Here is a 72,089-nt window from a genome sequence, read left to right as displayed (position 1 = left end):
ATAAAATCTTTTTTAATTTTTTTATTTTTATTCATGAGCGAGAGAGAGAGAGACACAGAGACACAGGAAGAGGGAGAAGCAGGCTCCATGCAGGAAGCCCGATGTGGGACTCGATCCCGGGTCTCCAGGATCAGGCCCTGGGCTAAAGGTGACACTAAACCTCTGAGCCACCAGGGCTGCCCATAAAATCTTTTTTTTAATTTAAAAATCAAAAACTAGGGATCCCTGGGTGGCGCAGTGGTTTGGCGCTTGCCTTTGGCCCAGGGCGCGATCCTGGAGACCCAGGATCGAATCCCACATCAGGCTCCCGGTGCATGGAGCCTGCTTCTCCCTCTGCCTGTGTCTCTGCCTCTCTCTCTCTGTGACTATCATAAATAAATAAAAATTTTAAAAAAAAATCAAAAACTGACAAAAGATTAACAAGAAAAAAGATTTTTATTCATGTATATATGAGAGTTCCCTGAAAAATGAGACTTAAGGAGTCAGAATTTTGAGTTTATCAGCTTAATAGGAGAGGGGGAGGAGCAGAGCAGAGAACAAATGATGTCTTAGAAAGAGGGGGGAGAAAGGGGACTTATGCAAATGCCTTTTTGAAAAATAAATACGTCTTTAGAAAAATAGATGGAAGATATGACAGTTTGTGACAATGTCTATCTGAGTGTCATGCAACTTCTGACTTTTCATCTCCAAGAAGAAAAGATTAAAGTTGCTTCCTGGTATGGTATTTTTATAACTACTAAGCTCTTTTGTGAGGCTCGGTTTTTAGGCAGATAAGACTGCTTAGGAACTCAGATGCCATTGTTCAAAATAATTCTTATGCCAAAGTGGCATATTTTGGGGTTACATACCCTGATCCGTTCAGGTGTTTTATAGTGTACTTTAGTTGTGCTTTAGGAAATTGGCTGAAATTTTGGACTGATGTGTAATAGATTATCATTTCTTTTTCCTTTTAAAATAATGTGAAATAGAACTTAGCATCTTCACACAGGAAATTTAATTTTCAGATACAGATTATTGATGAGATGCCAGTATTGACTCATTTCAAGCAATGTCTATCTTATGTGGTAGGTATTTTTATTCACCTTCCCTCTTTCCATGAGGCTTGTAAATATTAAGTAACAAACCCAAGATTCTAATGCAAGTAAGTGGTAGAGCTGGACCTGAACCCAGATATCCTGAATCCAAAATCTGTCTTTTAAACTACTATCAGGGCTATAGGACCCTTCCCAAGGAAAGAGATCCACATCGATCTAGTGCTCTGTGGGTATCCCAATGTTTGACAGGGCTCATGCCATAATAATTGATCAGTTACTTACCCCAACTAAATTAATTAATGGGTTGAAGAAAACTAGAATGTGTTACTCTAAAATATGCCTTTTTGGAATAAAAATTATCTTAAACTGAAAGCAATTAAGAAGTAGCAAATGCAGGAAAAGTCTCTCTACCTTCTTTCTACCTGCCTAAAGGCAGGATATAAACTCTCCTTCTTTGGAGACAGACTTTTATCAGGTGACACTGAAGGAATCCATAAACAAACCTTATTCCATTAGTTTCCTGCCATATATTTATCTCCCCATAGTTTGCCACCCTTGGAAACCTAAAACTACTTCCTTTTGTCCTGTCATTTCTCAACAAATTTATTGTTCTTTGTTGAAGATGCTACACAAGCCAGAGTTCTAAGGCACCTTCTTGAGTTACTCTGAGTTTCTCCCTGGTATAAATGAGAGGTATGTGGTAATGAGCTTTTGTTTGTTTTTCTCCTGTTAATCTGCTTTTTGTTACAAGGGTCCCAACCAAGAACTTAGAAGGCTAGAGAGACAAGGATTTTTTTTCCTCCCTTACAGATGAATAAATGGTTAGATAAAAACGTCTTTATAACATTTTACCAATCATCTTTAAAGATGTCAAGATCCTGAAAGAGCTCCTGAGAAATTCTTCTAGACTGAAGAAAACCAAAGAAATATGACAACTAAATGCAAATGTGACCCCGGACTGGATCCTTTTGCTCTAAAGGCTGCTATAGAGCAATTGACAAAACATGAAGGGGGACTGTGGATTAGGTGACTAATGATGGGACTAACAGCACATGTGAATGACTTGCAGATTACCTCAAAGTGGAAACAGCTGAGCTGTAGCAAATGCCCAAGGAACTCCTATGCAAACTCCCCTTATCTGACTAAAGCAGAGCTTTGTGAGAACGAGCCATCACAGCCCCCTCCAGAGAGGTCTCTGATCAGGGAGGCCTGACCTTGAGCACTAGAACATTCCAAAAAACTTTGTAAACAAGCTTCATCCCAACCTTCCGTTCTTTGAAGCCCTAAACACAACTACTTGCCCCCTTATTAAGTTGACATATAAACCCCTGCCTTGAGCTGTCCAGGTTACCTCTTCATCTGAAAGCTTCCACATGCAAAAACAAACCTTTCTCCTATTGTCTATTAATTCACAGGCCTCCCCCTCCCCCACTTCAAATATAAAATGGTAGAAGAAAATCCCCCTCCCCCCAGCATAATGTATCACTGTGAATTTCCTGATTTTGATGGTTATATTATGGTTACATAGGAGTGTCCTTGTTTGTCAGGAGAAAAATTGGCTTTTGTGAACAGTTTGCCATGACATCTACAGGAGTCTTTTTTTTTTTTTTAAGTTGTGAGGTAAATAAAGTTTATACTCTCTTACAAGGGGGAATAGGCAAACTATATGTAATGGAAGGAAGATTGATCTTGGCCAAGGCTCTAGCCAACCCCATCAACAGAGGCCAAAGTTGGTGGAACCCAGGAGAACCTCCTCCAGGCTCAGACCCCTGAAGATCAGCTCCTTGTGATAAAATCAACCAGGAGAGGAGCCAAGGGGAGAAATTTTTATTTATTTACTTACTTAAATATTTATCTTTATATTAAGTATTTAATTTTAATTCCAGTATTGATAATCTAGTGTTGTATTAGCTTCAGATGTATAATATAATGATTCAGTCACTCTATACATTACTCAGTGCTCATGATGATAAGTGTACTCTTCACCCCCATCACCTATTTCATCCATCCCTCCACCCACCTCCCCTCTGCTAACCATCAGGGCAAAGGATAAAGGTTTGAGTGGGTTTTACTCTTCTCACATTTTGACTTCCTCATGCCCCACCACAGGCCATTATCACCTTGTGTACCCACTTTAGAGTTCCCCAGAGTGAGATTGAGGGCAACGTGGGGCTTAGTGAATATGCTCAGAACATGTCACCCCAAAATACACCAGTTTAACACATGCACTATTTTGAGCTAAAGGCACTCAAAAAACAACAGGTGTAAGAAAGACACTCTGACTTCCCCTTTTCCTCCTAAAAACAGGAGATAAAACTCCCGTATGTAACAAGCCCTCCCTGCACCTGGAGGAAAAGAACATTCTCATCACCAGAGAAAAGGAGTCAAGGCCAAGAAGAATTTGTACAAACAAACTTTGTCAAAGTTACCCTTATCTTCCTTTAGTCTCCTCATACATTTTAGCTACTTTTTGATAATTACTACTCTTTGTTCAATCTAGTATATAAACACTCAGGCCTTCCCGCTTTTGGGGTCTTCATTTTCCTATAAAGGCTCCCATGAACTTATAAAAAAAAATGTGTTGCTTTTCTTTTATTAATCTGTCTTATGTCAACTTAATTCTCAGGTCCAGCTGGAATTCCTAAGAGGGTAAAGGAAAACTTCTGCCTCCCGTGCAGCCCTAAAAATGTCCATTGGGGGAAGGGAGACAGGGTTCTGAAGATTACAGCCACCAAAACAGAATTGTCCCTCCTTTGTCAGCAGATTTGCTGTCATACACTTACTTGGGTTATTCTCAACATCGACTGACGACTGATGAAGGGAGGTGTAGAATTGACCATATTTATAACATAGTCTGTTTTCCATGACAAATGACTTAATTTGAGGAACAGTATAGATTCTTGGCTCCCCAATTCCCTGCTGACACAGAGATAAATGCTGCTAGTCCCAAGGATTTATTTTAATTCACTTTCATATATTAATTTGATGCAAAGACATCATTAACTCCTCCACCATACCTTTGTTCCCTTGATGCTTCCCTTTACTGCCTAGGAATCTTGCTGAATGTCACAGATTAGTGAAGGTGGCTCTTGGTTTTGATACACTTTAAAGGCCCAGTGGGACTTCTAGGTTCTTCTTCACCTCTCTGTATCAGCTATAACTGTCTGAGTTTATGTTCTATTTGTTGAGTATCACTTTAGGCTTTATTTTCACTGTGTGGAGGATTTTATCACCCTGCATCGACCCAGTTACTGTGCCCATTTAATTATATTGCCTAACTTTCTTATTTGGATAAATCTTTCAAAATCTTAAGAAGGCATTTTAGAGAGTAATCAGACTGGTTCCCAAGATTTTACTCTTCACACTTAAGAATTTTATTTAAAATGAGCATGGTTGTTAAAAAGAAAAAAACAAAACACCCAGACTGGAAAAAATTTGGAATAAAATGCATCAAAATATGATTTTCCTTTGTAATTGTCTATATGAATTTATATATTATTCATAGTGGGAAATGTAATTACTTTGTTTAATTAAATGAACACAGAACATTATCTTTCTTTTTAAAAAATATTTACTGATCTTTTTGGGGCACCCAGGTGGGCAGTGGTTAAGTGTCTGACTCTTGGTTTCAATTCAAGTTGTGATCTCAGGGCCAAGGAATTAAGCCCCACATTGGGCTCTATGTTCAATGGGAAGCCTGCTGCTTAACCCCTTGCTCTGCCCTCAACCCCTTGCTCTCTAAATAAATAAATAAATCTAAAAACAAAAACAAAAAAAAACCATACATATCTTTAGATCAAGATGAAAATAAGCAGCCCTGGTTTAACATAGCACTTTCCCCAAAAAAATAGCTATAAGAAATATTTCTCTTAAAAAAAAGAAAGAAATATTTCTCTGATGCAAATCTGATTTCTTCTCATCTCTCACTATAAGATTAATGATGTAGTCCCACTGGAAAAAAAAAATCATTCCTGGGGCACCTGGGTGGCTCGGTTGGTTAAGTGTCTGTCTTTGGCTCAGGTCATGATCCTGGGGTCCTGGGATTTAGCTCCGCATCTGGCTCCCTGCTCAGCAGGGACTCTGCTTCTCCCCCTCCCTCTCCCTCTGCCCCTCCCTGTTACTCATGCTCTCTCTCTCAAAATAAATAAAATTTTTTTAAAAAGAAAAACTCCATTCAGTAAACTGAATTTTTTTAAAGTTGAATAATAGAAAATATTTAAAATTTTAAAAATAATTACAAATACAAAAAAATTTTAAAGTTAAATAAGGGGGCTCCTGGCTGGCTCAGTCAGTAGAGCACGCAACTCTTCATCTTGGAGTCATGAGTTTGAGCCCCACATTGGATAGAGATTACTTTAAAAAAAAAAAGTTAAATAAGAAAGAAGACATTCAGTAGTGATTCTGTAGCAGTTTTAAAACTTGTAGATGGACTCAAAACAATAATGTAGTTTCTGTTAATAAAGGACTCATCTGTCTGTCCACTATTCACTCAGCAAGGCACCCAATTCCTGAGCCCCCAGGTCTGAGGCAAGCAATTGTGAGTAAGACAAACCCATCCTTGCTACTCTGGAGCTAGCAAGCTGCGGGGAATGGCAGCAATGAAACAGGCCATCAGGAGCAATTACCCTGGGGGAGTCATGGACCCTGAGATCAGAGATAGGGGCAGCTGGGAGTAGTGGATGACCTCTTTGGACAATGCCATGATGAGCTTACTTAGAATTTCCTAAACTTAAGTTGTTTATGTTTTTATTTAACATATATATATATATATATATTATATAGTTTTATTTAAATTTCAGTTAATTAGCATACAGTATAACATTAGCTTCAGGTGTACAACATACTGACTCAACACTTCCATATAACACCCAGTGCTCATCACAGCAAATGCACTCCTTTAAAAAAAAAAATTATTTATTCCTGAGAGACATAGAGGGAGAAGCAGGCTCCTCACAGGGAGCCTGACATGGGACTCAGTCCCTGGACAGGGATCATGCCCTGGGCCAAAGGCAGATAGATACTCAACCGCTAAGCCACCCAGGTGCCCTGTAAGTGCACTCCTTAATCCCCATCACCTATTTAACCCATCCGCCCACCTACCTCCCCTCTGGCAACCATCAGTTTGTTCTGTATAATTAAGAGACCGTTTCTTGGTTTCTCTCTCTCTCTCTCTCTCTCTCTCTTTCTTTCTTTCTTCTTGCTCATTTGTTTTGTTTCTTAAATTCCACGTATGGGTGAAATCATATGGTATTTGTCTTTCTCTGACTGACTTATTTTGCTTAGCATTATACTCTAGCTCCATCCATGTCATTGTAAATGGCAAGATTTCATTCTTTTTGTAGCTGAATAATATTCTATTCTTTATCCATTCATTGATCAATGGACACTTGGGCTGCTTCCATAATTTGGCTCTTGTAAATAATTCTGCTATAACCATTGAGGTGCATGTATCTTTTTGGATTAGTGTTTTTGTATTCTTTGGGTAAATCCCCAGTAATGTGATTGCTAGAGCATAAGGTAGCTCTATTTTTAACTTTTTGAGGACCTCCATACTGTTTTCCACAGGTTATATTTTTTTAGATGCAAATTCCTGAGTAAGTTTTACTGGCCCATCCTTTGGCTGGAAGAACACAGCTCCCAGATGTGGATGGAGCCCTTCCATTATAGCCCTCACTGTGGAATATTGATGTGATCTACTGCCCACCACCTTCACCCCAAGAACTGAGACAAGATGTTTATTTCACTTAGTTGTCCTGGTGTCTAGCTAGGGCTTGGGCCATTTAATATATTTAGTAAATGTTGAGTGAACTGCTTGCTGATGAGTAATGGGAGTGCATGTCCTTGCCTTGTAGGAGAGTCCATGGGACTCACTCTATGAATCTAAGGAATAATGAATTAATGAGAATTATTATTCATCACTGGTGAAGAATAGAAGTTAGAGAGCTTAAAGCTATTATTTGTTAAGTGCACGTGTGTAAAATAGGTCACGTTATGTAATGCCATGAGTGCTTCTCCCAATCTTATCCAGATGTGGCTATAAAAAATGGTGGCCTGAGATGGCCCAGACACAGAAACAGCCTCACCAGGCCAAGGGCTGCCACATATCCACACATGCACGTGTCTCTCTTAATCTAACAGTGACGATCCCAACATTTCTGATCAGTTTTCCTTCTCCTCAGCTCTACCCCAGCTTCTGAGGACAAGCCAGCCCTGCCACATTTCTTCCTGGACATGGTGTGGTAGGGGAGCCAAAGGAGGGAAAGGGTTTGTAGGGGAGGAAAAAACCTTCCCTCTACCCTCCTAGGTTCTCCAGCTGGAGCCTTGTAAATTAGACGGACAAAAGACAAGAGGATTGCAAGGGATTAAGAGGAAAATAAATTAACAAATCAGTTTATTAATGTGTTTCATGCATATGTGCTCATGGGAGCATTCAGCGATGAGTAACTCAAAGGGGTGGTAGAACATCCTGGGCTTATGTAGCATCTTAACAAAGAACAGTACATTTTTAGAGAAGTCACAAGACAAAGGAAAAGGACTTTGAGTTGCTAGGGGTGGCAAATTGTGGGAAGGCAAATATATGAGGAACTAATGATAGATGAGGGCTAATATTCACAAGGTTGTTACAATTGATTCCTTTGGTATCTGGGGTATCAGCCCCTTCCCTTCCCTTCCCTTCCCTGGGGAAGGATCTTTGGGCTGACACAAGTCTAGAGTTGTCTCTGGTGATTAACCTCTGTCCTTCCTGGTAGAGAGAGGAGGGGAACACCTTTATAAATTAATGATCTGTGCTGCAGAGACCTTTTGTTGTATTTGTTTCTTCTCAACTACCTTCAGCTCAAAATAATCCTTATGCTCAATCCCTATTTTGGGGTGGTATATTCTGCTACCCTTCAAGTTCCAAGAGATTTGGTCAATCTATATCCTGAAGAGATCTCAGAGCTGGGAGCCAACATACTGAGGCTGAAGAGAAAGAGTGTTTTGAGGAGATGTGATTGCTGAGAAGAGGCTTCTGAGAGCATGGATAAAAAGAGAATTTGTGGAGGAAAGAAAAAGGGGACATGAGAAAGCCAACTAAGGTTGGATCTTCTCTAAAAACCTTGAAGAGATCAGAATAAAGAAAATCATTTCTTGTTTATCTATCTGTCTGTCTTAGTTCAGGCTGCTATAACAAAAATACCACAGGCCAGGTGGCTTATAAACAGCAAGAATTTATTGCTCATGGTTCTGGAAGCTGGAAGTCCAGACCAGGGTGCCAGCATGGTTGGGCGAGGGCCCTCTTCTGGACTGCAAACTTCTTGTTGTGTCCTCATGTGGCAGAAGGGGCTAGGGAGCTGTGTGAGGTCTCCCTCATAAGAGCATTAATTCATTTATGAGGGTTTCACCTTCACAACCTAAGCTCTTCCCAAAGGCCCCACCTCTGGGGGTTAGGATTTCAACATATGAATTTGAGGGGGAGGGGAAGTGGCAGGGATACAAATGTTCAGGCCTTCAGGCTCTAGCACCATCTGTCTCTACTTTGCCTTTTGGAACAGAACTTAATTAAATAGGACACCATTTCAGGACTGAATAATGAGGCCACAGCATACCTAGACCCCTCTACTTGGTCCTGATGAGAAATGATGGGCATCTCACCATGTACTCCTTATCCTTTCCCCACAATCTGCTCCACCCATGATGCACTCCTTAGCTGACGGCAACTCATCCTTCCAGACACTCGGGCCAAATCCTTTGTGTCTTCCATGACTTCTTTCCTCTCATTCCAGCATCCAACCCATCAGGAACTCCTCTGGGCTTGGCTTTCTTTCTTTTCTTTCTTTCTAAGATTTTATTTATTTTTTAGAGAGAGAGTGAGCAAGAAAGAGAGAGAGAACATGAGCTGGGTGGGGGGAGAGGAAGAAGCAGATTCCCTACTGGGGAGGGAGGCCATTGCTGTAAGTTAAGATAATGGATGCTCAAACTGGGAGGAGCCATGGTGGTGGTACGTGGTCAAATTCTGGATATACTTGGAAAGTCAAGCCTAGGGGTACCTGGGTGGCTCAGTCAGCAAAATGTCCGCCTTCGGCTCAGGCCAGACATGTAGCAGGCCCAAGCTCCGGGCCAGATGAGGGCAGCTGGATGGTTTCAACTATAACCTTGAGTATATTCAGTATATCATATACAGATACGCTTTACAAATTGTGAGAGAAGATGGCCGCCTGCAAAACAAGGAGAGAGGCCTGAAATAGATTCTTCCCTGGTAGCATTCAGAGGGAACCAACCCAGCCAACACACTGATGTCAGACTTCCAGCCTCTGAGCTGTGAGACAGTACATTTCTCTTGCTGAAGCCATCTGGTAGTGGTTCCTTGTTACCGCAGTGCTAGCAAACTAATACCACAAGAAATGTATATTTTGGTGTGTAATGAAGATGCTAATCCTGCCTCTTCTGATTTCGCTGACCCTTTCAGAACTGGTTACAACTTGATTATTATGTCACGCTGGGCAATGGACAGTATGATATCACCAATATCTCCTTCAGTGTTTGTTACAAAAGAAAGTCACTTCAGAGAAGGATCCTTTGTGTTACCTTTGGCTGCCTTCCCTGGCCCTCCATCTCACTTCTATCCAAGGTCTTCCCTGGGAACTTGAAAAACTTACCTTTCTTTGCCCAGGGCCCAAGCTTCCAAACCTACCACCCATCCTCTCCAAGGCAAACATTCCGTCTCCTTTCAAGAATATGCTTGGCTAGTGATTCCTTTTGGCAAAACCAGACTACTCTTTTTCTCAATTTTCTCTGAACCATCAATTCATGCCTTTCGGGGTGGGCCTTCCACAGCCCATTCCACAGCAGATTTATTGCCCACTCCATCTTCCTTTTGCACGATTTAATCTGCTGTATTTTAATTGGGTAATAAAACTCTGTGTGCCACCCAGCAAAATTCCAGAGCAAGCAATCACCAGGGACATTCTCTCAGCAGCCAATTTCTAATTATTTATTCAGGCCCAAAGCCTAATTCCACCCCTGAGCACAGCGGTTCTGAGCTGCTGCACTCCCTGCTTAGAGAGGGGGAAGGGGGCTGGGTGGCAACTAGGGATTCCCTGTGAGCACATCCCTAAACAACAGACTGTCTCTGAGTCCCAGTGGCCTTCATACCTGGAAGAAGTCTATCCTCTGCTGTCACAACAAAGGAGAAGATTGCCCTGGGACCTGGCATTGTTACCCCACCCCCACACTGCTCAGGAATGAGATTGCCAACATGGATGAGGAAGTGTCTCTGACACTTAAGGTAAAACAGAGACTTAATCAATTCATGGTATCATGGTTCAGGACAACTGGATGGCCATCTGGAAACAAACGGACACAGAATAAATTCCCTGTAACTAAAAACATTGAAGGGCAGTAGAATATGCCACCCTAAACTGTAGGAGTTTAGGACATGCCACCCCAAATACACGGTTTTGTTAAAATATGATACTTTGTTATTTGATTATTTTGAGCTGTAGACACTTGAAAAACAGCAAATTCAGAGAGAGGCTTTCCCTGAACTCCCCTTTTCTGTCTAAAGACAGATCTTCCAAAAAGAACTCAACTGTCATATATCCACTCCCAGGACTTTCATCAACCTGGAAGATTGACTCTTATCGCAAGAAAAGGAGAACAGACATCGACATTGCACTCAGACAAACTTTGTCACAAACTGTCATACCTCCAATCTGTTTATCTAAAGACCCATTCATCTTTCCTAAGACTCATTTACTCTCCCCTGAGAGGCCCACAGTCCCATACCGTTTCCCTAGTAAGATGGTATTTAATTCTGAATTCTAAGCCACTTCAGAGGGTTGTTCACTTTTCTCTGGGTGCTTCCCATGTATACGTGGCATATACATGTTAACAAACTTCTGTTTTTCTTTTGTTAATCTCTTTTTTATTACAGGAGTCTCAGCCAAGAATTCAGAAGAGTAGAGGAAACATTGTTTCTCCATCTCTATAATAGCCCTATAAATATGAATTTATAAAAATGTTAGGATAGAATATGGAAGAATTATTATAACTTCAAATAGATTTGTTCTAACTATTGCACAAAATCCAAAACCCTGAAAAGACTGATATATTTGACAATATGAAAATTAAAATTTAGGAACTCCTGGGTGGCTCAGTGGTTGAGCATCTGCCTTTGACTCAGGTCATGATCCCAGGATCTGGGATCTAGTCCCGCATCAGGCTCCCTGCATGGAGCCTGCTTCTCCCTCTGCCTGTATCTCTGCCTCTCTCTCTCTGTCTCCCTGTGTCTTTAATGAATAAATAAATAAAATCTAAAAAAAATTATAATTTATTGGGCACCTGGGTGGCTCAGTTGGTTAAGCATCTGCCTTCTGTTCAGGTCATGATCCCAGAGTCCTGGGATGGAGCCCTGCATCCAGCTCCTTAGGGGGGAGCCTGCCTCTCCCTCTCCCTGCCATTCCTCCTGCTTGTGCTCTCTGTCAAATAAATAAGTAAAATCTTAAAAAAAAAGAAAAGAAAAGAAAAGAAAAAAAACTAAAATTTGTTTAAAACATGCATTACTCTCCAAAATAAATAAATAAAGTCAGAAGATAAATGACAAAGGGAAAGATTAGGAAAAATACTCAGTACTTATGTCACCCTAAAATCATATAGCAGATACCATGGACAAATCAGTAAGAAATACCCATAGCCCAACAGAAAAAGCTGCAAATGTCTAAACAGAGAGTTTGTTGAAGGAAAATAAAGAGTAGCTCTTAATTTTTTTTTAAATGCCCATTCTAAAGGAACTGAAAACTGAAATTACACTAATATACTATTTTTCACCTCTTAGACCAGCAAAAACTTAATCTCATTTATTGTTGGTGGGACTATAAAGTGGTTCGATTTCTATGATGATAAATTTATCAGTATCTATCCAAATTAAAAATATATATACACTTTGACCCTGGGAATTTATCTTTCAGATATGTCCACACATAGGAAATAACACAGCATACAAGAATTTTGTATGAGGCATTGTCTGTAATAGCCAAAGCTTGGAAGTCACCTAAATGTTTATCAAAAGGAAGCTGATTAATTAGCTACAGTAAATCCATACATTTAGCTGTAAAAAAGAATGAAGTTCTTAATGAATCAAGACGGAAAGATCATATAGAAAAATTCAAATGCATATAGCATACCTGTGTAAAGCAGGCTGTTATGTATGTAAAAAAAAAGTCACGGGAAATAAAACATGTTTATATGATTTACTTATGCATAGAAAATATCTGGAATGAAGGGGCACCTGGGTGGCTTAGTTAAGCACCTGACTCTTTTTTTTTTAATAATAAATTTATTTTTTATTGGTGTTCAATTTGCCAACATACAGAATAACACCCAGTGCTCATCCCATCAAGTGCCCCCCTCAGTACCCATCACCCATTCACCCCCACCCCCCACCCTCTTCCCCTTCCACCACCCCTAGTTCGTTTCCCAGAGTTAGGAGTCTTCATGTTGTGTCTCCCTTTCCGATATTTCCTACGCATTTCTTCTCCCTTCCCCTCTATTCCCTTTCACTATTATTTATATTCCCCAAATGAATGAGACCATATAATGTTTGTCCTTCTCTGATTGACTTATTTCACTCAGCGTAATACCCTCCAGGTCCATCCACGTCGAAGCAAATGGTGGGTATTTGTCGTTTCTAATGGCTGAGGAATATTCCATTGTACACATAGACCACAGCTTCTTTATCCATTCATCTTTCGATGGACACCAAGGCTCTTTCCACAGTTTGGCTATTGTGGACATTGCTGCTATAAACATCGGGGTGCACGTGTCCTGGTGTTTCATTGCATCTGTATCTTTGGGGTAAATCCCCAGCAGAAGCACCTGACTCTTGATTCAGCTCAGGTCATGATCTTAGGATTGTGAAATTGAGCCCTGAGTTGGGCTCGGCACTGGGCATAGAACCTGCTTAAGAGTCTCTCTCTCTCCCTCTGCCCCCCTCCCCTCCTCTCTCTCTCTAAAAATATGTATATAATATATGGAAAGTTAAACAAGAAAGAAATAATATTGGTTATTTATTGAGGAGGATGGGAACTGATTGAAGAGGGATAAGGTAGGAGAAAGTCTTTTGTTTTATAGCTTTTTGTAGTTTTTGGTGTTTGAAACCTGTGAATCTGTTACCAATTCAAAAAACTAAATTAAAAACAAAATCTGCTGGGTTGAGGTGGGAGAGAGAGAGGATCTGGATTATACACATAGTGTGGTTTCCTGGCAACCAAACTGCAAATCCTCCATCCCCTCCTTCTAGAGCCTTCTATGATGATGCCAGCACTAGGAGGTAGTTTCATTACTATGAAAAATGGGAGGCACCCACTGTACATCCCCGACTGTCCTTTTGGCGCTCTTGGGTAGAAGACAAACTTCCACAGGGGTTAATTTTCCCCTAATGGGAAAAAGAATTATAAGTGTCACATTAGGAGATGGAAACACTGAACAGAAATTCAAAAGAGACTTCCAAATGCCATGTTAAGAGGAGGTGGGGTTGCCTGACCTCACATCCATCCAATTCTGCTTCTGACATTGTTGTCAAATGAAACTATACATACACCACGGTGTTTGTATGTGTGAAAACGTTCCTCTGCTAAAAGTAAATATTTTACGAACCTGTTTCATCATTTCCTTATAAAGATACACCAATAGGCAAAAAAGAAAGGAAGTACCTGGCCTCTTCTCACCCCGGAAAAAGCCCGGCCATTGAGCTTTTGTCACATCTCGACTTCTTAATTCTTAAAACATTCCCCGAGTGTTCACTCTAACTAAATTTCATTTGAACACAAAATATGAGACCAGGGCACTCATGGACACCTTGCCCTGGACACTGCACCCTCCCCAGGAGGCTCCAGTCCTTCTAGCTACATCTTAGGGAAGTAAATAGAGACCAGATGCTGCTAGTTTGAGGTACACATGCTCCTTCTTAGTGATTCAGTACTCAACAAATATTTAATCAGGGACTGTAAGGAGGGTACCTTAATACAGTGAGAATCTTACCCACAGGATTTCTCTGAGGCAACCCCTCCATTTTGGTCTCAGTTTGGGTCATCATTGAAAAGCAAGGGATGGGAACTTGTTGGCAAGGAAAAGTAATTGGGTGTCTTTAAAAAAATAAAACATAGCATGAGGAAAGAAGAGCAAAGTCAGAATTCCTCTGGGGAATTCACTTGTACTAACAATATATTCTATTTATTTAAAGTGCCACGCAGTACAAAGATTATCTAAAAATTGACCAGATAAAGGTGCCTGAGTGGCTCAGTTGTTTGAGTGTCCAACTGTTGATTTTGGCTCAGGTCATAATCTCAGGCTCCTGAGATGGAGCCCTGGATCTGCTCCAAGCTCAGGGCAGAGTCTACTTGTCCTTCTCCCTCCTCCTCTGATCCTCCCCCAACTCTCTCTCTCTCTTTCTCTCTATCTCTATCTCTCTCTCTCTTTCTCTCTTAAATAAATAAATCCTTTAAGAAAGGAAAGAAAAACTGACAGGAAAGATTTAATGTTCCAGAGATGGGGTACTCAAGGGCAAACATAAGATTCTATGAAGAAGAATTGTCAGAGAAAGACTATCTGCTTGCTTTGGGTGAAGTCACTGGTCATACATCCATGGAAACCTGGTATAAAACTTCTTTAAAGCTACTTTTGAAGCATGATTTGAGTAGAAGGAGTCATATCCAGATACAGATTGATTTGAGGAAGGGGAGCCAGGAAGAACAGTCTACCTCCTAGTCTCCTAGGAGAAGGGGGCCAGAAAGAGCCACTCCACCCACAGAACTGAATTCTTGGTAGAAGCTGTCCTTTATATAAATGTGCACCATGGCCCCCGGGCTTACCTGCCCTGGAAATGCAGGTATCATCTTCCCCACCTCATGTTCCAACCTAAACACACCTCTCCAGGATCTAGTTCTGCTACATCACTGATAGCAGAGATTCCAGAGGTCATCACAACAAAACTACAATCATTTGCACCTAAAATATAGGACCTTCACCCTGGAGAGGAAAAGAGGTGACAGGGAGAGGTATAGGATGCTAGAAGATGCCCCGTGGGGTTCATTCCTGTGTGGGCAGCCCAGGTCCTTATGCCTTGATCAAAGCGGATTACTATGAAAAATGGGAGGCACCCACTGTACATCCCCGACTGTCCTTTTGGGGCTCTAGGGTAGAAGACGAGCTTCCACCGGGGTTAATTTTCCCCTAATGGGAAAGAGAATTATAAGTGTCAATTAGGAGATGAAAACACTGAACAGAAATTCAAAAGAGACTTCCAAATACCATGTTTAAAAGAAGTCAAGAAAGGATAGTCAGGGCCAGGTACTAGTAAGACCTTGGAAACTTTCCAGAACCTTAATAGTTTCCTCACATTTGCTTCTTTTCTTATCTTTCTATTATCCTTCCCATTAGCACAAATTTTAAAACTTTTAAAGCAAAAACCGTCTGTGTGTTTGCTTTAAAAGCAACAGTTGGTCACAGGGTGAAGCAACCCAATGAAGGAAATTAAAGGAGCAGGATATATAGAGCAGTTTGGGAGAGGGCAGGAGGCTAGCTGAAAAGGACAGGGGAGCAGCAGCTTGGGCTGTTAGATGTCCCAGATCCCCTAATAATAAAAGACTGGTTTTTCAAAAGCTTTTATTTTTGTGTCATTGTGTATTTTTTGTTTCTAACCTACCTTGTTCCATAAAATATTTAAGTAACTAATAGGATATAAGAAACACGCAATAAAAGATAAAGGGAAGAGCAAGAAAATGTACATTTTTAAAAGAAGTCATGACTCTGAAAATCAGAACATATCCACATAAGGTCCTCCTCAGTTACTTAAGGGCAGGTTCAAATCCATCTCTGAGTTTCCAGGCTCCTGTAGAGGAAAGGAATACCAGATGAGCTACCTGATTCTCATTGTCCATGAGAAGAGAAACAAACAAGCAGTTGTTGAGGTCAAGTTCTTGTGGTTCTTATCCGTGAAAGATCTTTCTCCTACGGTGCTTCACAGAGTGGTGCAAGAGTGATATGGCAAGCATCACCTCTACATTATCATCTAGAGGAAAACTCACAGAATGTTCCTTACAGATGCTAAGAGAAATGACTCCAAAGCAAAGCCCACAGAGAACATGTCAGCAAGAACTCTCTCCTCCCCACCTAACCAGAAAGCGGCAGAACTAGATTTGGAACTTGGGTTATGGGAGGTCAACTCCTCTTTGCTTTTCACCCCCTTTCAAAAGCCTACCAATTTCCTACTCCTCCTTCAGTCTCAAACTTTACTTCTTGAAAAAGACTTTCTCTGACCCTGAGCTAGGCTAGGCTTCTGGATTTTCCTTGTCTTCCACACATCACATTAATCTTTGTTGTCACTTGTTTGATGTAGGTCTTTACTAACAGACTAAAAGCTCATGGGAGGAGAGACCATATGATCATCTCAATAGATGCTGAAAAACATTAGACAAAATTCAACAGCCATTTGTGATAAAATCTCTCAGCAAACTAGGACTAAAAGTAAACTTTCTCAACCTGACAAAAGGCATCTAAGAAAAACCTACAGCTAACATCATACTTAATGGTGAAAGACTAACTATGCTTTGCTACAAAGATCAGAAACAAAGTGAGAATGTCCATTCTCATCACTTATATTCAACATTGCATTGGAGGTCCTAGCCAGTGGAATAATGTAAGAAAAAAGAAATAAAAGGTAGCCAGATTGAAAAGGAAAAAATAACGCTGCCTTTATATGCAGATGACGTCATGATCTATGTAGAAAATCCTGAGATTGATTTTCCCATACCTATTAGTAAACATAGCAAAAATGGAAGACTCAAGATTAATATATAAAAACTAACTGTATTTCTATATAATAGTAATACACAACTGAAAATGAAATTAAAAAGCTATAAAGTAAAATAGCATCAAAAGTGTGAAATACTTATGGGTACACTTAACAAAAATACAGGAAACAGGTAAACGGAAACTTCAAAACATTTCTGTGAGAAATTAAGGATGACCCAAATAAATAGACATTCCATATCAGGGATTAGAAGAGTCACTATTGGTAAGATTTTAATTCTCCCCAAATCAATCTATAGAATTCAAAGCAATGCCAGGTAAAATTCCAGAAGACTTTTTTGTAGAAACTGTTAAACTAATTTGAAAACTCATATGGAAATGCAATAAAACAAGAATAACTAGTTTCAAAAATGAATAGAGTTGGAAAACATTCTCAGATTTCAAAACTTACTGGAAAGTTATAGTAATTAAGATAGTATGATATTACACAAGGATAAGCATAAGATCAGGAGTCAGCACATTTTTTTTCTGTAAAGGGCCAGATTGTAAATATTTTTGGCTTTGTAATCGGTTTGAACTCTGCTTTTATAGCATGAAAATAGTAATAGGCAATACTTCAAGGAGTGAAAGGGCTTGACTGAGTTCCAATAAAACTTTATTTAAAAAACAGATAGTGAACCAGATTTGGCCCTCAGGCCATAGTTTGTCAACCCCTGATATAAACCAATGGAACAGAAAAGAATACAGAAATAGACCAACAGATATAGAGCCTTTTGACTTTCACAAAGGTACCAATGTATTTAAATGAAGAAAAGATAATCTCAGTGAACAGTACTGGAACAATAGGACAGTCATATGAAGAAAAAAATGAACCTTCATAATCCATATAAAACAACAACAACAAAACAAAACAAAACCTCAAAATGAATCATAGACCAAAATATAAGATCTAAAATATAAGATCAGTTATAAAACATCTAGAAGAAATAGAGGAAAATAAAGGATAAAATCTTTGTATTTTGCATTAGGCAAAGATTTTTTTAGATATGACGCAAAAGCCTAGTCATAAAGAAAGAAAATGGATTTTATCAAAATTAATCTCTATGCCCAACTTGAAAAGAATACATTGCTGAATATGCAGTAAGTTGCAACTGAGATTCAAACTTGTTCCTGGTCATCATGGTGGCTTCCAGGGCCAAATGATTTTTCTGTATTTCAGTTTCTGAATTTGCAAAAGGAAAGTTGAGTGAACATATGAGTGAAATCTTTATATAAACCATCATACAAACAACGTAAAATAGAAGAGAACTCATCTGTGCAAAGTATTAAGAGAGCTACCTGACTTGCCTCAAGAGAAATGGGTTAAGGACCCACATGGTTGAGAACTGGAATTGGAAATCCCAGAAGGCACAAAACTTCTGAGAACTGGACCCTCTCTATACCTCAGCTTCTGTCTGCAGTTAATCTGACCTCTTCCTTTTTATAGGCTGGCCCTTCACTGTGTTATCCTCCTTCTCATGCCTTTGTGTGCTTGAGTTGGGCCCTACCTTAGAGCATCATTTCCTCCTCTGCTGCTACCTTGACAAGTGTTTTCAGCATTTCTTGTTTCACGTGTTTTGGGGAGACATTCTGATTGGCTCAACTCATCTTGACATGCCAGGTCACACGCTGCTGGTTAACCTCCGGATTTGCTTGCTAATCTAGCCCAATCCACTGTAGCTATGGTACAGAAAAAAGGATCACAGGATACAAAGCAGTTTGCTATCTAGGCAGGATCTATCAAACATTTCAATTCCAGGAGTAACAGGTTAGTGAAAAAGTCTGATCTGTCCACAACTGCCATTATCTCTCTTTGTCAGATAATGATGCTAATGTCATAAAGGAGTATTTTAAGGGCAAATGGAAGGCCCCATGTCATCAACAAAGAATGTTCTGAGTTCTTAAAATTATATTACTTCAATTTTTGCAAAATATGACTGTAATGGTTAATTTTATGTCTCAGCTTGAGCTTGACTGGGCCATGGGGTGCCAAGATATTTGGTTAAACATTATCCTGGGTATGTCTGTGAAAGAACTTCCAGATATTAGCATTTGAATCCATGAACCGAGTAAAGCAGATGGCCCTCCCCTGGTGTGGGTGGGCCTCTTCCAATTCATTGAGGCTTGAATAGAACAAAGGAAGAGTAAGAAAGAATTCTCTTTTTCTGCCTGTCTTTTACACTGAGATGTTGGTCTCCTTCTGCCTTCAGACTCAGACTCAGACTGGAACTAAACCATTGACTATCTGGGTTTCTAGCTTGTAGACCTTGATACTTCTTGGCCCCATAATTGTGTGAACTAATTACTTATAATAAATATATACTGTTAAAGGACAAAAATTCAACTGAGTAAATTTGAAAATCTAATTCTATAATTCTATTTATTAAGTGATTCGCGAATTGGGTACCATTCCATCTAGCGAGTAAAGGGGAGTGCCAAGGAAGTGTACAAAAATGGAGGGTTTTCATAAGAAGGAGAGTGGGACAGAAAGTTACTAGCAAAAGAAAAGAAAAGAATCATTCCAGGTAAGGTCACCTTCCCTTAGGTGGAAGGGCAGGGGACTTATTAGGTGTATTGCCTCATCTTCCTTTGGGAGAGGTTGAAACCCCATGTGACAGATTATCTCTGGTACTTATCAGAAAATTCTTGACTGACCAGTTAAGACTTACATTTCTAGGGAAGGTTGAAATGCTAATTAGGTTAGGCATTAAGCCCTGGTTTGGCAACTTGGCCTAAGTGACGCCATTTTGGGCCTGTGGTTTTTAACAATACACACACATACTCATGCGTGCGCACACACACTCTACTGGTTTGGTTCTGTTTCTCTGGAGAACCCTGACTAAAACAATGACTCAAATGTACAGAAATCGAATCAACACAAAAAGACCAAATGAAAGTATATTTCAGGGGACACCTGGGGTGGCTCACTTGATTAAGTGGCAGGCTCTTGATATTGGCTCTGGTCAAGCTCAGGGTCCCAGGATCAGGCCCTGCGTTGGGCTCCGGGCTCAGCAGGGAGTCTGCTTAAGGAATCTTTCTCTCTCTCTCCCCTTCCCTTTGCCCTCCTGCTTCCCACCCCCAATCGCATACACGCTCTCTCCTTCTCTCTAAAATATATGTCTTTACAAAAGAAGAAGAAGCAGAAGAAGGAGAAGAAGAAGAAGAAGAAGAAGAAGAAGAAGAAGAAGAAGAAGAAGAAGAAGAAAGTATATTTCATTCCAGATTGCGATTCTCTCTAAAGAGCTATGGGACTGAGTTCTGCTATGACAGAAATTATGCCCTCATCTTCGGCAAGATGGTGAACGAGTTGCTAGAAACACCTGAATGAGCTACATATTCACCCCCATTTCTCTCATCTGTCACAAACCCATCCCCTCAGCTCTCCACAGCATCACATCTTCCTAACAGCTACTCCTCTTCACCCTAAAGAGAACCTCATAAGCCGTAAGTAAAATACAGTCTCAATCTCTTTTTTCCTTTAATTACTCACTTCATTTAGTTTTATTTTTCTCTTTCTCGTTGGGCAAAGACAACGCTGTATTTGGGTAAATTAGTCTAAGGTCTAATAATAAAGGAAGAATGTTTCTCTTTGACACTTATTAGCATGATGAAAATTCCCAAGTGGGCTCTGAACCACTAATATTTACTTCTTGTTGCAAACAGACTCAGATCTTTTCTCTCATTAAACACCTAAGACGATCCTTCTTTCCTGCCAAAAGGATTCCTGTTGGTTTTCTGTTAAGCCATTGCTTGCAGATGCAGCTGCCAGGGCCAAAGACAAACAGGCCCTGGGAACTTGCTTGGTTAAGTCAGTTGGATGGTGTATGTGATTCCAAAGAAATGCCTTTACATTCCACTCAGCTGCTACAAGTCATACATTTTCACATATTTTTCCAGGATGTCCTTTCTCATCATTCTAGACTCAGCTGGATTTCAGTGCAGAGCACTGTTCAAATCTGAAAGTGCCTCTTGGGGTTTTTCCCTAATGGATTGCTTTACCTAATGGGAACTTAAAAAAAAAAAAGAATCTAATGTTTTTTCCTTCCAGTGAAGTCTTGATAACTGAATGAAAGCAGTGTCAATATAATTGTGAAAATATTTCTTTTCAAAGGCCTCATAAACCACTACAACTGGCACATCAGACCTAGCTCTGCCCATATGAAGGGCAGAAAATGCCCGTATGAAGGGCAGAAAATGGGAAAGATCCCATTTTCTCATCCCCAAAGAATTATATAAAAGCTCTGAGCCATGTGTAACCATCACTTAAAGCCATTGATGATTTTCTTTCGGTGCTTCTTCTTCTTTTTAACGTCTGCTCATATCTGTTTCAAATGTGGACTTGTTCTATTATGAAGAATTTTTTTTAATGTGTGTAGATATTGATTTATTTAACTTTGGAAATGGGAGCATTTTTGTTTAAAGTGAGAATCACTAAGAGTAATACTTGGCTCTTAACTGACAAATGTGGTCTCGTGGACTTTGCGCCCTCATGGGAGTATGAAACCATAAATCCTGTCACTCCGAATGGGTTTTCTGGCAGAGTCTAGACAACTCACGACATTTAACATATTGTAGCTCACTTAGGCACTTCAGGAATCACCACCAGCTTGCAAAATGGTTATAAAATTAAGGTTTATCTAATGTGTCAGATGCTTTCAATAGCCACTCATTTCCCACTGTTTGTATTAGCTGGTAGTTCCCAAATATGATCCAGACGTGGTTGGTGGTAATTAACAAAATCTGTTAGCCATTTTGTATTTCTCATGCCTTATCCCAAGGCAGTCTCTTCCCAGTGAGGGAAATTGCAGGGCAGCTCCTAGATACATTTGAGTCCACTGTACCCCTTTTACAGAGATTCTACGAAGGTCTAGAGGAAGCTTAATGTTGAATAATCAGGTAAAGATAGGGTGATAGCTGTTTGTGCAGAGTCTTACCATTTTCTTTCATGTGATACTCACAAAAATCCCATGAAGCAGGTAAGACAGTTGCTATGAAGGTTGTGTGTTGGCTAGGCCAAAGGCCACGCTACTATAACAGAGACTATAACAATACAGTGTCTTAATGTGTATAGAAATGTATTTCTCATTCACATAACAGCGTTGAGGTGAATGGGACAGGTTGGTGATATAATTCTGCTCCACAAAGTCATTCAGAGATTCTGGTTCTTTCGTTTGTATAGCCCCTCCACTCCCCCTCAGGCATTTTTATGGTCATAGTGAGTGGCCAAAGATCCATCCTGGCAGAAAGGGGAAGTTGGCACAAATGAAGCACACTCACCATTTTGAGAACTGAGCCCAACGTGGCACACGTCCCTTTTACTCACATTCCCTTGGAAAGAACACAGACATGTGGCCACCCTGACTGTGAGGAAGCTGGGAAATGTCAGATAATGGACCCACAAAGGAGATAATGGATTTCGGTGGGTGACTAACAGTTTCCATCAAACCATTCTCATTTGACAGATGAGGAAATTGAAAGACGCTAACACAGACTAAACTTCTCAATGCAGAATTAAATCTTTACGTGTTTCACTTGCAAGATATTATATAACTTCAAATGATACTTATACCCACCCAAAAATGAGCATGATTAATGTGTTAAGGTTTTCCAGAAAAACAGAACCAGTAGGAAGTGTATATATAGAGAGAGATCTATTTTAAGGAATTGGCTCACATGATTATGGAGGCTGGCATGTCCAAAATCTGCAGATTAGCCCGGGAGGCTGGAGACTCAGGGAAGAGCCGATGTTGCAAGTCCACTCCAAAGGCTTCAGCTGAGAGAACTCTTTGCTCAGGAGCGGTCAGTCTTTAGTCTCTCAAAGGCCCTCAACTGATTGGATCAGGCCCATCCACATTATGGAGGGCAATCTACTCAAAGTCTACTGATTTAAATATTAATCTTTTCCAAAAATCACCCTCCCAGAATCATCCAGAATGAAGTCCAATCAAATATCTGGGCACCATGGCCCAGCCAAGTTGACATATAAAATTAATTGTAACATTAACCCCTCAAAATCTTTTGGCCCCCTGACTACATGCAATGCACCTGGTACCCAATTGCAACTGCAAGGAATTTTAACATCTCTGTCAGCTTGCCCCTCAGCATCAAGAGAGGAAAGGATATCATGATTCCTCTCACAGTGAGAGCATCACAGGAAACGACAACACGTGTGACAGTGTGAAGCTTTCAAGAATTGTAAATACTACCTTTGCACTATTTCCCCACAGACTGGTCAGTCTATTCTTCAGGAAGCCCACAGATACAACTCCTTAAAAAGGAGAAAGGAAGGAGACGGGAGTAGGAAAGGGAAAGAAGGTGGGGGAGGAGGTACAAAGCACTCATCGGCCATACCTCCATCATCTTTCCAAACGCTCCCCGTAAGAGCATCGCATTTCATCCAGTATCATTCTCATCAACAATTTACTGTCTCGTACTGTATTAGATGCTACATCCAGCGAGGGCATGAACATCAGCTAAAGCACACTTATAATTAGAGTGCTTGAAAGCATTAGCTACCAGGTGTTTCACCAGCTGAACAAACAGGGATGATTTAAAAAATCAATGTCAATAATTTCTAGCCATTTCCTAAAAAAAAATTACTTCCCATCTGCACATTGCATAGTGTCCTGGAAAGTGGTGCATTGTGGTGTGCTCTGCTCTGCCAGTGAAATGCTGAAAACTGCATCCCCCTCACAGGCTCGGCTCTTTAGCTGTGAATATCTGCATGTCCCTGGAGCTAAGCCGGCCTCCTAACCTGGCTGCTGCTCCATCCCCAACTCTCCTTGGCTCTCCTTCCATCATTGTTTATACTTTTGTAATCCTCAAACTAGTTTGTAAAGTGCATAAATCTCTAAGTTTGTTTTTTTTTCCTCCAAGGAATCTCTGTGTTGGCGGTACAGTGACAAGTGTAGCCGCCTTCCCAAGAAGCCTACCACTTTTGAAAAAATGTATGGTGTTCATATCACTCTTCTTCTTATAATTATAGAATAGCAGGATTGAAATAGAGAGAGTGACTTAGAGGGTTTTTTCCCTTCCTATGGTAACCCCCCCGAGTTGTTGTGCCACATGTGTTTGAACAAGCCCAGAGGTGGGGCGCTCACTGCTTCCCCAGTTAGCCCCAGTCCCTCTTTTATTTTTTTAACTATTTATTTATTTATTTATTTATTTATTTATTTATTTATTTATGAGAGACACAGAGAGAGAAAGAGGCAGAGACACAGGCAGAGGGAGAAGCAGGCTCCATGCAGGGAGCCCGATGTGGGACTCTATCCCAGGTCTCCAGGATCACGCCTTGGGCTGAAGGCGGTGCTAAACCACTGAGCCACCCGGGCTGCCCCCCCAGTCCCTTTTTATACCAGGCTGACCAATAAAAGTACCTTCTTCGTGTCTACTCTAATTGATTATCTAGGGACCATATCATAAAACAGTTTCTCCTGCTAGTTGATCAGTAGCAAAATTTTTCAAGACTTACTAGATACTTATAGATTTTATTATTAGCATACCCCAAATACCATAATATCTATGAATCTAAGACTGATAACAGAGAAGTTGTGTGTGTGTGTGTGTGTGCATGTGTGTGTGTGCAGCCAAGTTATTTGAGTGATTCTTACTGAACTTTATTTTTTTTAATATTAACAATGATGCCATTTGGTTTAAAAATCAAAAAGAATAAAAGGACATACAGTGAAAAGTCTCCTTTTTTATCTCTCTCATCCATCGGATTATCCCCACCTCCCTTTCAAACAGAGCCACCATTACTAGTTTCTTATGTAGTCTTCCAGAGACGTTTTTTGCAAACAGATACAAACATGTATGCTGTCCTCATTTTATACAATTGGAAGCACGTCGTGCGCACTGTTCTGCAGCTTTCTTTTTTCTAATAATATATGTGAAAGATCTGTCTATATCAGAGCATAAAGAGTTCCTTTTCTTTTCTTCCTTTTTTTTTTTTTAAGTAAACTCTACACCCAACATGGGGCTTGAACTCGTGACCTTGAGATCAAGAGTCACATGCTCTATCAACCGAGCTGGCCAGGCACCCCAAGAGTTTCTTATCTTTATAGCTCCACAGTAGCTATAAGGCTACCACTCTCTGGATATGCCATAACAAATTTAGGAAGTCCCCCATGGGTGAACATATAGGTCATTTCCCTTTCTTGCTGTTACAAGAAGTACAACAATAACTAACATTGTATAGACATAATTTTGTATATGCCCAGGTATATCTATTGGTAAACTCTTTTTAAATGAACTGTCATGTTAAAAAAATCTTCATTTCAAATTTTGACAAATATTGCCAAATTGCCCTCCATCAAAGTGGTAGTAATGTATCACCAACTATATAAAGATGCCTTATCAGGACATTTGCCTATGTGATATGTGAGAACCGGTATGTGAATATAATTTGAATTTCTGTGTCTTCTATTATGAATAATGTAGAACATTCCTTTAAAAATATTTAGAGATGCCTGGGTGGCTCAGTCGGTTAAGTGTCTGCCTTCGGCTCAGGTCATGGTTGTGGGGGTCTTAGAATCAAGCCCTACCTCAGGCTCCCTGCTCAGCAGAGAACCTGCTTCTCGCTTTCCTTCTGTCACTCTCCCTGCCTGTGCTTTCTCTCTCTCTCTCTCTCTCTCTCCTGTCAAATAAATAAATAAAATCCCTTTAAAAAAATTTAACAACTCTTTGTGTTACCTTCTCTGTGGATTCTAGTTATAGCATTTCCCCATCTTTCAAGTGGATGGTTGTTTATTTTTCTTATTGATTTGTACAAATCAATATGTTAAGGACATTATCCCATTGCCTATGACATGAGTTGCAAATATTTTTTCCAGCTTGTTATTTTTCTTATGACTTTGCTTATAACAGCTTTATGCAAAAATTTTAATGTAGTTTAATCTATCATTTTAAAATAATTTAAATAGTTAGAAAGGCTTCACCCTTCGTATTTTAAGGTGTCAAAATAATTTTTCCATGTCCTTTTCTAATTTTCTAATATTTTCCATGTCCTTTTCTAAATAATATGTTATTTATTATTTTAGTATTTAAATATTTAATCTTTTTCTTTTTTTTTCTTTAATCTTTTTCAAGAAGTGTGAGCCATGAATACATCTTACAGATGGCTACCTACTGTCCCAAACAGTTATTGATGACTGTCTATCTTCTGTGAACTTTATTACAACATACAACAGTTGCAGAGAAAGTGTAGTTTTTGTAAAGAAAGGGTGTGGGAACACAGCTAAACCCATTCATTTCTAAATCATCTGTGGCCACTGTCGCACTACAAGGGCAGTTGAGTAGTTGCCATACAGCCTGTATGGTCCACAAAGCCTAAAATATTTAACTTTCTGGCCCTTTACAGAAAAAGTATACCAACTCCTGATAATAGAAGAAGGACAAAGAGAAGATAACAAGGAAGAAGAGAAAAAGGGGTAGAGGAAGAGAGTGAAGAAGAGAAGAATGAAAAAAGGAGAAGATATTCTGAAAATAAATGAAATTTTCTTGTCATAAACTGTGCAGGAAAAAAAATATTCCTTAGGAGAGAAAAAGATTGAACTGAGAGTATGGGTTTTTTTTTTTCTTTTTTATGGTATTTCTCCCTCAATAGCACTCAAGGAGCTTTGTTTTGATTTTATGCTATACTGTGGTCCACTTAGGAGGACCTACAAATCTCTCATCATATTTTTTTCTACTGGTTGAGGCCAGGAGTCCCTACAGAGGTTCTGAGTCTCGTGCTTGTTCACATATTTAATGAGGTGTAGAAGGTCTCTGGGGAACGCCTTGGAATGTGGAAAGCTGGGGTTCTTTTTTAACACATCTCTTTGGGATATTATGTGCTACCCCCTTTCAAATCTCCTTTCTTATAGGACAGACAAGAAACCCCCCTAAACTGGCTTTTATTATTATTTTTTTAAATGTGTTGTACAGGACCCAAAGGATTTTTTTTCCCCAGAAAGCAAAGTATAGTGTTTCTTCCTTCTAAATATTAAACAACGGAATTTCTAGTCCAGTGTCTCAGTGGATTACATGAGCTTTTTAATGCTCCAGCTGTTTCCCTTCTTTTCTCCGACAAGGCAATTTTCTACAAGTTACTCACCGATCTCATTAGGGCCTTACCAGCCACTCTGAACATGTTCCACCCTCTTCTGAAGCAGCTAAGAAGGGCCAATTATTATAGGCAAAAATTATGCTGACCCACATGAGGAGAAAAAGTGTGGTAGGAAGTGTAGGATAAAGTTCCTTTTATATAGTAGCTGTACTACACTAATAAGCTCTAAAATGCTTCACAAATATTTAATTTTTTATATTATCTTTATTTCAGTAGTATGTCCACTTCTACACTCCAAAATTTAAGAGGCACATGGAAAATTTAAAGAGTGTCCATACATTATTAAAATACTAAAAATAAAGATTATATGTGAAGAACATTTGTATTTTTCAAAGCACCTTTACATACATCCTTCTATTTGAGTCTCGACATATTCAAACAGGTATGGCTATGGCCATTTCATAGATGAGGAAACAGAGTCATGGATAATTGATTTCATGTTTTGAAATGTATTCTTTTCTACGTAGTTAAAATAGTCACATTAGTCACGATTAAAAAGTCACATAAAGCAAGGCACCTGGCTGGTTCCATCGGTATGGTATGCAATTCTTGACCTTGAGGCTGTGAGTTCAAACCCTACATTGAGCATATAGAGTTTAGTTTTAAAAAAAAAAATTTTAAGGCACATAGAGGTACACAGGGAACAACCCCCCTCCACATCTCACCCCCTGCTACCCAATTTCCTTTCCTGGAGGCAATAGCCCTATTTCCTATATATTCCCCTGGAGATATTGTATGCTTATACAAGCATACCTAGCTACACACAGTTTTCTGCCTTTTTACATAAATAATACATACATTGTTCCAAACCTAGCTCTTTTTTTTTTCCTTTAATGATACATTCTGGAGATCTTTCATATCAGTATGTAGTGAACTTCTTTGTTACATTTTCATAGTATCTGATTGTATAAGTTTATAATGTATTTGAAGTCTTATAGTGATGGATTTTTATGTTGCTTCCAATCTGTTTTTAATGAGTAACCTTATGTATATGTTATTCACACATGTGCAAATGTATCTGTTGGATAATTTCCATGTTGGCATGTATTTAAAAATTTGAGAAGTATTGTGAAATCCGTAAGATTAGACAGAAATTTTAGGTGACTTAGCCAAGACTGCAGAGCTAATTTTTAATAGACTTAAAGCTAAAACAAATGTTTGTTAACCAGGAAACAGGAACTGTAAAGAATGGCATATTTTAGGGAACACTAACCCCCTACTAGAACATATAATTAATAGAAGCAACTGCAAGAGAAGAAATGGAAGAGTTACCTTCCTTGCCTACTCCATCCTTCTGCACTGCCTTTTTACTTGTTCCCTGAACCCAAGGTCCAAGTGATGAGCTGACCTGAGCAAGCCCAGGTGGATTTACCTCCTGTCAGGCTGGGCCTGAATGTCTCATAGACCATAGATGACTGAGTTGTGGGCTCCTCTGCCTCTACTGAAGTTCAAGAAATTATTTTTCCCCTAGGCAGAGAACTTTATTAACCTTGTTTCAAACTTTATTCCTAGGCTTCTTCAGCTTAATTATCTGTAAAAAATGAATTGTATATAAGCAAAAACTGAAAAGAGCTGCAGTGTCCAAGGGGCTTGGGCTTAAAAACATTAGAGATCTAGATTTTATCAGATCCATGAACAAAATTTTAAAAAGCAGTCATAATATAAAATAGCAGCTCCCAGTAACTTCTTCAAGTTTTATCTTCTTCAGAAATTGACTCAATTCAGTTTGCTTCATTCTTGGAAGCTTCATCAAAATTCTCCACAAGATCTGGAACGTCATCATCATCATCCTCTCCACTAGCAAGTGGTGCTTTTCCATCCACAGATTGTTTGGGCAGAGCTTCAGCAGTCTTCTTAAACTAGTCAGACTTCTGCACCAAGCTGGTTTAAGATACTGGGTAGCATTTCTGTCAGCTGCTTTGTCTCAGCATGGCCTGTATGGTGAAAGTGTTTGCTGCCAGCGATGCCTGAACTGTAGGGTGGTTGAAGTGGATCACTGTTCCTTGGTCTGTGAACATATTCACTTCTTCAATACCAGAGATATTGGTTTTCATGAGAGTTTCTTTCATTTTGTTGGAGCAGAAATGGGACCACAGGGGAATAAGGTTGGCACTCAGAGGATCTCGGGTGGACCAGCTGAGATTAGGTGCACACACACGGGGCCACAAGACGGCAGATAGAGGTGTGAAGTTCAAGAAATTAAAGTGATTTACCTTAAAAAGTAGAAGGCTAGGAAAAGAAGGGGAATATGTTGATAAAGGCCTTCAAATATATTGTTCACCTGGAAAGATAGAACCTTCCCAAAAGACTTGCTTCATGGGTTACTGTCCATGGTGCTGACAAATCCCTATGGGCTGAGGCAGGGCTTTTCCTATTCCCAGGGCATTAAAGAGTCTTATACAAACCCTCCTGGGGAACTCTGAACAGGAGACAAAGGAAGCAATTGAGGGAAATAAGGACAAGAGTTAACTTAGGTTGTGAGGTTGTGATGCAGAAGAACAAGGGATCGTTATATGATTTGTATTGTTTACAAATCATCACAGATAATAAAATTCTGCCCCCTTTGTGATGGTGATAGTGGGGGGACATATGTATATTGCATTATACATTCCATTATTATATGCACATATAGTATCCCTTTATAGGACTAGTGTCCCCCTGAGGACTAAAAGAAAAGTCAGTTGGAATAAAAAAAAATAAACAAGACCCATTTATATGCTGCCTACAAAAGATTCATTTTGGAAATAAAGACACACAGCCTAAAAGTGAAGGGATAGAAAAAGATATCTCATGCAAACGGAAAACAAAAGAAAGCTGGAGTAGCCACCCTCATATCAGACAATAGATTTCAATAAAAAAAAGACTGTAATAAAAGACAAAGATGAGCATCACATAATGACATGGGGTCAATACAGCAAAAAGATATAGCATTTATAAATATATATGCATCCAATGTAGGAGCACCAAAATATATAAAGTGAATATTAACAGATCTAAAGGGAGAAGTTGACAGCAATATAATACCCCACTTGCATCAATGAATAGATTATCCAGACGTAAAATCAATGAGAAACTATCAGCCTTAAAGAATACATTAGACCTGATGGACTTAATAGATATATACAGAACATTTCAAACAAAAGCAGCAAAATGCACATTCTTCTCAAGTACATATGGCACATTCTCCAGGATAGATCACATGTTAGGCCATAAATTAAGTCTCGATAAATTCAAGAAGACAGAAATCATACCAAGCATCTTTTCTTTTCTCTTTTTTCATACCAGACATCTCTTCTGACTACAATGGGATTAAACTAGAAATCAATCACAAGAGGAAAACTGGAAAAACTACAAATATGTGGAAATTGAACAGCATGTTATTGAACAACTCCTGAGTCATAGAAAAAAATTCTAAAGAAAAATTTAAAAATACCTCGAGACAATGAAAACACAAATTTGACAGACCAAAATCTACAGATGCAGCAAATGTGGTTGTGAAAGCGAAGTTCATAGCAATACAGGCCCACTCAAAGAAACAAGAGAAATCTCAAATAAATAATCTAACTTTACACAGAAACTAGAAAAAGAAGAACAAACAAAGCCTAATGTTAGTAGAAAGAAGAAAAAGGAAATAACAAAGACCAGAGCAAAAATAAATAAAATAGAAATTAAAAAGACAAGAGGAAAAAATCAATAATACTAAGAGCTGTTTCTTTGAAAAGATAAACAAATTAAAAAACTTTTAGCTAGGCGCACCAAAAAAAGATAGAGAGCTCAAAGAAATAAAATCAGAATGAAAGAGAAGTTATACAACTGATACATAGAAACACAAAGGATCATAAGAGACTATAAACAAGTACCTGCCAACAAGTTGAATAACCTAGAAGAAATTGACAAATTCCTAGAAACTTATCTTCCAAGACTGACTTATGATGAAATAGAAAATCTGAAGACACCAGTTACTAGTAAGTAACTCCCAACAAGCCAAAGTCCAGGAGCAGATGACTTTCCTGGTGAATTCTACCAGACATCGAAGATTTAATACCTATCCTCAAACTCTTCCAAAAAATTGAAGAAAAGGGAACACTTCCAAACACATTTTATGAGACCAGCATTACTCTGACACCAACAAGGACGCCACAAAAAAAAAAAATAGAAAACTATAGGCCAATATCCCAGATGCACATAGATGCAAAAATCCCAACCAAATATTAGCAAACTGAATTCAACATAACATTAAAATGATCATATGCAATGATTAAATGTGATTTACTCTAGAGATGCAAGGATGGCTCAACGTTTGCAAATCAATCAATATGATATGCCACCTTAACAAAATGAAGGATAAAAATCATAAGATCATCTCAATAGATGCAGAAAAGGATTTTTTTTTAATTTTTATTTATTTATTTATGATAGTCACACAGAGAGACAGAGAGAGAGAGAGGCAGGCTCCATGCACCGGGAGCCCGACGTGGGATTCAATCCCGGGTCTCCAGGATCGCGCCCTGGGCCAAAGGCAGGCGCTAAACCGCTGCGCCACCCAGGGATCCCAGAAAAGGATTTGAAAAGGATTTGACAAAACAAACAAAACCCAGATCCATACAAACAGAGAAAAGATTGGTTGCTGCCAGAGGAGGCAGGGGGCTAAGGGGTGGGCAACAGAGGTGAAAGAGGGATCAAAAAGTACAATCTCACAGTGATAAATATGTCAAGGGGATGTAATGTTGAGCATGGAGACTATAGTCAGTAATACCGCATTGGCTTTGTATGGTGACGGATGTTTAAAAAAAGAAAGGAAAAAAAAGAAAAGTAAGTTTATAGAAAGAACCATGGAAAGAATCATATGGAATTTCTTGAGTGGGCAATTTTAGAAATAAGATGGATTGCCATCTGCTTGAGCTGATTTAACTATAATCCTGTCAAAGACTGAGAATAGACTGGATAACCTCCCAAGAGCCTCTCAATATTTGAAGTTACGACTTCAATGAAAACATTCATCCTACCCTTGCTCTTTATCTCTATTTGAGCTTCAGGGCAGCCTGGATTTAAACTAAAGTAACATCACAGGCTATAATGATTATTTTTGTCTTATCTAAAGTCAGTTGCCTTCAAGTGTTGTTTTAATACACACAAGAAGTTAATAACTTTCTCAACCTGTCAGTTCTTTCCCTAGCAGCATAAAAGTATAATATAGAACATAAATTCAATAAATTCCATTCGTTCTTCAATGCTGCCCTGCAATTGAACAGTCTTCCATTCATATTAAGCCTAAAAAATATTTATGCCTTGGTGCAAAAAGAGAAAAAAAATTTCTTGGATTTATATAAAGTTTAAGTACAAAAATATAAAGTTTTTTTTTTTTACACTTCTGTACTTGGTTTTGTTTTCATTTTTTAAATGCTGGATATTCAAATTGGAGGGAATACATAATGTTGGGGATTAGGCTAGCAAATCCATAAGTGCTAGCATTTATTTTCCAATATTTTAATGGCCTCGCTGGCAATGCAGTTGGCTTTGTGTGTTTGGCTGTGACTACAATTGTTGCAGTTACAGGGACACAAGGGTTTTGAACTGTCTGTGTTTGGGGAGCTCTTGCTTATGAGCAGTCAAAGCAACACCCAGATGTCAGGTCACTAGACAAAGTCTCTGGGGGCTCCTACTAGTGCACCTGTCGCCACACAGTGTGAGATTTCTCCACAGGCCACTGGGAAAGTAACCTATTCTCCCCACGGGTTATCTGATTCTGCCTGTGGGCATTGACTCAACCCTTCTCATATTCCAGGCTTAGAGACTGCCCTCAAGTTCTACATCAAATTTCTCTACTGCCGGATTGTGACTCAGCTCCAATCTGAAATCCATTAGAGAAAAGAAAACCTTTAAGGGAAAAGAATATCATCCTTTCCTTTAGATCACTGGTTCTCAACACTTTCTTTTTTTCACGGAGAGCTAATACAATGATCATCTCTCAACACACTGCAGTGATTCTCTGCCAAGGTGGATGAGAAAGGCAGGAGGGCATGTCCTTTTCTATTCCACCCAGAGAAGCTTATCAAATGAAAGGTAGGGTGGGTGATGAATTTTCTAAAACCTCCCAAGTTTCTGATATGTCTTCCTGGCTGGATAGCTTTTTTTTTTTTTTTTTTCTGGAGGCTCCCCACCCAGCATGGAGCCCAACTCAGGGCCTCAACTCACAACCATGAGATGGAGACCTGAGCTGAGACCAAGAATTAGCCACTTATCGGACTGAGCCACCCAGGCACCCCATGATTGGATAGCTTCTATGTGCAATGCAGTCAGTCCAGTGAAACAACTAAAGGAATATGGACACATGACCTTAGTGGGGGAGGGGAATTCAATGACCATGCTGCAGCGAGAAATGTGGAAGGTTATATTTTGGTAGTTAGAAAACTGTAACTACTCAGAGAAACAATGAAATAAGCGCACTCCATGAAAAACTTACTGTAATGAAAGCATAAATTAAGTACCATTCAGTGTTTATTTCCCTTCCTAAAAGTTTTCTTTAATATAAAGTTTAAAGATTTAACTTAAATAAAATGAGTTTCAAGTAATAATAAAATGGATGTTCTTGTACCCCAAGACCAGAATAAAAAATGGAACATATCTAACACCTTGGAAGACTCCTCTGTGACTCTCTTCGGTAGCATGCCCTGCCCTCCTATGGTTACCAAGATATGCATTTTGTAATAATAATTCTCTCACGGTTCTTAATAGTTTAACCTTATCTTGTTTAGTTTTGCCTGTTTAAAAGTTTGCCTAGAGATTTTTCCAGCTTGACTTCAGGAGTATGGGCTCCATCGCTATCATCATATTTGTTTCCATTGCCATGTAGTATTTCAGTGTATGAATGAAATAGATATTTGGTTCCTTTTCCTTAGGTGGACAGTGGCTATTTGGGCATATTTTTTTAATAATAAATTTATTTTTTATTGGCGTTCAATTTGCCAACATACAGAATAACACCCAGTGCTCATCCCGTCAAGTGCCCCCCTCAGTGCCCGCCAACCAGTCACCCCTACCTCCCGCCCTCCTCCCCTTCCACCACCCCTAGTTCATTTCCCAGAGTTAGGAGTCTTCCATGTTCTGTCTCCCTTTCTGATATTTCCTACGCATTTCTTCTCCCTTCCCCTCTATTCCCTTTCACTATTATTTATATTCTATTTGGGCATATTTGCTTTCCCACATTAGATTTAGATCCAGTTGTCAAGTTTCTTTAAAAAAAAAAAAAAAAACAATTGAACACCAATAAAAAAAAAAAAAACCTAGTGGGATTTCTATTAGAATGACATAAAATATATACATTGACTTTGTATGAGTTGAAATCTTTATTGTGCATCTTTATCAATGAATATAATACAGCCCTCCCTTTATTTGGATCTGCTTTTAACATCTTTCCAGGAAGTTTATGACCTGGCACATAAAGACCTTAGCGATTATATTTATTCTCTACTTTCTTATTTGTTACTGCTATACTAAATGTCTTTTCAAGCTGTATTTTCTTACGTTGCTGGCTTTGATAATAATTATATTAATAATGATGATTAGAACAATGACTAACATGTAGTGCATGTTCACCATATGCCAGACACAGGTCTATTTGCACTATACTTAAGCTATCTGCTCCATGATCCTGAGTCATTAAACACCATGCCCAAGTTACATAGCTAGTAACTGATGAAGTCAGGATTGAAGAAAGGAAGTCTGCCTCCAGAGCACACGCACTTAACCATAACACCCTGTTTTCTGTATTCTTGTATTGGTTTCCTGAGCCTGGTGTAACCAATCACCACAAACTTGGTGGCTTTAAAACAACATGAATTTATTCTCTCATACTTTTGGGGGCTAGCAATACAAAATGCTGTGGGGTAATGATCCCTCCCAGGGCTCTAAGGAAGAAATCTTACTACCGGCCTCTTCTTGCTTCTGGTGGCTGCCCAGCAGTTAGTACAGCACTCCAATCTCTGCCTCTCTCTTCACCCCACCTTCTCCTCTGTGTGTATAATGTCCCTCTTCCTTCCTCTTGTCATTGGATTTAGGGTTCACCTGGATAATCTAAGATAAGCTTCTCCTCTCAAAATATTTAATGTAATCACACCTCTTGCCATGTAAGGTAATTTTCATTCATTTTCTATATAATCTGCACAGGTTCTGGGGATTTGAGTATGGACATATCTTTTGGGAACCACCATTCAGGCCACCACAACCCCAGAGAAAATCAACTGACTCTTACACATACATCGAGCAACCTGGCTATAGTCTCTGATCAATTCCAGTAAATATCTGTCAACTCTTGAGTTTTCTTTGTACACAATGGCATCATCTGCTAATTATCCAAATCTGCTTTTTTTTTTTAGGTTCCATATTGTGTGCATAGTGTATGCTACCCTAGTATCATGATAATCAACACAAACTACCACAAATGTTTACTGAGTGTTTGCTAGGTAAAATACATGGTACTGCGTGATATGGAGACCCAAGGGATGAATAAGACATAGTCCTTGCCTTCTGAAAAACATAATAATTGGGACATGATTTGTCTACAAGAAAAACAAAATCATTAAACAAATGGAAACAAGGTCACAATTACCTCTGCAGATCCAAACTTCATTCAAAAGAATTGCTTCCCTTCTGCCCCAACTACGTAGGCATGCCACATCACCCAGATGTTTGGTCACCATCTCCCATTCTCCTTTGTTTTTCTCCTTGTTTTGGACAAATGTCCAGTGCCCAGCCTATGGTCTGAGTCATGAGCATAATGAGATTAGAAGTGAATGAAAAAGGAAAAGCCAAGCAAGAGAAGCTTGCAGCAGAGCAACTCTTGCTCACTCTGCATTTCTCTGCATCTGGCAGGGCTTCCTGGCTCCTTCATAAAGCAGAGATTACTGTGGTCACGAAAGACTCTGAAATCTTTCCCAGAAGCCAATTGCCAGACTGAGAATTCTGATGGAACATAAAACAAATGAATAACACATTATTTTCTTCTCCAAGAAAAGAGCAAAAGGTTATGAAAATTAATAAAAGAAAATATAAGCATGAAATTCGGATTAAGGACGACATTTTTAGCCTAACTTTCAACTGTTTACAGACAATTTTGAAGTAGCTTAAATTTAGCTAATCCATAGTACAGATTACTACCAAAAAATTTTCAGTGGTTCATAAGATGGCATGTATAATAAATCCATTTTTGTAAGAAAAAAAGAAAGGTATGCTTATGAATAGAAAAGACTGTCAACTGTGACTATCTCCAAGTACTGTGATTTTAGTTCATTTTTGTTTTCTTCCTTTTGAGTGACTGTACTTTCTATAGTGAAAATGCATTACTTTTTTTTTTTTAAGATTTTATTTATTCATGAGAGACACACACGCAGAGAGAGAGGCAGAGACATAGGCAGAAGGAGAAGCAGGCTCCATGCAGGGAGCCTGATGTGGGACTCAATCCCAAGACCCGGGGATCAAAACCCAAGCTGAAGGCAGATGCTCAACCACTGAGCCAGCCAGATGTTCCGAAAATGCATTACTTTTAATAATAATTTTTAAAATATGATGTTTCAAACTGTCTGACTCAGTTGATAGAGCATATGACTCCTGATTTCAGGGTCATGAATTCAAGCTCCATGTTGGGCGTGGAGCCTATTTTTTTTTTATTAAAAAATAAATAAAATACAGTGTTTTATCTAATTAAAAAAATTATTGAAATGGGACCATTCTGTGCATGACATGGCAACTCTACAAAAATCATATTATGAAATGATGCTAGTGAACAGGCAGGAGAGAGACCCAGAATTAGGGGGGATATCAGATACAATCAATCTCTGAAACTGAAAATGGTAAAACTCTGGGACACTTGGGTGGCTCAGTCGGTTAAGTGCTTGGCTCTTGGTTTCGGCTCAGGTCATGATCTCATGGGTTGTGAGATCAAGCTCTGAGTTGGGCTCCATGCTGAGTGGGGAGTCTGCTTGGGATTTTCTCCCTCTGCCCCTCCTCACTCATGTGGGTGTGCACACACACACACACACACACTCTCTCCTCTCAAATAAATAAATAAATCCTAAAAAAAATAAAATAGTAAAATTCTATAAAAATAATGTTATATACAGAAAGATCACTGGCCAAGATGGTGAGACTGGACTGTCTCTCAAGTTTTCTCTCAAATCATAGGAAGTTATGTCTCAAGAAGACATGACCTGAGAAAGACTTCAGATAAGGATCACAAAAGGGGTCCCTGTGACCACTCTCATGTTTTCCTGAGCTTGCATTATCAGCTTTATCATCACCCATAACTTCTTTTTTTTTTTTAACCATAACTTCTTTATAGGAATCTTCGTTAGCCACTTATGCATGGACCAGGTAGACATTTTAGTTAAGTTAGAAGGCGGAATGTATAAATCCATGAAACTGTACTCATGTAAACTGCAATAGGTCAAAATGCCCTGGAGGACAACAAGAGGCTGCCACTGCACACCCTCTGATTTGGGGCTCTCCTGACAGGGGAACACTTTCCTGAGGATGCTTCCTGACAAGGGCACCATTGCTCAAACTCCACACAAGTGAGAGTGCCAGGAATCAAATCTCATGTTGAATATCAGCAAAGCATAATACCTTTATATTTTCAGATAAAAATGTATATAAATTAATAATTTAATATTTTCTTCTTACCCTCCAAAGAATGGTCTGCTCCCCCCACCTTGCCACAGTCATCTGGTGAAATTAAAGCCAAAGATACAAAAGGAAATGGAAAATGCAGGGAAACATGAAGAGAGGAGGGGGAGAAAGGGGACCAAGACTTTCATATGTAATACAGAGAGACACTCACTGTTGCAGAAAATCCTTGGTCTAATCAAACCTAAAATAATAGGTCGCATACACACACACACTCACGAATAGGTCACACAGTGACACACATAACGTAACCCTAACCATATCAGCCACAAAAAATACATAAACCTATGAAATTATTCAGTTTCCTTACACAGAGTCACATCATCACTGTGAATTTTTGTTGCATGGCTGGAAAAGAAAATATTCAGTACTGAAAAATCCCCAGTTGCAGAACAATTACAGGTAAGAACAGCACTAAGTTAAATAAAATCCTACCAAACAATAACTGCATTTGAAACCTTGAACTAGGGACACCTGGGTGGCTCAGTGGTTGAGCATCTGCCTTCAGCTCAGGATGTGATCCTGGAGACCCGGGATCGAGTCCCACGTTGGGCTCCCTGCATGGAGCCTGCTTTTCCCTCTGCCTGTGTCTCTGCCTCTCTCTGTGTGTCTCTCATGAATAAATAAATAAAATCTTTTAAAAAATAAAAATTTAAAAAAAAACAGGAAAAAGTATTATTATAAAAAAAAAAGAAACCCTGAAATGTTCATCATTTTAGGAACACTTTTGCTGATTGACATACTCACAACAGGAGAGTCTTCTTTTTCTTTTTCTTTTCTTTCTTTCTTTCTTTCTTTCTTTCTTTCTTTCTTTTCTTTCTTTTTTTAATAAAGCAACAAAACCCATGGGCTTTCTTTTTTTTTTTTTTTTTTTTAAATTTTTATTTATCCATGACAGCCACAGAGAGAAAGAGAGAGGCAGAGACACAGGCAGAGGGAGAAGCAGGCTCCATGCACCGGGAGCCCGACGTGGGATTCGATCCCGGGTCTCCAGGATCGCGCCCTGGGCCAAAGGCAGGCGCCAAACCGCTGCGCCACCCAGGGATCCCCCCATGGGCTTTCTGCTTCTCTGGTGAAAGGGATGGTGACTTGAAGGCCAATCCAATTAATCTGAGGGAACCATATATCCCACTATGGAAAGGTTTGTTCCCTTCCCCAGTCACATGACCAAATAAACCTAAACAAAACTGCTGGACAAACCAAGGGTTTTAGAAGAGTTGATGTGTTGACTGTGAATTTGGGAATTTGTCTCTTTAACACATGACCCAGAATACCCACCCTCCCCTCAGAGATCTTGAAGGCCCATCCTTGGAGCATCAGAGAATGTTTTGGATGTTGGAACTTAATTTATTTTTTTTAAGATTTTACTTATTTAGGGCAGCCTGGGTGGCTCAGCAGTTTAGCGCCGCCTTCAGCCCAGAGCATGATCCTGGTGTCCCAGGATCCCACATCAGGCTCCCTGCATGGAGCCGGCTTTTCCCTCTGCCTGTATCTCTGCCTTTCTGTTTGTGTGTGTGTGTGTGTGTGTGTGTGTGTGTGTGTGTGTGTGTATCTCATGAATAAATAAATTAAATATTTTAAAACAACAAAAAAAGGATTTTACTTATTTATTCAAGAGGGAGCATAAGTGGACAGGAGGGGCAGAGGAAGAGGGAAAAGCAGACTCTCCACTAAGTAGGAAGCCCTATGTGGGGCTCCATCCCAGCCTGGGATCATGGCCTGAGCCGAAGGCAGATGCTTTACAACCGAGCCACTCAGGCGCCCCAGAATTTACTTTTGTTTATTCTATGATTGTCAATTGGTTCCAGAGCAAATATGATTTGGAAATATCAACCTTTACCTGTCATGGTGCCTGAAATGCCACCATTTTTAAGGTCTCCTTTTAGCTCTGGAGCCTTGCTCGTTGTCTTGTCCTGTACTGCAACACTGCACCTTATTCACACATTCTTTTCATCAGAACTTGATGGGAACAAGTTCTGGTGGAAAGAATTTCTCTGGGACTTGAACCTCACATAGACACCCAGAAATGGTAAACAGCAGGTAAATAAAAAGACAAACCCTGAATGGGAAGTTGGGAGGGTCTCATAGTAAACTTTCCCGTGCACAGTTCTCCTTGGGACTAAATAGTGGCTCTTTGTGGCTGATTGACCTATGATTTACACCTACTTCAAACTACCACTTCTTGGTAGACTTCTTGGTAAAGACTCAGATTAGGGAGAGGTGCTGGAAGGGGTGGCAACGAGTAACGGTTCTTGCAGCAGAGCTAAACATAATGTAGTCTCACCAAGACGAGACCGTATAGGTAGCCACTAACATTTGTATTGTCCATGTTAGCTTCTGTGACCTCCTGGTTAACGTGATTGATGGGTCAGTCTCTGGGTTCCTTCTCCTTTCCCACTCCCTTCCCTTTGCTCCCTTCTCTTCTCCACCCTTAGGTGTAACCCCAGGACAAGTGCCCTCCTGCTACTGAGCATCTGAGAAAGAAATGAATATGATTGGGAATTGATTGGTTTTGTGTTAAGTCCTAAAGTCTCTCAGAGACAAAATCTTCCTCTTCCAGAGGAATCCAGAATCTTCCAGATGCAGAATCCACCTCTATCTATCAGGTGCAGCTTTTGAGTGGTTCAGTTCATCTTGCAGAGAATTGTAAGAGACTCAATAAAATCAGGAAGTCCACGTCATTTAATAGACTGCTTAAAATGCATCTGTAATTTGTTGGACTTTGTTGGAAATTGTGCCAGTACTACAAGTTAATTGCTGAATGTTTGGATAGTAAATACATATGCTGCTTAACAACACAAATACTCGGCTCCCTAAATATGTTTGATTAGTTGCAATACATGTACTGGCCATTAAAGATCCTAGACAACAAGATGACGTATGTTGTAAATTAAATTCAACACAAGAAGCAATAATAAATATTGTTAATGGAACTTAAAGTCAAATTTCTCTTGATGTCTAGTTAAGCAGGAAGCAGAGGTCCTAGTTTCTAGTTGTTCCTTTTAAAAGGCTTATTATGAATTCACAAGAGGCCACTTGCTACCATAGAAAGTGCATTGGCTTGGAGTTAGATCAAGTACCAAATCCCGCTCCGTGACACACTAGCTATGTAACTTTGGACAAATTACTTAACTTCTTTGGACCCATTTGTTCATCTGTAGAATGAGTTGGTTAGAGGATTAAACAGATAAGGTAATTGAGATGCCAAGTGACTACCCCTAATAGGTACTAACTATAGACTGAGTGTTTGTGGTCACCAGAACTCATATGTTGACTCCTTAATCCTTGATGGGACCTTGGGGAGGTAATTAGGTCCAAAGTGGAGCTCCCTGAATGGGATTAATGCCCTTGTAAGGAAAACATGAGGCAGATGTTCTCTTTCTGCACTATGTGAGGATACAGTAAGAAAACAGCTGTCTACAAACCAGGGAGAGGGATCAAATTACCCAATACCTTGATCTTGGACTTTCCAACCTCTACAACTATTAGAAATAAACTTCTGTTGTTCAAGCCACTCCATTTACGGTGTTTTGTTATAGAAGCTTAAACTGACTGAGATAGTACTACATTCTAATAGTGCAATAGAAAACTATTTTTTGAAATCTTAACTAATATTTTCCCCAAGTATTTCCTTTTACCTTTGGCCTTTGGTCCTATTCAGTCATATAGGTCATTACATAAAAGGTATAAGATCAGAAGGCAGAGAAAAGGGGTATATCTATATGGTTTTGAATTTCAGAGGCCAAGGCTCTGAAGGGAATGGATCGACAATAAATCTGGGTAATTATAGGATAAATAAGGATGCTTTCTTTTCACCCTAAACTGAAAGGATTCTCTGGGCTAGCAAAAGGGATGTTACTTTTGAAGGCAGGAGGATAGGCAGGGCTGAATAAAGAAAGGAGTGTTGAAGGTCTCTACAAAGAATCATTAGATCCCCTGGGTACCTCAACTCCCTCTCCCTGCCTAGCCAAGCAACTTTTACCCCCTAACTGTGGCAAAAAGTCAAAGGCTTAACCTCTGCAGGGTTGGGACATAAAAGTTCTCAGTTTGTGCATAGCAGGTGCAGGTGAAGGTATGGGTAAGGGACTATAAGGAAAATGAGGATTTAATGAAAACTAAAATTTAGAATGAGTCTTCCAGCCCTCTTGCCCTTGTTTTTTTTTTTTTTTTAAGATTTTTTTTATTTATTTATTTATTCATAAGAAACACAGAGAAAGAGAGGCAGAGGGAGAAGCAGGCTCCATGCAGGGAGCCCGATGCAGGACTCGATCCCAGGACCGTGGGATCATACCCTGAGCCAAAAGCAGATGCTCAATCGCTGAGCCACCCAGGCATCCCCCCTCTTTCCCTTTCGCATTCAAAACACTGACAGCCAGACATATATTCCCAGGGAGAAGATTGGAGGTATATTTCTGTGGAAACTAAACAGCTCAGGAAAATACATACAGACATTGACATTGCAATTTCTAAAAAAAAAGCTGTCTTATCTCTCTACATTGAAACCCACAAGTGAATGAATATTGACCCTTGCCACACACACACACCTAGACTTTCTATGAGCTCTTGAGTACTTGTTTCTTGGATATCCAGAGATTACCAGACATTTGTGGAGAATAATGGGAAGACAGAGAGCAAAGCAAACAAACAAGACACAGAATAAAAGAATCTTAATGTAGAGACCAGAAAAAAATTTTCAAAACATTAAAAGAAATATCCTTTGAAAAACAAGAGATATAATTCAACCATAAAACAAGAACAGAATGCTATAAAAATAAAATAATGACCAGAAAACAAGAAAGAGCTATTAGAAGTTTAAAATACAATAGCCAAATTGAAAAAAAAAAACAGAATTAACAAATCAGAAGATAAAGTTGAATGTACTTTCTATCAATAATGAGAAATATGAAAAAAAGAAAATCAGAAGAGAGGGGCCTGGGTGACTCAGTCAGTTAAGTGACAGACTCTTGGTTTTGGCTCAGGTCATACTCTCAGGGTTGTGGGATGAAGCCCTGCATGAGACCTGACGTTCAGCACAGAGTCTGCTTAAGACTCTCCCTCCCTCTCCTTCTGCCTCTCCCACCACCACCATGATCACCCCAGACACACACTTGCACACGCTTGCTCTCTCTGTCTCTCTCTGTCTCTCCCTCTCAAATAAATAAATAAATCTTAAAAAAAAAAAAAAGAAAGAAAAAGAAGGAAAATCCAAGAAGTCTACAATCCAACTAAGAGAAATTCCAGAAAAACAGTAGAGAAGGAACTAAAGGAAAAATTTTTAAAGGAATAACATAACTCTGGGAAACAAACAAGGGGTAGTAAAAGGGGAGGTGGGTGGGGGGATGGGGTGACTGAGTGATGGGCACTGAGCAGGGCACTTGACGGGATGAGCACTGGGTATTATATGTTGGCAAATTGAACTTCAATTTCAAAAAAATATTTAAAAAGGAATAACATATTTATCAGAACAAAAATGGTTCACAACTGATGAGCCCATGGCAACTTATCATGAAATTTCAATCACCAAGGAAAACCAGAAACAAATGCAAAAGTCAAACAATGTAGTGATAAATTAGTTGCAACTCACATTAAAATAAAGGGTTCTTTGTTCTAAAATAGAAAGAGCTCCTATAAAACAACAAAAGACTAGCAGCTTAATAGAAAAATTGGCAAGAATTCACACAAAGGGAACTTTAAATGGCCCTTAAAATATTAAAAAAAAAAATTGGTCAGCCCGGGTGGCTCAGCATTTTAGCACCCCCTTCAGCCCAGGGTGTGGTCCTGGAGACCCGGGATGGAGTCCCACATCAGGCTCCTTGCTTCTTGCTCTGCCTGTGTCTCTGCCTCTCTCACTCTCTGTGTCTCTCATAAATAAATAAATAAAATCTTTTAAAAAATAAAATAAGGTATCCCTGGGTGGCTCAGTGGTTTGGTGCCTGCCTTCAGCCCAGGGTGTGATCCTGGAGTCCCGGGATCGAGTCCCACATCAGGCTTCCTGCGTGGAGCCTGCTTCTCCTCTGCCTGTGTCTGCCTCTCTCTCTCTCTCTCTCTCTCTGTCTGTCTCTCATGAATAAATAAATAAAATCTTTAAAAAACAAAACAAAGCAACAACAAAAAAAAAACGGACCAGCTAAATTTGAATCAAAATGGTATCCCACCTTAGTATTAAAACTAGTCTCTTAATAAATTCACCATTTAAAAAAAAGTAAAAATAAAAAAATAAAATAAAATATTAAAAAATTACCAACGTAACAGATTAGAGAGATACTAATTGACTCTCCCTGAGACATCTTTTCACCTATGAGATTAACAATTTTTTTAAAAGATTTTATTTAGGGGCAGCTGGGTGGCTCAGTCAGTTAAGTATCTGCTTTTGGCTTGGGTTATGATCCCAGGGTTCTGGGATTGAGTTCTGCGTCAGGCTTCTTGCTCAATGGGGATCCTGCTTCTCCCTCTCACACTACCCCCGGCCCCCACTCATGCTATCTCTCTCTCTCAAACAAATAAATAAAATATTTTAAAAATAAAATAGTTAAAAAACATATTTATGTGTAAGAGAGAGAACACCTGAGAGAGCACAAGCAGGGGGAGGGGAAGAGGGAGAGGGAGAAGCACACTCCCCACTGAGCAGGGAGCCCAATGTGGGCCTAGATCCCAGGATCCTGAGATCATGACATGGGCCAAAGGCAGAGACTTAACTGACTGAGCCACCCAGGTGCCTCAAGAGATTAACAAATGTTTTAAACATTAAAATACTTCTGTTGGCAAGAGTATGGGGAAATAAACACTCTCATACACTGATGATAGGAGAATAAATTGATATAACCTCAAGGGAGGGTAATTTGGCCAAGTCTATCAAAAGTTAAAATAAAGAGGTGCTGGCTGGCTCAGTTGGTAGAACATGTAATTCTTGATCTCAGGGTCATGAACTTGAGCCCCACATTGGGTACAGAGATTACTGAAAATAAAAATACATATACTTTTTAGCCAGAAACTTTACTTACAATTTTTTTCCTAGACATAAACGCATATAACATTATGTGTATATAATATTATTCTCTTCAGCATTGTTTTAATGTATGAAATTTTTTAAACCTATATCAATAGAAGATAGGTTACATAATCTATAGTATGCCTACAAACCGGCACACTACTCAAGAAAAAGATTGAGGTTTGTGTAGCTTACAAACTGAAATATAAAGTATATTAGGTTTTTGTTCTAATTTTTTTAAAGACTGTTATGTTTAAGTAATCTCCACACACAATATGGGGTTTGAACTCACAACCCCAAGATCAAGAGTCGCATACTCTACTGACCGAGCCAGACAGGTGCCCTGGAAGGTATGTTCATTTAAAAAAAAAAAAAAAATTCTCCCTCTGCCTGTGTCTCTGCCTCTCTCTCTATCTCTCTGTGACTATCATAAATAAATAAAAATTAAAAAAAAATTTAAAAAAAAAAATAAAAAAAAAAAAGCAAGGCACAGAACAGGATATAGAATATGTGTATTAGGGCAGCCCCAGTGGTGCAGCGGTTTAGCACTGCTTACAGCCTGGGGTGTGATCCTGGAGTCCCGGGATCGAGTCCCGCATCAGGCTCCCTGCATGGAGCCTGCTTCTCCCTCTGCCTGTGTGTGTGTCTATGAATAAATTTTTTTAAAAAAAGATAATATGTGTATTAGTTGTATTTCTGTGTAACAAACCAGCCCCAAACACAATAAAGCATCTATTTTATTAGGCTCACAAGCCCTGTGAGTCAGGATTTCCAACAAAGCACAGGGGTAGGGGTGCGGTTTGTCTTTGCTCTGCTACCTCTGGGACCTGGGCAGAAAAGACTTGGAAGGACTTGATTCCTGGAGGCTGATATCATCCGGGGTCTTCAGTCACAGGTCTGGAGATTAACACTCACTGCTGGCTGGAACCCCTGCAGGAACCCTCAGTTAAATTGCCTACACGCAGCCTCTCCATGTGGCCTGGGCTTCCTCACAACATGGTGGCTAGATTTCAAGAGCAGATATCCTAAGAGGCAAGACTAGGAGGCTGCCAGTTTCTTAAGGCCTGTAGGGAGGCCAGTAACTGGCCTGGTCCCTACCACCAGATTCTATCAGCTGAGAGACTCACAAAGGTCCTCCGTCTAGGGGAGGGAACATAATAGACATTGTTCTCACTGGGAAGAGTACCCATGTCATACTGTAAAAAGAGCAAATGGGATAAAATAAATCAGAGAGTCATCTCTGGAAAATACAATCTGCTATAACGTGCTACCATTTGTGTAAATATATATATTACAGACTATCTCAGCAGGAATGCCTGAGAGATATCTAAGACTGCTTGCCCCCAGGAAGGAGACTAAATGGTCAGAGCGCAGGAGTGGGAGGAAGATTTTCACTTCACGCCTTTCTATAGCCTTTTGAATTTTGAACAATGTGCATTTGTTACTGATTCAAAATATACATTGTATATCCCGTATCCTGCCCAAGATAAAGAGAGGACCCTAAAAGCTTCTAAAGAAAAAGAAAAAAGCAAGTCACGTACAAAAACTCAGGACTGAGCGTGACAGCAGGCTTCTTTGGAACATAGAAGACAAGGGACAGTACCTTCCCAGCTTAAAGGGAAACAGTTCCCAAACTAGAACTGCACCCAGAATACCTGTCAATCAAGGGTGGGATAGAAAAATAGACATGTTCAGGTTTTAAAATGTTTCTGTCTTGTGTACCCTTTCATTAAAAGAAGAAAAAGAAAACCTACTACAGAGTATAAGCTACTAACATTCTATAGGGAAAAATGTACAGGAAAGAATTGCTAAATATACTTTTAAAAAGCACATGTTAATTCTCTGGGAGGTTGGGTGGAAGGGAACAATGGGGGAAAGACAAAAGCTACAAAGGAGCTAAGTCCTCATCCTTTGTAGAAAGAGCCAATATAGATCTGAAATTAAAAATATCAAGAAATAGCTGTATAACCATGTCATTTAGAAATCCAGGGGAAATGGCTAAAAAACAGCTAAAATGGTTGAAAGTGTTTGCCTCTTGATAGGAATTAGGGATGGGTCTGAAACTAATGATGTACTGTATGTTGGCTAATTGAATTAAAAAAAAAAAAAAGGAATGAGGGATAGGAAAAGAGAACACCAGACTATTTTCATAATACAGTCCGTAGAACTATTTAACTTTTAAAATATGTAAATTTGGAGCACCTGGGTGGCTCAGTGGTTGAGTGTCTGCCTTCAGCTCAGGGCGTGATCCCGGAGTCCTGGGATCAAGTTCCCCATCAGGCTCCCTGCTTCTCTCTCTGCCTGCATCTCTGCTTTTCTCTCTGTGTCTATCATGAATAAATAAATAAATAAATAAATAATCTTTTTTAAAAATGTAAATTTATTTCTTTGTCAAAAAAATGTTTAAAATGTTTTTATATTAAAAAATTAAAATAATAGTTAAATTTTTTAATTAAGAATTTTATTTTTTTTCAATTAAGAATTTTTAAAATTGTCCTAGAAACCAAAAATTGCTGCTATCAGGGGCACCTGGCTGGCTCACTCAGTGGAGTATGTGACTCCTGATTTCAGGGGTCTTGCGTTCGAGCCCCATGTTGGACATAGAGATTACTTTTTTTAAAAAAGTGCTGATGTCTAGTAAGCTTTCAGTAAGTGATTACTAACGTTACTATGCAGTAAGAATAGCCTTCAGAAAGGAAAAGATTATATTCCTTCTGAAGTTTTTGCAAAATCACGCCTTCGCCTAAGCAGGCGACGTCAACAACCATCCGTTGTTGACAAAAGGATGACACATAAATGGGATCTCTAGGAGCAGAGCCCACAGGGGTCAATTGAAAAACATACTGCACCAAGGTCAGAGATCCTGCACAAAGTGTAACTTGCTGGCAGTTTGTGCTCTTTGAGAAGCAAAGAAAGTTCATCAAGCATCAATGAGGCAGCTTCCTCACTCTATTTCCTTGGTCCTCTGCTCACCATAACTATATTCTGATGAACTATTCATCCTCTGGTTAGTGTGAGCATGAGTGCTATGATGACTGGAAATTTATTTCCTCTATTGAGAAGTTCACAGCAGCCTTGGGTGAGTGTGTTTGATTATATAGGAGTCCCCCTGAATTGAAATACAAATCCAAACCACAATGAGATACCACCTCATGCCAGTTAGAATGGCTAACATTAACACCTCAGGAAATGACAGATGTTGGCGAAGTTGCAGAGAAAGGGGAGTCCTCTTACACTGCTGGTGGGAATGCAAGCTGGTGCAGTCTCTCTGGAAAACGGTATGGAGGGTCCACAAAAAGTTAAAAATAGAACCACCCTATGACCCAGCAATTGTACTGCTGGGTATTTATCCAAAGGATACAAACATAGTGATCCAGAGGGGAACTTGCAACCCAATGTTTCTAGCAGCAATGTCTACAATAGGCAAACTATAGAAAGAGCCCAGATGTCCATCGACAGATGAATGGATAAAGATATGGTAAAAAAATATATATATACAATGGAATATTAGCCATCAAAAAGAATGAAATCTTGCCATTTGCAATGACATGAATGGAACTAGAGGCTATTATGCTAAGTGAAATAAGTCAGTCAGAAAAAGACAAATACCATATGATTTCACTCATATGTGGATCTTAAGAAATAAGACTGATGAACATAGGGGAAGAGAAGGAAAAATAAAACATGATAAAAAGTGAGAGGGAGATAAACCATAAGAGACTCTTAACCCTCAAACTGAGGGTTGCCAGAGGGAAGGGTGAGGGGACGGGGCAGGTAATTGGATGATGGGGGTTAAGGACAGCACTTGATGCGATGAGCACTGATGAATCACTCAATTCCACCCTCAAATTAATAATACACTATATGTTAATTAACTTGAATTTAAATAAAGCAAGACAAACAAAAAAGGAGTCTCCCTGAGTTGATGAGCGGTAGGTACTAAAAAAAATGAGTTTGGAGCCTAAGGACCCAAGAATGTGTCATCCCTCTATGAGGCTCCATCTGAGCGCCAAGCAGCCTGTCTACATCACAGCTTCCTTATCTGTAATGCCAACCACAGTATTCCTGGCTGAAAACCACATGTGCATATTGCCTAAAATATTTAGTCCAGGCCATAGCCCAACCTTTATGATTGATGCATACAACTGTTTGTGATCTTTGTTGGCCCTACCTGTCCACTCCCTTCTCTGAAAACTGTCTGTGCTGCCAAACCAGAGGGGGGCATATGAACTGGGCTGGGTAAAACCCAGAGCACTCCACTTCTCTATGGTCAGTGATCCTGCCAGGGATAAGAATGTGATCCTCTCAGGGATAGGATCCATCAGAGTCCTGACCCAAGAATTTATCCATCTGGACCCTATTTGCAAAACAGAAAAGTGAGTCATATATTCAAGTAGTCAGAACTGTTTATAGGTTTGGCTCAGGGGGAAAAAAAGAAAAAAAAGTTGACTGACCTTAGGCAAGTCACTTAAACTTTATTGGAAGAAAAGTTCCTTCTATGAAGAGCTTTGATCAAGACCATCTGGAAGGTTCTGACATTTAGAGATGAGAACTCTCCTTTTCCTGTTATCCAGGCATTGAACCAAGACAACCTGTCAAACTTCAGTCTTCTGCTGTAAATTTAGCCTGATGATTACTTCTCAGTCCAAGAACAGAGTTTTCCAGGAACCCAGATAATTGCAACTGGGTCCTAGCACAAAATAAACTATCATGCCTCCTGAGCACTTTCTTAGATTTTTGAGATTAGGTGAGATGGGTATATCATTGTGTTCTCAAAAACTTGGTTGCAGACCAAAATCATGAAACTGGCAAGCTCTTATCCTAAGACAATTGCCACTCAATGTTTGGTCTCCAGCCTCTGTTAGAGAGGTTTTGCCAAAAACTGGAATCACATCACGTCATTTGATACTATTCAGCAATAAAAAGGAACAAACTATTGGTACATGCAAGAAACTGGACCAATCTCCAGGGAATTATGCTCAGAAAAAGAAATTAATCCCAAAAGGTTACATACCGTATGATTCCATTTATGTAACATTTTAAAATGAAATTTTAGAAATGAAGGACAGATACATAAGCAGTTGCCAGGGGTTAGAGACAGCAAGAGGGGAAAGGGAGAGAGGTATGATTATGAAAAGCCATGTGAGGCACCCCTGTGGCATTGGAACTGATCAGGATCTTGACTGTGATGGCAGATATGCAAGTCTATGCATGTGATAAAATCACATAGAACTAAATACACACACACACACACACACACACACACACACACAGATAAGTGCTAGCAAAACTGGGGAAATATGATACAATTGGTGGCTTAATGTTAACATGCTGGTTGTGATACTATAGTTTTGCAAAAATATTAGCATTGTGGAAACTGGACAAAGTGTACACAGGATCACTCTACATTATTTATTACAACTGCATATGAATCTATAATCATCTCAAAAAATTTTAATTTAAAAAAAATAGGTTTGGGGCACCTGGCTGGCTCAGTCAGTAGAGCATGCGACTTTCAGTCTCAGACTTATGAGTTCAGGCCTCATGATGGGTGTAGAGATTACTTTACATCAAATCTTTTAAATAAAATGGGTTTAGGGATGCCTGGGTGGCTCAGCAGTTCAGTGTCTGCCTTTGGCTCAGGATCCAGGATCGAGTCCCATATCGGGCTCCCTGCGAGGTGCCTGCTTGCCTCTGCCTCTGTCTCTGCCTCTCTGTGTGTGTCTCTCATGAATACATAAATAAATCTTAAAAAATAAAAATAAAAAATAAAATAGGTTTGTTTTTATACCACTAAACCCAGGCAAGTGAAGCCTTTTCTTGGTGATAGGAAGAGAGCTTTTTTTTTTTAAGATTTTATTTATTTATTTATTTACTTATTTACTTACTTACTTATTTATTTGAGACCAAAAGCATCAGGAAGCAGGGCAGAGGAGGAGGGAGAGAATCTCAAGCAGGCTCTGCACTGAATGTGGAACCCAACTCAGGGCTCGATCCCACTACTCTGAGATCATGACCTGAACAGAAACCAAGAGTCAGATACCTAACTGACTGAGCCACCCGGACTCCCCTGAAGAGTGCATTCTTTTTTTTTTTTTTAAGAGTTTATTTATTTATTCATGAGAGACACCGAGAGAGAGAGGCAGAGACACAGAGGAAAAGCAGGCTCCATGAAGGGACTCAACCCCAGGACTCCAGGATCACACCTTGGGACGAAGGCAGGCGCCAAACCGCTGCGCCACCCAGGGATCCCCCTGAAGAGTGCATTCTTAACATGAGACCCCGCTTATCCAAACCATCTTGCTCTCCATTTGTGTTGACCTTGAAACCATGAGAGAGGCAAACAAACTAGATGTCACTCTTCCTGCCTTACATGGGTCAAATGCCGGTCAAGAATATTTAGACTTTATTTTCATAAATACTAAAAATTATTCACAAATTCAAGAAGAGCATTTTATGAGACGCTAAATGTTACTTTTCTAAATTGAGATGGAAATTGTGTTCAGTAAGATTTGGGGCATCTCTGCAAGAAACCTCACTCACAAAGAACCCACCAAAACAATCCTTCAGTAGTGACATACTGGGGAGACTTGAATTAGATTCATCCCAAATACACAAATTAGGAAGATGAAAAAGGAAAAGGCACAGAGGAAATTAAAAGTAATTGTAGGCAGATACTTTATTTAACATTATTAATATGTACAAAATCTGGGGACACCTGGGTGGCTCAGCAGTTGAGCATCTGCCTTTGGCTCAGGGTGGGATCCCAGGGTCCTGGGATCGAGTCCCACATCGGGCTCCCTGCATGGAGCCTGCTTCTCTCTCTGCCTATGTCTCTGCCTGTCTCTCTGTGTCTCTCATGAATAAATAAATAAAATATTAAATATATATGTATATACAAAATCTGAATGCAACTTAAAATTTTCTAAGAATACATGAATTAATAAATTTTACAACAAATGAGTAATGAGAATGGAGAATCTTGACAAAGCAGTTTAAAAAGCTCTAACTTGGGATCCCTGGGTGGCGCAGCAGTTTGGCGCCTGCCTTTGGCCAAGGGCGCAATCCTGGAGACCCGGGATCGAATCCCATATCGGGCTCCCAGTGCATGGAGCCTGCTTCTCCCTCTGCCTGTGTCTCTGCCTCTCTCTCTCTCTTTCTCTCTCTCTCTGCGACTATCATAAATAAATTAATTAAAAAAAAAAAAAAAAGCTCTAAGTCCAGGAGCACCTGGTTGGCTCAGTCAGTGGAGCCTGTGACTCTTGATTTCAGGGTTACGGGTTCAAGGCCCAAGTTGGGTGTAGGGATTACTTAAAAAAAATCTTAAAAGTCCTCATTTCAGCAGCACCTATACTAAAAAAACAAAAACAAAAACAAAACATCAGGTCTGATGATTTCACATATGCATTCCTTGAAATCATCCAGAAGATAATTCTTATGCTATTCAAGCCATTTCAGAACACAGTAAAAGAATGCAAGCTTTCCAAATATTTTTGACAGCCAGCATAGTAATGAAAACATAGTTAGGGAAAAAAAATTACAAGTCAACTCAAAAACATCTGAAGTATAAATATTGATGCAAACATTTTTTTGATGCAAACACTTTATGTCAAACATTACTAAGCAGAATCCAGAATTAGATTAAAAGACTAATATAACAGATCAAGTAAGAGTTCATTTTAAAAATATAAAGATGGTTCAACATATGAATTTTATTAACAAAATTCATCATAATTTTTTTCTTTTTTTTCATCATAATTTTTAAAGGTGAAAAATCACCTCTTCTCAAGAGATTCCAAAAGGCATTTTTAAAAATTTCACATTGGGGAACCTGGGTGGCCCAGTCAGTTAAGTGACTGACTCTTGATTTCATCTCAGGTCATGATCTCAGGGTCATGAGATCAAGCCCCAAGTCGGGCTCCACATTGAGTATGGAGCCTGCTTAGGATTCTCTCTCTCCCTCTGCCTTTGCCCTTCCTTCTCACCCCCTGCTCATACTCTCTCTAAAGAAATGAAAAATAGAAAATAAAATAAATAAAAATAAAAATTTCACAGCAATTGCCAATTTAAAACCAAAGTTTATAAAATACCAATACAGGAGCATGTGGGTGGCTCAGTGATTGAGTGCCTGCCTTTGGCTCAGCATGTGATTCCAGAGTCCTAGGATCAAATCCCACAGCAGGCTCCCCTGGTGTGATATGAAGCCTGCTTCTCCCTCTGCCTAGGTCTCTGCTTCCCTCTCTGTGTCTCTCATGAAAAAATCAATAGAATCTTTAAAATAAAATAAAATAGCCATAGAAAGGTGTTCTAAACATGACAAATTATGTATTTATTGTAGTGTGACATTTAATATTAATATATAAGAATCATTTCCATAAATATAATGAATAAGGCAAAATGCTCTATTATTTAATCTTGTAAAAGTTCTGGCTAAAATAATTAGAAAAGAGAAAAAAGAGGTATAAACTATTGGAAATAAAGAGACAAGGCTGTCATTTTCAGATAATGTCATTTTCAGAAAATATGACAGACTTGTTAGCATCATTAGGTGTTAGAATCATTAGAGAGTTGTATTAAGTGGTCAGGCTCACATAAAAACAAAGCTTTCTCAATTATACCTCAATAAAGCTGAATTTAAAGAAAAAAACACAAAACTTCTTATATGCCGACAACAACCAAGTAAAAAATAAAGGAAAAAAGATACATAAAACAGAAAGAAGCTAAATAACTAATCTGCAAATTAAATAAAAACTATAAAACACCGAGGAGCACAGAAGATATAAATAAATGAAGAGAAACACCTCGCTCACGCGTGTGTACTGCACATCCATTGTGTCCTCATAATTGTTACCAACTCCCCCATCCCAATCCATGCCCATGTTCTAGAACAGCTACTGAGTCCCTTTCTCTGGGTTTCCTGCTCATTGTGTGCATTTTTCTTGAGACTATCACCCAAAGTGTCCTGCCCATCTCTAGCCACAGGATAGCAAGCTAGCCAAGCAAGGATCATTACATTCTCTTTCAGAATCTAAAACTTGAGCAAAATGCCTCAAAGATAGCTGGTGGAGCTAAGGGCTGTGAATGAAGTTGCATCAGGCTGGCGTCAGGTACCTGTAGCTGCTTCTTTTCATCCCCAAATCTACTCCTTTGGCTTCCCTTCACATCTGTGAGCCACCTCAAATCCTTTCAGAAATTCCTTTATTTTATCTTTTTCTCTGAGGCAGCCAAAGTCTGTTTCTGATTTTTTCAACCAAAGCAACTGTAACTGAATCAAATAGAAAGACATAGTATCATAAAGATACCAACTACCTCCAAATTAATCTATAATGCAATACAATACAGATCAAAACAATAAGACAAATGGAACAAAATAATTTTCAAGTTCATTTCGTAACGTGGTACTCAACTTTGGCTACACATTAGAATCATTTAGGGAGGTTTACAGCTCTGTGTTCCAGACTGCACCCCAGAACAATTAAACCGGGACCCCTGGGAGTAGGATGGTGTTATCAATGTTTATGAAATTTCTCTTTAAAAAAATTATATTTATTTATTCATTAAAGACACAGAAAGAGAGGCAGAGACAGGCAGAGGGAGAAGTAGGCTCCTCATGGGGAGCCTGTGGGAAGCTTGATCCCAGGACCCCGGGATCACCACCTGAACCAAAGCCAGATGCTCAACCACTGAGCTAGCCAGGTGACTCTATGAAATCTCTTTCAGTGATTATGATGTGCTGTCAAGATTGAGAGCTACTTCTCTAGAAGAATAAACATGTAAGAATAGCAAGAAATTTCTGGGAAAAAGAAAAGAAAAACAAGATGGTTTGTCCTATCACAAACTGAAATACATTATCAAGCTATAGTAATTAAAACAGTATAGTACTAGCACAGAACTGAGAGACAGATCAACAGAACAAAACACATACTCCAAAAAAGAGTCAAGTATATACAATTTAAAAATATAATAAAGGTAGGGATGCCTGGGTGGCTCCGTGGTTGAGCATCTGCCTTTGGCGCAGGTCCTGATCCCAGGGTCCTAGGATCGAGTCCTGCATCCAGCTCCCTGTGAGGAGCCTGCTTCTCCCTCTGCCTGTGTCTCTGCCTCTCTTTCTGTGTCTCTCATGAATAAATAAATAAATTTTTTTTTTAATTTTTATTTTATTTGTTTATTTATTTATGATAGTCACAGAGAGAGAGAGAGAGGCAGAGACACAGGCAGAGGGAGAAGCGGGCTCCATGCACCGGGAGCCCGATGTGGGATTCGATCCCAGGTCTCCAGGATCGCGCCCTGGGCCAAAGGCAGGCGCCAAACCGCTGCGCCACCCAGGGATCCCTAAAATTTTAAAAAATAAAATAAAATTGGTGGAGAAAAGATGGACTACTCCATTAATAATGTGTGACAACTAGTTAACCATTTGAAAAAATTTTAACTATTAAAATAGATTCTAGATTAATCAAATATGAAAATGCAAAAAGTAAAACCATAAAAATATGTTTGGCTATATAGTATATACTTATCATTTTGGTAATGAGGCTGAAGATTTGGGGTGGGGGGAACCACTCATCTGCAATTTTCAATCCATTGGAATGGGGGTTAAAATAAAAAGATAGGGCAGCCCTGGTGGTGCAGCGGTTTAGTGCCATCTGCAGCCCAAGGTGTGATCCTGGAGACCAGAGATCAAGTCCCACATCGGGCTTCCTACATGGAGCCTGCTTCTCCCTCTGCCTGTGTCTCTGCCTCTCTCTCTCATTCTCTCTCTCTCTCTCTCTCTCTGTCTCTCATGAATAAATAAAAAAATAAAATCTTTTAAAAAATAATAAAATAAAATAAAAAGATAAAAATATATTAACTCTCCCTAGAAACTAAATAATATAATAAAAACAATGAGATATCACTTGTGGACCATCATATTGGCAAAGTAAAAATGTTTCTTGGTGATATCTGCTCTTAGCCTTAGTGTGTGGAGGTTAGACACTCTCAGAGTACGCATGGAAGGAAACATGGTAAACGTATAGACCCTTAATCCAGCAACTCAACTTTTGATAATATAATACAAGCTTATAATCAGCCACAACCACAAAGAGGTACACACAAAAATTTAATTGATGATAGTTTTGCTTCCATGGTGAAAAACTAAAAAGAAACTAAATGAGTGTCCTTTGAGAGGGTAAGATCTCTATACATGTGTTGACATTAGAGATTTCCATGACTCTTCGTCTTCAGTAGGATGGCCATTATTGAACACGCGCACACATACACACAGAGGTGTTGGCAAGGACGTGGAAAAACTGGAACCTTACTATGTACTGTCGACAGAAGTATAAAATGATGCAGCCACCTTGGAAAATGCTAAGGCATAGAACTATCACATGATCCAGTATTTCCACTTCCACTTTGAGTATATACCCATAATAACCAAAAGCAGTAACAGATCTTTGTATTGCCACATTCATAACAGCAGTATTTACAAGGGGCAGAAGATAGAAGCATCTCAATTGCCCATCAGTGGGTAAATAAATAAGCAAAATGTGGTGTATACGTACAATGGAGTATTTATTATTCAGACTTCGAAAGAGAGGATATTCTGACACATGTACCACATGGGTGTCCCTTGAAATAAGCCAATCACAAATGAACAGTTTTTGTATGATTCCATTTATATGAGGTGCTTAGAATAGTCAAATTCATAAATGCAGAAAATGGAATGGTGGTTTGCCCAGGGCTGGGGGAAGAGAGTCAGGAATAAGGAGTTATTGGTTTATGGGTAGTTTCAGTTTTGCTAGATGAAAGAGTTCTGGAGATGGATGGTGGTGATGGTTGCAGAACGATATTAATGTTCTTAATGCCATAGAACTGTACCGTTAAAAATGCCTAAGATGGCAAATTTTATGTTGTGCCTATTTCACTACAGTAAAAAAAAAAAAAAAAAAGATTTCCCAGGGAAAAAAAGAGAGAAGCTTTCCTTATTTATTTTGATTTCCTCAAAGTTTCTCTTTATCATTATTGGCTGGGAAATTTGCTCCTAGGTTGATTCACTCAAGAATGGCTCTGAAACACATCTCGCCAATATGCAGGAAAGTTTCCTAAATGTCATTCTTCATGGTTGCTTTTATAGTTTGTGATCATCAATCCTTTTTATGTGTAATCATTGTTTATAAAATAGGAAAAGCCCCCTCAAAAAAAGAGCAAAGCCTTTAAAAAACATCAAAGAAGATCCTGACACCAGGTCAATCACAAATGCAATTATGAAAAACCAGGTGGTGACATCATATCTTAGTTTACAAGTCACTTCTTTGTGGGGTAATTTTCCATACGGGAATTTTGTTTCACATTTTCTCAGCAGTTCCATTTCATTCCCAGAAGCTAGCTGCTCATAAAGAAACTAGTGGCCCAATCATGCATGCCAGGGACCCAAAATCTGAAAAGATTCACTTGGCTAGCCAAGAACACTTAACTAGAGGCGATCTGGTTTCTTTCTCAGGGCTGGAACCAAACAGCGAAAATATTTCCACTCAAAATAGAAAATGCAATCTAAAAGAAATCCTGTTCCTTCTCTTTTAAAACACGAACATAAGCGGAAACATGGAATGGAACTTTGGATTGCCTGACGTCGTGGTTTAAGACAGCAACTGCAGCATGTGTAAAACAAAATCTTAACCTGGCACTAGACCATATGACAAATACTTCATTTGAAATCTGTATCTACCAAAAAAAAAAAAAAAAAGAAAGAAAGAAAGAAAGAAAGAAAAGAAAAGAAAACTGTATCTAGTGCAGCTGCTTAGTATAGAAGGGAAATAATGCCAACTTCTTGTCAGAAAATCAAAACACTGAGCCATCTGAAAGCAGATCAAATACCTTCCCTTAATGTCCATTTAAATATGTACTGAGGTTTTTAGACACAAAAGGACCATTGTAAACACAGGATAGGGCCATATGTAATCTGATCCCAGGGACTAGCTGACTTTGATAAAGGTCCCTGCTTGCAGCCACACTCAGCAAAGTTGTTCAAAAGCAATACCAGAAAAACAAGAAAATTCCTGGTACTGAAACCAGTTATGACGGTCTCCTCTCTGACACGTTGTGTGTCATTCTAATACAAAGTCTGTCTTCCTGAGGACGTCACATCCTCTCTTGCTGAGGTTCATGTGGACTAGTTTTGGTGATTTCCTGCCAAAGCTGTTTAACTCTGTTTGCTTAACTCTGATATTTGGGGAGAGATTTCCCAAATAAAGGGACATGATACATTCATATTTCTGAAATTTTAAAGCTATTTTCAAATATGACACCGAAGTACTACATCACAAAAATACTAGCCGAGGTCTGCTCTACTCTCATTCTTGCAGATGATTATAAATTATTCATTCTAGTCATTCCGCTGTACATGAGCATGTATTTAGAACTGGAGTAGCACACTGACTCTAACAAATGCCAGTCCTTGCTAAGAAACCTTAAAAATCCATCCAACAGCAATCTGGAGCTCAGTGAAGGCAATGCCAATAAATCAGTTGACTAAAATAATCAATTCTTGCTAATCTAGTAGCTGAAAAGGAGTGTACCTTCACAACCCAGCACCTCTGTAACTAGGAATAAACTCTGAATAATAAATGCACAAGGAGACATGTACTAGAATGTTCACTGCAATAATGTTTGTAGTAGCATAACTGGGAAAACCCTAAAAGTCCACCAGCAAGAAACTGGATGTATAAATTATTATGTAATTATATAACAGAATACTCTTGAAGTTAATTACCATTTTTGCTAACTTAGACAGCTCTTAAACACATAATTTTAGTGGCTAAAAGCAAGTTGCAGAATATTTCAGTCAGTATCTTATCATATATATAAATTTTAAGGACATATAGGCAAAACAATCAAAATCTAGAAATAAACTTATTGTCCATAAAGAGAGGACTGGATAAATCAAAACAATATATTCATACAATGAACAGTATTGTTTAAATGATAGCATAAAGCTCTACTGTAAACAATGAAAAGGTCAACAATATTGATGTTATTTTCTTCATTTTGCTAAGGGAAAAAAGCAATATGTATATGATCAGCTGATTTTTGTTTTCAGAGAAATTGTGTGCATACACCTAAAAATTAACTCTGGCTATTTCTAGTTAGCAGGATAACTGATAGGCTTTATTTTCTTCCTTAAACTTTTCCACATTTTTCTGATTTTTTTTTTCAATTAGTATTACTTTTACATCAGGAAAAAAATTGCTACAAAAAAGGAAGAACAAGAGCACCATATGACAGATTTTATTTCCAAAGATGGCTGCACCAATGTACATTTTCCTCCCTTTGGACATTGACGCTGCTCCACAGAGACGCAGGAGCCCGGGTTCCTGCCCCCTGAATATGGGCCGGCCTTTGTGACTTGCTTCTAACGAATAGAAATGCAAAATGCCTACATTCTTTCCAAGGGTGGTGCTTAAAAGATGATACAGCTTCTGCCGGCTTGTTCTCTTTTCTCATTTTCTCTCTCATTCTCACTCTCCAACCCCCCCACCCCCTTGGAACCCAGCCACCATGCCATGAATTAGCCTAGGCCCCATGGAGGGGTTTCACAGAGATGGTTTGGCCAACAGCCCAGCAAAGAGCTCAGCCAAGAGCCAGTATCAACCAGCATCACCAGATATGGGGACTGAGTCCACCCCAGCTTTGAGTCTTCCAGCCATGGCCCCAGACACCTCCATGAGCATAATAAACAGTTGTTTTGTGCTACTGTATTTTGACATAATTTGCTACGCAGTCCTAGAAGCTGGAACACACACAACAAGCAATATTACACATTGCAAAAGGCTACCTATGTGGTAAGAGCAAATCAGCTGCCTACAATAACCAGTTCTTGCTATCTAGTATAGCTGAAGATGAGCATGTCCCTGAGACCCAGCAACTCCATGTCTACATATAAACCCTGAAAAAATAAATGTGCAATGAGATATGTATGAGGATGTTCATTGCAACATGATAGTAGGATCATTTGAAAAAAACTAAAAATCCATTGACAAGAAATTAGATACACAAACTACGATGTAATTGTATAATAGAATACTCATAGAAGGTAAAATAAGCAAATTATTCTATATTCGAATATAGTGTGGATTAGAATCACCAAATTCTTTATAATAATTGCTTCTGGGAACATGGGAGGAGAATGGGACCAGAGACAGAGGGCCCCATGGGATTTTAGTGATGTGTGGTATTTTAATAGTGAAAGGTAAAAAGAAAAATAAATTTTTTTAAAAATGGAAAAATAAATTTTTTAAAAAATATATTGTTTTGAGGCACATATGATAAAACAGTAACACTTATTTATTCTGATTATGAAAACTCAAGCGATCATAATTGCCCATGTATTTTCCTGTATTTACTTTCTCCCCACCACACCAAAAATAAATCTAGTATTTAAATTTTAGCGGGTTTTTGGGTTGGTCTTTCTTTCTTTCTTTTTTTTTTTTTTTTTTTTTTGTTGTTGTTGTTGTTGTTGCTGTTTCCCTTTCTGTTAGAAACAACAACATATGTCCTTATTAAAAATTCTTCTAGGAAAAAAAAAATTCTTCTAGGGAAACCTGTGTGGCTTAGTTGGTTAAGCATCTGCCTTCAGCTCAGGTTATGATCTCAGGGTCTTAGGATCGAGTTGCAAGTTGGGCTCCCTGCTCAGTGAGAAGTCTGCCCCTCCCACCGCTTGTGCTTGCCCTCTTACTCACTCACTCTCTCAAAAAACTAAATAAAATATTTTTTAAAATTTTAAAAAAATAGGGCAGCCCCGGTGGCTCAGCAGTTTAGCGCCGCCTTCAGCCCAGGGCCTGATCCTGGAGACCTGGGATCGAGTCCTACGTCGGGCTCCCTGCATGGAGCCTGCTTCTCCCTCAGCCTGTGTCTCTGCCTCTCTCTCTGTGTGTGTCTCTCATGAATAAATAAATAAAATCCTTTAAAAAAATTTTTTTAATAAAAAAGATTCTTCCACACAAAACTAATCATTTAAGAGTCCTGCTTAAAATCCTTGACAATTTTAAAATCTTGACAATCCTTGAAAGTTTTTTATTTGAAGAGGATTGGCTAGGAAAGTCACTTTAAGAACTCAAGGTATAGGGACATCTGGCTAGCTCAGTTGATGGAGCATGCAACTCTCAGTCTCCGAGTTGTGAGTTCAAGCTCCATATTGGGTGTAGAGATCACTTAAAAATAGAATCTTTAAAAAAAATTTTAAGTCCAGGTGTAAATTGATACTATAATTATTTGTAAAGATCTTTCTGGATAATAATAAATCAAATTCACTTAAAAGCAACCAAGTTTTTAAATTTCTTCTATGATAAATTGAAAGTCTACTTCTCCGGTCCGTATTCCATATGAGGAACCAGTGAGCTTTAGGACAGTTTATTTCACTGTAGACCATGGTTTTGTGTGTATCATCCTGGGGAGAAATCCACCAGGTGTTTCATGAGGTACTCAGTACAGCCTACTGAGGCTCCCTGGAAGCCTGTCCCCAAACGTGCCTCCATTCAGGATCACTGGAGTCCTTCCGCAAATCAAGAGAAGGACCAGATATTGTGAGAGGGTAAATTCGGGTGTCATGGAGGGTTCACTACCTTTATCTTTACCTTTAATCTTCCATATGAACCAAATGCACAATTCTCTGTAACAGGCAGGGCCCTAAACACGGATGGCACACAGAAAGGGTATAACTGAGCTGGACCTAATGAAGGAATTATTTGCAAAAACAATGGCAGGGTCAAGGGAACCAAAGAAGGAAGGTGATGCACACAGTCCAGCAACAAGAAGAAGCCCGGACTTCCACGAGGCTTCGGGTGTCACTTAAGCAGGCAAAGGCCACATGGAAGACAGGCACCTCACAGGGACTGTACACAGGGAGGCAGTCACTACAGTAGAAAAGCCTGAGCTCTGAGGAGGTAAACACCTCAACCCTCTCCTCCTACCTTCCATTCTCCTGCCAGTGCTTCCCAATAACTGACCCAACCAGCAGCCCGCAGCCAAGGGCATCAGGGGCTGCACCCCATACAGGGCAACACGCCGGACACAGAGTAGGGCAGAGAAAGGCAGAGAAGGAATCCGGGGGCCAGAAGATTAACCATCACGTTTTCCCCTCAGAGGAAACGGAAAGATGAGGTTATCCTAGATGCTAAGAGCATAGTTGGATTGCCAAAAAAAGTATAAGTGGCAGAGAATATGAGTGAAGATCAAATATCTTAAACCCCTAAACTTCATGTTTTGTAGATGCTAACAAATACAGACCAGTTCGTGTCTAGGAAAACCTGGTAACTTAGGAAAACATTTGAAATAATGTTTGAAGTAAACTGTAAGTTAAATCACTTAATGTTTGGGCATTCTTTGGATCATAGTTCTATTAATTATTCTGTGTGTTGATTGATGACAGATGCATAGATACACAGAGATAAGGACATTGGGACATATATATAGATACATAGAATGTATCCTACAAATAGAGAATATATAGGATTATATATTTTATATATGTATATATGGAGAAAACATCATATGTATGTGTGTGTATATATATGTATACATATTTCTATAGATCAAAATATTAATGGCTATAGATGAGTAATTGCTAACTTCTGTGTCACAAAATTTCCAAGCTAAAATTACTGCATGCTGGTGGGAAAATAAATTGATATGACCTTTCCAGCAGACATTGAGACAATATATCATCAAAAGCCTTAAAAATGTGCAGAGCAAAATTTTTAAAAATTGATAATGCCCAATGCAGTTACTCTTACAGGCTGTTAAAGGAAGTGTAAATTGGTACAACTTCCTTGGATGTCAATTTGGCAGTACCTGTTAAAATTTTTCAGGCAAATAAATAAATAAATAAATAAATAAAATGAAATTTTTCAGGCATATACACTTTGTTTTAATTTTTTTTTTGGCATATACACTTTGAACTATTAACTTCATTCTTAAGGAATTTAATATCTATACAAAATACATGTATATGAAGAATGCTTATTACATAGAAGAATGCTTATAATATCACTAAATGTATGTATATACATGTATATATATACATATAAATATATTTGATATTTAAATATCCATCAGTAAAAGAATGGTTGAGAACCTTATCCCATTTCAGAGATCACCATCCATTCACTCACGCACCCTGGAAACCTAGTAAACAACCGGCCCCCCTCAGTGTCTAGAAGAGAGAGTTGGCTGGCACAAAGTACTTGATCAACAAATATTTTTTAATGACTCCTCCCTCACACAGCATCTCCAATCCATTACAGAGGTGTGTTGATTTTATTTTCTAAATATCTCTCAAATCCATCCACTTCTTTTCTCTGCTGCTATGAGTGGAGTCTATTTTTCACCCAGATTGTAAAACAGCCTTCTATTTAGTGTCTCTGCATCTACTCTGGCCACCTTCCAATCAATACTCAGCTGCAGTCAGGCCATCTTTCCAAAATAAAGATCTGATCCTATCACTCACCCCCAATCCTTCAGTGGCTTTCTATTTGTGTTAGTTTGCTAGGTTGCCATAAGAAAATACCACCAGCAGAGTGACTTAGACAACAGAATTTTTTTTTTCATAGTTCTGGAGGCTACAAGTCCAAGATCAAAGCATCGACAGGGTTAACTGCTTCTAAGGCCTCTCCCATCTCTCTAGACGGCTCCCTTCTCTCTGTCTTCACATGGCCTTTCCTCTGTGAATGCCTATGTCCTAATCACTTCTTATAAGGACACAAGTCATATTGAATTAGGTCCTACCCATATGACTTCATTGTACGTTAATTATTTTTTTAAAGGCCCTATCTCCAAGTATAGTAACATTCTGATGTCCTAGAGATTAGGACTTGAACATATGAATTTTCAGGGTACACAAGTCAGCCCATATCACCATTGCTCTTAAAATGAAACTATGCCCGTGCCTGTGCTGGAGATCTTTGGTTTGTCCCTCCACACCCATGCTTCATTTGGCTTTACCCTGTCTGCCGTGCTCCTGGAGGCTTATCTATATGAGCAGCATGGGCTCCTGTGCTCTCCACTTCCAGGAGGGCTGGGCAAATGGGAGGCGCTAGTAGATCTGGAGAGTGGAAGGGGGATAAAGTTGAGGATTCTTTCCCCCTGGCTTCCTCTCTACGAGGTCCCCTCAGTAGACCTCTCCACACAATGACCGAGTGGATTCTAGTACCTGTTCTTTCAAGCTTTGGTGGTTAAGGGCTCCTTGCTGGTGCTAGAGTCAAGATGATGTTTATCCTTAGTAGTCTTTACTGCCCACATCTTTGTAAAGTCTCTTCATTAAATTGTCCTCAGATTACCCCATTGGATGTGTCATCTGCTCCCTGCTATGCCCCTAATGCAACAGTTTACAAAATTTTTGCAAAGTTCTCTGCTCTCATCTTACACTTCTCACTCTCTCTGCTACAACCATCTAGACTTCTTTCAATTCTTCAGATAGGCCCAGCAATTTGAAATATTAACAAGCATATGTTCCTGTTATTTTAAAACTATTTAAAATTATATAAAAATGTATGTCACATTTTGTCTTACATCAAGTTCCCAGGGAAGCAGATGCTGAGAGGAGATTTGTGTGCAGGAAATTTACTGGGGAGTGCCATGGAGATCGACACCTGTGGGGCAGGGAGAGAAGCAGGACTGGACAGAAGAAACCATGGGGCTGGGACACATTGCTAATGAAGGCCTCACCTGATCCTGTGGGAGCTGGAGCTGAGAGGACCCTTCTAAACTAACCAGGATGGTTCCTGGATGAAGACCAGGAGGCTAGGCCTTTGGACCTTCACATCAGCAATCACTGGAAGTGAACTGCTTCTGGGAGGGGACATTACCTTAGGCAAGGCGACTTCCGCCAGCCAACAGTGGTCCTATGAAGAGAATCACTTATAAGCTGCCAATCGTCAAGACCCTCTGAAGCAGGGAAATGAGTCCCCAGGTCCTGAAGGGAGGATCTAGGTGGCATACCACAATATCCACCAAGAAATCCTACTCCTGAGAATTCATTAAAAGGAAATACAGGTGGAAGCAAAGAGCTAGGTACAAAGACGCTTATTAAAATATTACTTATTAAAAAAATAAAATATTACTTATTTATAATTTGGAGAAGATTAGATACAATCTAAATATTTAATAACAGTATGTTGAATAGAGTTTAAATAAAAATTGGGGGAAAGAAAAGAATCCAATAATAGGAAAATAAATATACTATTTCTGAAGAATGTAACACCATGTAATGATTTAAAAGCCCTTTTGCTGATGTGATTAATCATGTGATACATTATTAAATAAAAAAGGAGGTTATAAAACAACTTTGTTGAAGTATATATGCTTGCATATACATATATCTGTAACCATGCATTGGAGAAAGAGACTGGAAAAGACATCAAAATGCAAATTGTAGTCATTGACAGCAGTAGGTCTATAGGTAACTTGTAATTTCTTATTTGTATTTCTTTTTTCATATTTTTAGCAATGAATATATATTGCTTACATAATCAGAAGGAAACAATAAATTTGGGGATTTAAAAAATTATCGTGGTTGTAATGGCAAATAAGAGTAATTTTTTAATTTGTTTTGCCTTGTCATTTTTTGCTTAATTAAAATTTAAATGTAAGCCCCCAAAGGGAAGCATCACCATGGAAGTGTTCTGCTTGGGAGAGGGGAAGATGGGGGAAGACAACAAAGAGCTGCGGGGCACAGTCTGTTTGTCTCCTTCACCATCTACCCCACCCCATATGCCTTTGTTGGGTCCTTCCATATCCTCCTTGAAAATCGTAGGCCTCTGTGGCCTGCGTCATGGATTTGTTTGACACCCCAGTTGGATATGCCATGGCTGATATCCAGCCCAGAGCAGGCTCCTTTATTTTCATGACATGATGTCCACTTTACTGTATGTTTAAATGTCAAAACATATGCATTTGCTCTTAAACAGCTAATGGAAAAACTATACTCTGTGATCCTGTCACAGAAGATAACCCCAGACTCCGAGAGAGACTGTGATGGTGCAGTTGGCAGAAAGCGAGGGGTCACATGGCATGGGTCAGATACCAGTCTACTACAGGGAGACCTTGGGCAAATTACTAAACATCTTTCTATTTTGGTTTCCTCATCTGTAAAAGGTGATGATGCTACTGGTAGCATTGATGATATAGAAATGCCTCAAGTATTAAATGGATATGGGAGGCCTGGGTGGCTCAGTCAGTTAAGCATCTGCCTTCAGCTCAGGTCATGATCCTGGGGTCCTGGGATTGAGCCCTGTGTTGAGCCCTCTGTAGTGCTCCCTGCTCAGTGGAGATTCTGTTTCTCCCTCTCCTTCTCCTCCTCCTGCCTGCCACTTCCCCTGCTTGTACTCTCTCTCTCTCTCTGACAAATAAATAAATAAAATCTCTTTTAAATAAATACATAAATACATAAATGAAAGGATATATGTATAAGCATTTAGAGTGATTGGTACATGGTGTTTGCCATTATTTTCTGCTCAACTCATATCAAAATCTCAGCTACAAGAAATAATATTCATGGAGAATATTGTCTATATATTCTTCTAAACATTTAGGGGGTTTTTTTCCCCTACAAATATTCAGTTATAGAGCTCCATATTTGGCTAACACCATTTTACCTGCTAGTAAAATTATAGTTGACCCTTGAACAACACAGGTTTGAGCTGTGTGATTCCACTTACACACAGATTTTTTTTATATAAATATTGTATGGTAAATGTATTTTCTTTTCCTTATGATTTTTTAAAGAAAATTTTTTCTCTAGCTTCCTATAAGAGTACAGTATATAATACATATAACATAGAAGGTATGCATTAATCAACCATTTTATGTAATCAGTAAGGCTTCCAGTCCACAATAGGCTAATAGTTGGGGGGATTTTTTTTTTCTAATTTAATTCAGTTTACTATATATATTTTTAATGACGTATAGTCAACATACAATGTTACATTGATTTCAGGTGTACAACATAGTGATTTCACAAGTTTATGCATTACACTATGCTAACAAGTGTAGCTCCCATCTGTCACCATACAGTGCTGTTACAATCCCATTTACTATATTCTCTATGCTGTACCTTTTATCCTTCTGACTTATTCATTCCATAACTGGAAGTCTGTATCTTCCATTCCTCTCACCCATTTTTCCTATCCCCCCTCACACCCTTCCCTCTGGCAACCATTAGCTTTTCTCTGTATTTATGGATCTAGTAGTTTTGTTTGGGGCGGGGAGGTGGTCAAAAGTTATACACAGATTTTCAACTTCATGGGGGGGGGGGAGGGATAGGAGCCCTAAATTCCCTTGTTATTCAAGGGTCAACTGTACTTATGCTAAAGTATGCTTTGTTGTGTCACTTGTCTTTATGAAAATGCTAAGAAATAGGGGCGCCTGGGTGACTCACTCGATTAAGCATCTGCCTTCGGCCCAGATCATAGTCCCTGGGTCCTGGGATCAAGCCCTTCATGCTACCTGCTTGGCAAGGAGTTTGTTTCTCCCTCTCCAGCTCCCACTCCCTCTGCTTGTGCTCGTGCTCTCTCTCGCTCTCTCTCTCTCTGTCAAATAAATAAGTAAAATCTTAAAAAAAGAGAGAGAGAAAGAAAAAGAAAAAAGAAAAGAAGAGAAAAAGAAAATGTTAAGAAATAGACCTAAGAAACTTGTTGTCCTGCTCATCACAGGGATGGTGTTAATGATGTTGACCATATTCAACTTGAAGGTGCTTCCGAAGGACCCATACCAAAATCTTTCCTCAGACCTCAGGCCTTCTTGTTTACTCACGTGTTTTAAATGCACAAGCGATTTAACTTCTGTTTCTAATCACGGCCCCTTCCTTCAATTGACCATAGTAACTATTCTGAACCTCATGACAAGCATTCTTGAATCCTGTCCATGAATTCATGGGGTTTTTCTACCCTTCTTTATCCTCTACTTCAAATTCCCCATGTATTTGTAACCTAGTGTATCATGCATATTTCTAGAAGCTAACTCAAAATCTTTTCTTTTATTAGAATGAGACAGAGACTAAGTAAATAAACAAGTAATAAATGTGTACTGATAAAGACGGTGTTAATGATGAGGCTACAAAGGGAAACTCTGTTTCCTGATTGCATTCACACCCAAGTCTCAGCCAGGGTTGTGTCACTGGTTGAGTTTCACAACCCTTGTCAAACAGTTCGAAGTTGTTGCAATCTCTTTCAAGAAAAACAACAACTATCAGTTAGCCGGTACCAATCTGTCATTAAGAGAAACCTTTTCAGAGTCCTGAAAAAAAGTGGTAGGCTGCAGAATGACAACTAAATAACAGAGCAAATGTATATAAATGCCCAGTGTCTTCTGGAGTAATGACAATGAATTTGCATGAATTGTTGTAGGCTCAGCATGGAGTATTAAGCCTAATTTCTCATGGATGGGAGAGCAAGTTCACAAAAGCTCACAGGAAAGAAAATGACAATACCATTCTGAATCACGGAATTTTTTAAGTTGGATGGAATCTTAGTATTCTAAAACTGTAAAGCATTACCAAAAAGTCCAGCCCTCTTGAAGCCCACAGAGGCTTACAGGGGCCACGTAGCAAGTTTCCAGATGCAGGACTGGGCTCCAGATCTGCTGATGACAGTGTCTCCGGCACTAGGCACTAGGCCCAGATGACTCTAGCATAAATCCACGTGTCCTTTTGGATTTGTGTAGAAATCCAAATGATAGGCTAGAGGAAAGTCACCCTACTTGTCTCCAAGCACGAGCCCCTGTGTGAACACCTTTGCCAGGCACAACGATTTGAAGCCACGGGTCAGGACCAGGTCTGACTCCGGGCCCTGCCAGCCAGCTGGTCTGAGAGCAGAGCTGCCCCAACCCACTCTCAGCCCCGTGCTTCTCAATGAGGCTGGGCTTTAGAATCACCTGAGGACCTTTTAAAAAATACAGATGACCAAACACCATCCAGACCAATTAAGATTTAAGATTTTATTTTTAAGTAATCACTACACCCAACAGGGGACTCAAACTCACAACCCTGAGATCAAGAGTCACATGCTCTCCGGTCTGAGCCAGCCAGGTGTCCCCACCCCCCACCCCCGCCCCGGACATCATTATTTTTTTTTAAAAAGCTTCCCCCCAAAAATAAAAATAAAATAAAAAATAAAAAGCTTCCCAAATGATGCTACTATGCAGTCAGAGTTGAGAACCATTGTTATAAATAAATAAGCAGCTTGCCTATCTGATGAAAACCGAGCAGCCACGAGACCAGCCGGTTTAGAAATAGTCCTAACCACCTTGTCATGCTTCCCCCATGACCTAATATAGTATCAAAGGTCTGTCCCTCTCCCCAGGTACTCTGGTACTACACTATTGCTGCTGACTCTTACTCACTCAACATTAATTGAGCATCTACTCCCAGTCACATATCAGGATCAGGAGATGATCATGGCACAGTTCCTGCCTTCAGGGAGCTCACAGACAGGTCAACACAACATTCACAGATGAATGGAAGAGAATACTGGCCAATGTTTATCAAAGACATACCAGCAACATACCAGACTCAGCTCCAAAGCTGTGTGTGTGTTGACTCACTTAACTTTCCCAACAGCCTGAGGAGATAGGTACCATTACTATCAAGCCCATTTACAGACAAGACTCGTGGGCCATGGAGAGAATGCTTGTGGTTACCCAAGCTCTTTAGCCAGTCACAGAGAGGCTTGGAGGCAAACTGAGGCAGCCTGGCTTTAGCATCCACACCTTTAGCCGCCACACTGAGTTGCATGAGTGGATATATTCAAAGCCATGGAGACATGAAAAGACATTGACATTGTTCATTCAGAGAGTGGGGAACAATCCATGTGATTGAAAAGTTGGCTTGGGGCCAGACTGTGAAAAGCCTATGCACTGTGAATGGGGGGGTCTCTATTTTCCCTTCTATAGGCCAAGGGTAGCCAGCCAAACTTTTAAAGTGAAGAACACAATGATCAGATCCACATTTCACTTTCCTTTTTTCAAGAATGTATTTATTTAACAGAGAGAGAGAGAGAGGAAAGCACAAGCAGTGGGAGTGGAAATCAGAGGGAGAGGGAGAAGCAGGCTCCCCGCTGAGCAGGGACCCTGGGATCACGACCTGAGCTGAAGGCAGATGCTTAACCATCTGAGCCACCTAGGAGCCCCCAGATCTGCATTTTAGAGAAGAGGCATGGGGTGGAAAGACTAAAAATGAAGGACAGAGAGGCAGGAGGACGGAGAAAAGAAGCAGGTCACCTAGACATTTCTGACTTAGAAGTGACAGGATTCTGTGGCTGATTGGAGATGGAGAGAGAAGAAGAAGCTCCCAGGCTTGTAATGAGAGAGACTTGGCAGGCAGGTGCTCTGAATAGAAAAGCAGTGGGTCTGTGGAGGGCAGGTAATGAGTTCAGCTTTGGACATGTTCGGTTTCCGCACACCTTAGCACCTGCCAGTTGCTGAGAGGCGTGACAGCAAAGCCACGTCAGACACTTTGGGCTCACAGAGATATTTCTTTGCAAAATCATAAATATGGAAACTTCCTCAAGGTTCTCAAAAAAAACTGATTTTCAAATTTGGATGTCATTTGAAGAGACACTGAAAAGCCCACCGTGATGGGGACTTCATTGCTTCCAAAGGTGCCATCCAACCAAAATGAGAAAAAAAAATTCTCTTTATAGTTATGGAAGGAGTCAAAAATAATCAAGCCAGCCCCAAATGAAGTTTATGAGAAGTAAAAAGCACATAATTTTCAGCTACCTAAATATTTGAGTTCTGGGGTTTTTGGGGGGGTTATTTGTTTGTTTTTTTGTTTTTGAGTTCTGTTTTAAGGACAATGGTAGCACTGGGTGTGTGTGTTTAGAATGCTTAGTTCTAAATAGATTTTTCTCCTCCTAATTTTATGGCATAGTTCATATTCATCTTCTTGTCTCTAAACTGTTTGCTTTTGGAGCACCTGGGTGGCTCAGTTGGTTAAGCGTCTGCCTTCAGCTTAGGTCATGACCCCAGAGTCCTGGGATTGAGCCCTGCATCAAGCCCTGTGTCAGGCTCCCTGCTCAGTGTGGAACCTTCTTCTCTTCCTCTACCTGCCATTCCCCTCTCTGTTAAATAAACAAAATCTGAAAAAAAACAAAAACAAAAACAAAACAACAAAACCTGTTTGCTTTTATCTACTTTGTTCAAGAGACACCTATAAAATGAATGTTCATTAGACAATTTAGCCATAAGTTATGACTAGTATTTACATGTGAATTTTTAAAGTATAATCCCCAAATACAATTTAGAGTAATTCTCTGATAAATATAACAGCCTAGATTAGTTTGAAATCATTTTCAAAGAATAGTTGGAAAAGTAATTCTATTTCTTCTTCCATAAGCATTAATAATTACTTTTCAAAAGATCTACCCAAATTTTGGATTGCTTTTCTATAAACTTATATTAGATCAAGGGTTGGTGTGATGGTCACTTTTAGGATTTCAGAGGAAAGCCCTGCCATCCTCTGCAGACAGGAACTCTTCCTTGAGAAACAAGCTTTGACTTATCACTGGGCTTTAGTAAAAACTAAATGCTAACCACAGACCACGATGCACACTGAGCTGCCCTTCATGAATTGGGTGTGGTCTAACCCACCAAAACCATAAAGTTGGGTCTACACAGCAACACTCCACTGTCAAATTAAAGTGGCATACATGACATTGGGCTTGAGCAGTCCCTGAAACAACTTACGTGAAGAAGTGGCCCAAATGCCCATGGCCCCTATTCCTGAGACATTACCTTCTCTCTCCCAGCCTGCACCTATGGCTTCATGGGGAGTTCCCTATGACCAGTGGACTAAGGAAGAGAAAATCTGATCCTGGTTTACAGGTTCTGCATATTATGCAGGCACCACCTCAAAGTAGACAACTCTAAAACTCCCTCCTGGGACGTTGCTGAAGGACAGTAATAAAGGGGAATACTCCAGTGGACAGAATCACAAGAGCACTGCAGCTGGTTGTTTATTTTGCTGGAAAGAAATAGCCTTTCAGAGGTGTTGCTCTATACCAATTTATTTGTGGACAACAGCTTGGAAGGAACATGATTGGAAAATTGGTGACAAGGAAGGCCAGGAAAGAGGTCTATAGAGAGACATTTTTTTAATAATAAATTTATTGGGGATCCCTGGGTGGCGCAGCGGTTTAGCGCCTGCCTTTGGCCCAGGGCGCGATCCTGGAGACCCGGGATCGAATCCCACGTCGGGCTCCCGGTGCATGGAGCCTGCTTCTCCCTCTGCCTGTGTCTCTGCCTCTCTCTCTCTCTCTCTGTGACTATCATAAATAAATTTAAAAATTTTTTTAATAATAATAATAATAATAAATTTATTTTTTTATTGGTGTTCAATTTGCCAACATACAGAATAACACCCAGTGCTCATTCCATCAAGTGCCCCCCTCAGTGCCCACCCCCCAGTCACCCCCACCCCCCAGGAGTTATC

This window comes from Vulpes lagopus, chromosome 1, assembly GCF_018345385.1.
Source record: "Vulpes lagopus strain Blue_001 chromosome 1, ASM1834538v1, whole genome shotgun sequence".
In the NCBI taxonomy this organism is placed as follows: domain Eukaryota; kingdom Metazoa; phylum Chordata; class Mammalia; order Carnivora; family Canidae; genus Vulpes; species Vulpes lagopus.
The sequence above is the reverse complement of the archived record's forward strand: the minus strand, read 5'-3'. Positions refer to the sequence as shown.